A 72,089-nucleotide genomic window follows, 5' to 3' on the forward strand; every position below is an offset into this window, starting at 1 on the left:
TATATGAAAATGCAGCGATCCCCCTTTCTACGAACAAACCAACCAAATTGCAACATCTCAACAAATGCAGTTAGGCGACTAAAGATCAATAAACTCATGCAAATGAACATACAGCCAGAAACGTGGTGTGTGCAGATGCTTAACAGATATGCTTCGGAACTAGACCAGTTATTATGACTCAACTATTATCAAGGCAATCACATGATTATACAAAGAATAAAAATTCTAGGCACAAAGTGACATATAACACTACAAGAATTTTGGAGCTTATTACGGAATCATGCTTTTTATTCACTACAACAATGCTTATTTGACCGTGCAATGAGTGAGGTCCATAAAAGACTTATACAATGGCATCCATGTAACGAGCGTTAGGTTAGCGGATCCCAGACTCTAAAAGCCTTAGGTCACTAGGCACAAAGTCCCCTAAGAACTTAATAACTCGAATACCAAAGAGCCCACTCATGATCAATTATGCATAAACACCATAAAACTTTTTTCTTTTCTTCTTTTTTCTTTTCTTTTTTTTCTTTTTTTTTTAAATTTCTGAGCAAGTGCGTTTCGCTCCATCTTGCTCAACCCTAGACTACTCGCATAACATGCGAGCCGGCTACTAGCCATTTGACGCCTAGCCACAACTAGCAACAAATTCCATTTTTACTCCAATTTTTTTTCTTTTTCATGCCTTTATCACTAAGAACCTATTTTCGAATTCTAAGCATAATAAATAGATTAACCTTGAAAATAATCAAATCATAACAACAATCTAGCCCTTAAGCATTCTCTAAGACTTAGTGAAACTATAAGTGCTTCTAACATGCATATCAACCTACACGACTCAATATCACTTTAATGCTATCACTACACTCGTATCAATATCACAATTCAGTCGATAAATCATCGCAAAAGGGATCATGGCATATGCATGAGCTACATGACATGATAAATAAATAATAAAAAAAACAAAAAAAAACTATATGACACAAATTATGCAACTATATGAACTAAACTATCATGAATATGCAGCTATATGACACAGACAAAATATTCCTTAACTACCACCCCCAAACTTAAAATCTTCACTGTCCCCAGTGAAGGTAGTAGAAAGGAACACAGGGTATACCTACTCGGAGTCATCATCATCATCACCCTCAGTGGGTGGAGTATCAGGCGGCGGGTATGCAGAGTCCTCACCAAAAACTGGCCACTAGATATCAGCTCCAAGGCCCCGAAAAGCAGTCCCTAACGCAAGGGTGAGCTCCTGAGCAAACCTGCTCTGCGTCTCGTACATGGCATCCATCCGCCGTGAAAGCCTCCTATACTGGGTATCAGCCATCCCAGCACCCTCCTGAGCTCTCGAAGAACCAGCCTCATCACTCCTAGGCCTAGCCATAGTAGCACCTCGTGCTGGACGCCCTCCTGGAAGAAGATAACCCAGCCCATGCTCCTCGGGCTCACCACCGGTCCACTCCTGCATCCCATTCAGAGTCCCAGAATCAATCGGAGCGGCCGACAACTGCAACTGCTCATGAGCTGGCCAGTGCACTCCCACTGCCCGACAAAACTTCATAACCGTGGATGCATAAGGGATGTTCATATGCTTAGCTCCCCTCAAAAACTTCAGAATTCCTTGGTAGATAAACTCACCAAGGTCCACATAGTACTCCTCATTAAGAATTCCCCACAACAACTGTGCTCTCTCAACTGTGACCTTGTGTGCATGCAAAGAAGGCAAAATATTAGCACAAATAAATGCATTCCATGCACGGGCATACCTGTTCATAGCGATCGCCGGAAAGTGACGATACTCATTAGTGCCGGTCTTGAAGGTCCAAACTGTGCCCGGCCTACAGAGAGTAGCACAAATCAAATCCAAGTCAAAATCCTCAGCAGTCTTCTCATTCCAGTTCTCCTCCTCGGGCTTCCTCTCGCGCTGCCCAATCACACGGCGAATCGCCGCTGGGTGATAATCAACCGTCAGCCCTCGGACCACAGAAAACCCATTCTTCTCGGCCTTCACGTTCGCATAGAACTCGCGAACCACGCTCATCGGCACTGCTTCGGGCGACTCACAAAAAGCTATCCACCCCTTCTCTGCAATCATGGGTAGCAACTCACCATCCCTCCCCGATGGTAAAAACCCTCTCTCCTTCATAATCGGCTTCCCCAAAAGCCTAGTGTACTCCTCCTCCGCAGCTCTGTCATTCAACCGAGGCCTTGCAGCAGTACCCCTTGATGAATCAGCAGTAGGGACTGTGGTGCTGCTATCAATAGTTCGTGCTCTCTTGGGTGCCATTGAATCTTGAAGAAAAGTGTTAACAACTGAGTTTTTGTGTTTGGGAGAGAGTTTAAGTGTATAAAGTTTGTGGGAGATATGTAGGATAGGTGTATGTATATATAGGGTATGGATTAGGTTAAATTAGATTAGGAGTGCGGTTGAGGAATGAAATCATGGGGTATTAGGAAAAGAAGTCGTGGGTTTATGGGCTGTGTTTGGTTTTTTATTTTTTCTGATTTTTTTTTTTTGGTTTTTTTCTGAACTTAAAAAAAAATTCTGGCAGTTGACCCCTGAGCGGTCGCTCAGCAGAGCTGAGCGGTCGCTCAGCAGAGCTGAGCGGTCGCTCAGCAGAGCTGAGCGGGCGCTCAGGGGGTCACTGGAAAAAAAAATTCAGTCCCGTTTTTCTGATTTTTGTGTGTTTTTGGATAGGTTATTAACTTCTAAGGGTTCCCGTAACAACAAATCATGGGTTGCCTCCCACGCAGCGCTTCTTTTTCGTCATTAGCTTGACGTTGCGTACCTTTCTCAAGTAGTCAATAAAATGGCACTAACCACTTCTCGATTTGCCATATCCCCATAGTAGTGCTTCAAACGCTGACCATTAACCTTGAATGTTTGGTCCGGATCATTCTCAAAAATTTCCACCGCTCCATGTGGAAACACAGTTTTGACAATAAAAGGTCCAGACCACCTTGATTTCAACTTCCCAGGAAAAAGTCAGAGACGAGAGTTGAATAAGAGAACTTGTTGCCCCGGCACGAATAACTTAGGATGTAGCTTCCTATCGTGCCACCTCTTCACCTTTTCCTTGTACATTTTGTTATTCTCGTACGCTTGAAGTCGAAATTCATCAAGTTCATTAAGCTGAAGTATTCTTTTCTTACCAGCTGCATCTAAATCCAGGTTCAACTTTTTCAACGCCCAGTAAGCCTTATGCTCAAGCTCCGCAGGTAAATGACATCCCTTACCGTATACCAACTGAAACGGGGACATACCAAGTGGAGTTTTGTATGCTGTTCTGTAAGCCCAAATAGCTTCATCGAGCTTTAAGGACCAATCCTTCCTTGACGGACAAACAACCTTCTCTAGAATGCGCTTGATCTCTCTGTTAGACACTTCCGCTTGACCATTTGTTTGCGGATGATAGGCAGTAGCAACTCGATGATTCACATTATAACGCTGTATCATAGAAGTGAACTTACGGTTGCAGAAATGCGACCCTTCATCACTTATGATTACCCGAGGTGTTCCAAACCTTGTGAAAATCTGCTTATGAAGAAAATTCAGCACTGCCTTTGCATCATTTGTCGGTAGAGCTTTGACTTCTACCCATTTTGAGACATAATCGACTGCCGACAAGATGTACTGATTATTGCAGGACGAGACAAAAGGCCCCATGAAATCGATTCCCCAAACATCAAAGACCTCGACTTCAAGCATCACATTTAACGGCATCTCATCCTTTCTCGTCAAATTTCCCACTCTTTGGCAGCGATCACACCTTAAAACAAACTGATGAGCATCCTTAAACGAAGTAGGCCAGAAAAAACCTGCTTGCAGGATACGAGCTGTCGTCTTCTCACCACCATAGTGTCCACCATAAACTGTGGAGTGGTAGTCTCGTAATATCCCCTCCGTCTCACAGAACGGGATACATCTCCTGATGATCTGGTCAGCTCCCTGTCTAAACAAATATGGTTTATCCCACATATACCACTTCACCTCATGCAGAAACTTCTTCTTTTAAGCGGAGGTCAAATTAGGAGGCATTATATTGCTGACAAGATAGTTTACAATATCTGCAAACCATGGTTCTTCCTCCTGAACTGCGAACAAATGCTCATCCGGAAAAGATTTATTAATTAATGTCCTATCTTGTGAAGCAAACTCGGGATTCTCCAACCTAGAGAGATGGTCAGCTACTTGATTCTCAGTACCTTTTCGATCCTTGATCTCTAACTCAAATTCCTGAAGTAAGAGCACCCAACGAATGAGTCTCGGCTTCGAATCCTTCTTGGAAACCAAATAACGAATGGCCGCATGATCAGTGAATACTGTTACTTTAGTCCCAAGTAGATAAGATCGAAATTTCTCGAAACCAAAGACTATAGCCAAGAGCTCCTTCTCCGTAGTGGTGTAGTTCATTTGGGCCCCATTTAAGGTCTTACTCGCATAGTAGACCACATGAAAGAGATTATTCTTGCGCTGCCCCAGAACTGCACCTACCGCATAATCACTCGCATCACACATCATCTCAAACGGCTCTGTCCAATCTGGTGCTGTAATAACTGGTGCAGTGATCAAACTCTTCTTGAGAGTCTCGAATGCCGTCAAACATTCCTCATCAAATTTGAAAGGCACATCTTTCTCAAGCAAATTGCACAACGGCTTAGATATCTTCGAAAAGTCCTTGATGAATCACCGATAAAAACCCGCATGACCAAGAAAACTACGGATTCCTTTCACAGAAATAGGTGGTGGAAGATTTTCAATGACTCCCACCTTGGCCTTGTCCACCTCCAGACCTTTGCTAGAGACCTTATGCCCAAGAACAATGCCTTCACGCACCATGAAATGACATTTCTCCCAATTGAGCACCAAATTAGTTTCCACGCACCTTTTGAGTACGACACGAAGATTATTCAAACATTCATCATACGAATGTCCAAAGACGGAGAAGTCGTCCATGAACACCTCGACATTATTTCCTATCATGTCAGAGAATATATCCATCATACATCTCTGAAAAGTGGTCGGGGTGCCACATAACCCAAATGAAACTCTGTGAAAAGCAAACGTGCCAAATGGACGAGTGAAGGTAGTCTTTTTTGATCCTCTGGTGCAATACAAATCTGATTATACCCTGAATAGCCATCCAGAAGACAATAATACTCATGACCAGCCAACCTGTCAAGCATCTGATCAATGAATGGAACAGGGAAGTGATCCTTCCTCGTGGCTTTGTTCAACTTTTGATAATCCATGCATACTCTCCATCCTGTAACTGTTCGAGTAGGGATGAGCTCATTCTTCTCTTTTGCTACCACAGTGATACCTCCTTTCTTAGGTACACATTGTACGGGGCTCACCCAAGAACTGTCAGAAATAGGATAAATGATGCCTGCATCTAGCCATTTCAGAATTTCTTTCTTCACCACCTCCTTCATGATAGGATTAAGTATGCGCTGCTGTTCAACGGTCGGCTTACTACCTTCCTCTAGCAGAATTTTATGCATACAATATGAAGGGTTGATCCCCTTGATGTCTGCTATGGTCCATCCAATAGCCGATTTGAATTCTCTCAAAATCCTTAAGAGCTTGTTTTCCTCACTACCTGAAAGGTCAGATGCAATAATAACAGGTAAAGTAGATGCATCACCTAAAAAAGCATACCTCAAGTGTTCAGATAATGGCTTGAGCTCCAAGGTAGGTGCTTCCTCTATTGATGGTTTGAGCTTTCCTTCAGCATTCTTGAGGTCAGAAGTACCAAGAGATTCAAACGGCATGTCCAGCTTTCGCTTCCAGGGAGAAGCATTCAGATATTGTAATTGCTCATTGCCATCTTCATCATCACTGTCAAAATCCCCCACTAAGGCCTTTTCCAATGCATCAGACATTAGCATGCGATCGAGTTCCGAAGTAACCGCAGAATCAATCACATCCACTTTTAAGCACTCCTCATCTTCTGTAGGGAATTTCATTGCCTTGAATACGTTGAAGGTCACATCCTGATCTTGTACCCGCATAGTAAGTTCACCTTTCTGCACATCTATCAAGGCACGACCAGTAGCCAAGAAAGGTCTTCCCAAGATTATGGGAATCTTCTTATCTTCCTCAAAATCCAGAATAACAAAATCTGCAGGAAAGAAAAGCTTATCCACCTTGACTAGCACATCCTCCACTATGCCCCTTGGGTAAGTAATAGAACGATCAGCCAATTGTAGAGACATGTATGTGGGTTTTGGATCAGGCAAATCCAACTTTTAAAGATCGACAACGGTATCAGATTGATGCTTGCTCCCAAATCACAAAGGCACTTGTCAAAAGTCAACTTGCCAATGGTGCAAGGAATGGTGAAGCTACCTGGATCTTTCAGTTTTGGAGGTAACTTTTGCTGCAGAACAGCGTTGCATTCTTCCGTGAGAGCAACGGTCTCAAGGTCATCCAGTTTCACCTTCCTTGAAAGAATACTCTTCATAAACTTAGCATAACTAGGCATTTGCTCCAGCGCCTCAGCGAAAGGTATATTGACGTGAAGTTTCTTGAAAACCTCTAGAAACTTACCGAACTGTTTATCCAGCTTTTGTTGCTGCAATCTTTTAGGGAAAGATGGTGGAGGATATAGCTGTTTCTCCCCTGTATTACCCTCAGGTAGAGTGTGTTCAATAGTAGTCTTCCTTGGTTCCGCCGCTTTCTCCTTTTGCTTAGATTCTTCATCTCTAATTTCAGCTTTTCCTTCTTTTGCCTTTTCAGCATCAGCAACTTTCCCAGACCTTAAGGTAATAGCCTTAACTTGCTCTTTAGCTTCCTTCCTACCTGGTACTTCCGTATCACTGGGAAGTGTGCCAGGTTGACGATTGAGCACTGCATTGGCTATTTGACCGATTTGATTTTCCAAGGTCTTGATAGAAACCGCCTGACTCTTGCATAATAGCTTAAGTTCCTCAAAATCAGCACTAGTAGGTGCAGCTGCACTTCCCTGTTGAGGATATGATTGCCTTTGAGCATACTGCTGTGTTTGCTGGAATTCAAGTGGATTAAACTGTTTACTCACACCTTGCTGATATGGTGGCTGAATAGCATTCTGATTATTACCCCAGCTGAAATTTGGATGATTTCTGTTACTAGGATGATAAGTAGCTGGCACAGGCTGTTGTTATCACTGATAATTATTCACATACTGAACAGATTCATTGACAAGAGAACACTGATCTGTAGCATGAGAACCTGCACAAAGCTCACAAACCATAGCTATTTGATTAACTCCATATGTAGCCAGAGAATCAACCTTCATTGACAGCGCTTGAAGTTGCGCTACAATAGCGGTGGCTGCGTCGACTTCCAGAATACCTGCTACCTTTCCAGGCATCATCCTCTGAGTTGGGTTTTGATGCTCATTTCCAGTCATAGTCTCGATAAGATTATAAGCCTCAGTATAGCTTTTAGCCCATAAGGCGCCTCCAGCTGCTGCATCGAGCATGGGCCGAGATTGGGCCCCCAAACCATTGTAGAAACCAGTGATCACCATCCAATCGGGCATTCCATGATGTGGACACTTCCTCAACATTTCCTTGTAGCGTTCCCAAGCTTCGCACATAGATTCTGTAGGTTGCTGCGCAAACTGAGTAAGAGCACTCCTCATAGCAGCAGTCTTTGCCATCGGATAAAACTTCACCAGAAACTTTTGCGCAAGATCTTGCCAAGTAGTGATGGACCCAGCTGGTTCAGAATGTAACCAGTCCTTAGCTTTGTCCCTCAGTGAGAATGGGAAAAGCCTCAGCTTGATAGCCTCATCAGTCACGCCATTATACTTGAAAGTACTGCAGATCTCGACAAAATTCCTTATGTGCATGTTGGGGTCTTCAGTCGCAGGTTCTCCAAAAGAAACAGAATTCTGCACCATCTGAATAGTGCCCGGCTTGATTTCAAAGGTGTTAGCTTGAATAGCCGGATGAAGAATGCTTGACTGAATGTCATCAATTTTAGGCCGAGAAAAGTCCATAAGAGCTGGATCAGCCTGAACAATACGATCACCCATGTTTACTGGTTCTTTCTGCTCAGTTCCTGAATCTGAATCTTCAAAATCTATCTTCTCCAGAATATCAAGAACTTCGTCTGTCTCCTCAGCTGTATCTAAAGTCCTCTTGCGAGTACGAGAACGAGTTTGCATAAACGCTCGCTAAAGTACCTGAAACACAACCGAAAACAATAAGTAACAACTACGTCCTAATCACTGAGTCCTAATGACCAATGATGGTAAGTACATAAACTAAACAAATACGCCGAGTCCCCGGCAGCGGCGCCAAAAACTTGTTAGGGCGAAAACACGCGCTAATATTCACGCAAGTATACGCGTTCCCAAGTAATATAGAATACTTTCTAGTTCGTTCCCACAGAGACTCGGACTAATTATTGTTTAATTAAACTCGCGCACCAATGTATGATTACTTCTCAATGTTAAGACACTAACACTTACAATTGTTGACTAAATTTTAACTATAATTAACTACTTAATTAATCACTTAGTTAACACTTCAAATTAATAATATTAAAACACTCATGAGATCACAACTTCATTACTACTTCCTTTAATAGTTATTGTTATTACCTTTAGCATGTGACAGTGATGATATTAATCGAATAACACGAAACTGATAAAAGCCAACTTTCATTGTACTAATACCATTCTACCAAGCATCCACAATTAAGATAGAAGTTGAATAGGCATCAATTATGTTGAGTTCCTATATGTCTACAGAAATTGACAACACAACGATTTAAGCACAAGTTATTCCTTTTGATTACACAGGGCGAATAAAACTGTTAGAGTTACCCACTAATCATGCACACCGTATATGAACCTATGCTAGCATGGCAAGTTCTAAATCTCAAGATCCGCCGTCGCTTCACAAGAGATTAACACCCTATCTTATATGTTCGCGACGCACATAAGACAAATACGCACAACCAATACTATATATCATACAATCATCATACACTAAAGTATTAAACAATTAACTAAACAATTCCATAGTAAATCCATTGCAACCCCATGATCACGATTAGCCCATAATAGCACTTATCGCCGTCATGGGTTCATATGAAATCATGATAAAGAAATAAAAGAAAATAATAACTAAACTAATTATATTAAATCAGAGTACGTCACAAGAGTAATAGGTTCAAAGTAAGAACACTAGCATCCAACGCTACAACGAAACAAGAATCACAAGAAAATATATGCTTCCTCTTCGTTGATGTGTGCTAAAACGGTCTTTTTTCTTATCTCCTTTTCTCCTTGCTTAATACCACGATCCAACCTCTCGTGAAAACGTCTCCAAATCTACTTATATAATAGTCCCATAAAACTCAGATTACATAGAAGTTGGAAGCCAAACAGAAGTAGAAGTCTAAAACAATTTATTATTTTTCCCGACCCTGCGCGGCCGCTCAGCATAGCCGAGCGGGCGCTCAGCTTTCTGCGCGGCCACTCAGCATAGCTGAGCGGGCGCTCAGGACCCTACTGGAAAATTCCTGAGTTTGCTCCGTTTCTTCGCCGTAATCTGCCCCTTTCTTTCCTCTCGCAATGGTGAAAACATGCCAAGGCTTATTCTTAATGATTACTCTTCCAAAATGCAACTAATACCCTGAAATGCATAAACACTAGAAAAACGCATCAAATACACAAAATACTTGATTTTAAGGCACCAATTTAAGCCATTTTAATATATTCTAAGTGGTATAAAATGCCATTTATCAGGTTGACTATGGTACTGGTGAATCTACAGATTTCTTTGGAGATGATGGTGATGATAGTGAAGAGCTCATGGACATAGGGGAGAAGCAGGCACCAGCTCTAGATCTGGCCTGCCATCATGGGCATTCTCCAAGGACTGTGATATTCAACTCTTCAAAACAACTCTCATCCATCAAATTCAAGACACACGTAATGCTCTTCAAGCCACAATAAATTCTAGCACCAAGAAGCTCTTACAGGCACATCTCAATTCTTTACAATTGCATCAAATCCAAGGCTTTCAACACAATCAGGATGTCACTTCTATCAAGACTGAGATTGATCAAGTGAAGAAGGATATTTCTGAAAGATTGGATGCTAAACTTCCAGAAGCAACAATGCTTGATATTAAGAGACAGCTAAGGAAGAACTCTGATCTTACCACTAAAATGGATTCCTTGGATAAAAGGATGACTACTATGGAAGCTTCTCTAACAGTTATTCATCTACATCAAGCACATCAAACTCAACTGTTGTAAAAGCTGGTGGTTGCACAATCTTCTTCCTCTACTCTACTTGATGATAACAAAAAGGGGGAGAAATCATTATCTCAAGACAGTTAAGCAGAGCCAACTAGTGAGGGGGGACATGTGGTAAATGTACAAATCATCCAAGTAATTGTTCCAGAAATTACTCTGCCAAAGTCACCAGTATTGGACAACATTGATCTGATCCAAATAGCAGTTGTTAAGCTTGAGTCAAAGTTAATTTGCAAGATGCTTGATGTTGCAGCTGTGGAGAAGGAACTAGATGAGAAATAGAGAAAGATAGATGCAGAAATTCAACAGAAGTTTGGGCCAATTCAGAAACCAGACAAAATCTTCACTCATCACTCTCAAGTCAAGAATATTTCTGTGAATGAAATGAGTATGAATTATCTGGAAAAAGGCCAAACATCTTGCATCAAATCTTCAAAGGCAAATCTGATCATGAAGCCTAAAAGAAACTACTCAAAGTTTTCAGACAAAAATCCTATGGATATTGTGTATGAAACACCTAGGCCAGATGAGAAGAAGCTGTTGGCTAGGTCAATTGTATTTTTCAAAGATCCAGCTGATTCAACACTTAAAAGAAGAATTGCCAAGATTTACAGAAATGGTAAAGAAATCTGTGTGGTGGCTGGACACCCTCAGTTTGTAGAAGCTAAAAAGGAAGAGAAGGAAAGAATCAGTCAAGAAAAGAAGTAAGCTGCCTTAGATGCTAAGAAGCTCAAACAAAAGAAGGAGCAAGCTGCTATCTTTGCCAAACTTCAAGCTGTTAAGACTACAACTGAGATTTCTGCACAAACATCTGTGATTGCTGAACCTCAAGATCAGAAAATGCAACAGAAACCACAACAGAAAAGAAGATTCAGATACAAGCTCCACTCCAAAAGAAAATTGGACTTCAGTGATGAGGAAATGGAAGACTACATTCCCAAAAAGTCTACAACTTCAACTCAGATATCAAAACCCTCAATGGTATTTGAAAAATTCAAGGTGGTGGATCCAACAAGGAATATTCATGGTGAACCCATAATTCCAAAGGACGAGCCAGTAGACTGGGATAGTTTTCCAATTCCTGAACTAAACTTTCCAATCGTCAACAAGCTAAAGAAAAAAAAGACTAGAGAAATCAAGAAAGTGAAGCATGTGACTCTTAGATCTGAGACCCTAACCAAATCTCAACCCACAGTGTTAGGTCACACACACTGTAGAGGGGGTGAATACAGTGTATAGTACACTCAAATCGAACTTTAAGAACTTAAGTAACAGAAAACAAACTTTATTGAAACAATAAACTCTGTTACAGTATGGAACTGTTACCTCTCAGTGATGAACAAATATCACGAGAGCTGCTAGGGTTACAATGAATAATCTTCTCTAATAATGATAACACTTTTAGTGTAAACCCTATGTATGTGTTTATATACTACACAGTTACAAGATAATCGCTAATTGATATGGAATATAATTCTGCTTCCTAAAATATATCAATCAGATATCTTTTCTTCCAAGTATTCCATTCTTTATAGAATTCCCTCTTCATGCATATCTCTTCTTATGTTTATCTTGATCTTCTTTCCTTTAATCAGCTACTGTCCTTATCTGATTGTCCTTCAGCACTTAAGTTCTGATATTTATCTTCTGATGATTATCTCCTGATAACATAAGTACTGATATCCTTAAGTCCTGACTTCCAGTATAAGTACTGATCAACAGTTAAGTACTGATTTATCCTGTTCAAGTAAGATCTGAAAGCTAAACATAAAACATATTAGCCATGGCATTATCAAATATATCTAACAATCTCCCCCAACTTGTAAATTAACATAATATACAAGTTTAACAGATATTTGATGATGTCAAAAATATTAAGTACAAATGCATGAGAATTAGACTAGATATCTACAACTTATAGTCCTTAAAGCTTTTACCAATTTCAACTTCTGATAACAACTTCAGTCTGTATAAATATCAGAATTTAAGCAGTTGTAGATCTTCGACTTGGCTTCATCATTTTCTGATCTCCCTGATATCAGGAGTTGTTCTGAGATAGTTCTTCAACAAACATTTCTCAGCATATCTTAGTTCATCAATCATTCTCCTTTTGACATCTTTAAGCTCTGTGGTATCTTCACCAGTTTGAAAGATTGCAGCTCTGAGATCATTGATCTTTGCTTTTCTCAACTCCTGATCTAGTCTTATGACATAAGCTTTGTCAGACTCCAGATTGAATTCAAGTCCCTTAATACCAAGATATGTTCTGATCTGTGCAGTATTAGGCTTCATATCAATAATATCACCATTGTGATCTCTGTACTTTGGAACATATATGCTGTCAGACTTAACAGAATAAAGCCTTTTCTGTCTCTGAATCTGTTCTTTTAAGTAGTTTGCAGCAGTCTCTGTTATTTTGTCATCCACTTGAAGTAAGAAAAGTACATGCTCCAATTCTTCAAAATACTTCAATGGAATGGCATTTTGTCTTATATGATAAACCCTACCATCTGTCATGAAATACAACATGATGTATTCTTTCAAGTAGGTATGGTAAACCATCTGTACAGATTCCAGTTGATTCAATCTCTCAGGAGTTGCTCCAATACCTGGTTCACTCAAGGAAGTTGGATCATTGGTAGTGTTGTGTACTCTTCTTTCATCAGCACTTCCCAATCCAGTTTTATCTTTAGCTTCCTTTCCAGTAACTACTCTTGCTTCAAAACCACTTGCAGTAGTCTTCAAAGATTGAGTCTGTTTTGCTTTAGTGAATCCTGGTAGGAGTGTCTTTAATCTATTTTCTGATATCAAGTTAACTTGACATCTGTCAGAGGTTACTTGCTTCTTCTGAATATCAGAACTTACAATTTCTTGACTCTGAACAACTTGAGCCATGTCAGAGGTTGTTTTAAGAACTTTTCTTGAAGTCAGAGAAAGATCATCCTTTTCATCAGTAATTTCTTCTTCCTCAGGAGGTACATAAACCTTGATGGGTTCACCAACCTTTTCTTTACCCTTGGATCTTGGATCTATCTGTGGTTGTGATCTAGCCAATGTTGCTTCAGTATGTGTCCTTTCTTTGATCACAATGCCTTTGAGTTTTGGAAGTGAATTTTTACCAGAAGCTTCAGATTTAGATGTGACTTTCTCTGATTTAAGTCTAGCTTTTTCTTCCTTTAAACTTTCCAAGTCCATTCCTAGATTTTCTTGAAGAAATAACTGTCTTGACATTTCCTCATCAAGATCTAGAAGTTCATCAGAACTTATCCTTTTACCAGCAGCAGAACTTATTCTTTTCCCAGTATCAGAACTTGTCCTGTGACTAGCTTGTCTTGATGTAAACCTTCTACCTTGACTATGACCGCTACCCATTCCAGAGTATCCTCGATCATCATTTCCATCATCCTTTCCTTGCAGTGTCTTGTTAGTGTTGCATTTGGACTTAATTACCTTCTCCCCCTTTTTGGCATCAGCAGGTAGTAAAAGAGAGATAAGTAATTCCACTGAGGATTGGATTTCAGTAAGTTGCGATTGCTGAGAAGCTTGATTTGTCAGAATTTCATCAATCTGAGCTTGTTGTTTCTCTTGAGTTTTCTCAATATAAGCAATCCTGTCAATGGTAGGTTGAAAGAACTTTTTCTTATCAATTTTCCAAACTTGTTCTTGTTTGATAAAGTTCTCCTGAATCTTGTGTAGCTCTGCATGAGTAGTTGAATGAAGACCTTGTAGATGTTTAGTACTCAATGCAGTGACTCTAAGATGAGTTTTTAAATCATCAAAATTTAACATTTCATCAGCTTTAGTCAAGTGCTCAGCAAGATGTATTGTAGTTGGAACACATGAAACTGAGTTCCATTCCTTAGTCCACTCCTGACCTGCAGGAGTTTCACTCCAAGGTACTGGTGCATCCCCCGGTAACAAACTTCTTTACCAGTTCAGACTTAGGAAGAGTCTGTTGAGGAGTATGTCCGGAAGGACCTGCTTCATCAGCATCTACAGTTGGAGAAGCTTCACCAGTATCTCCAGCATTTGCAGCATCAGAACTTAAAGAATCAGTATCTTCTGATAAGACAACAGTGTGAGTAGCAATGGAGGCTTCAGCATCCTCTAATTGCTGATCTGATACTAAGTTCTGATCAACAGCCATATCCTGATGCTCACCTAAAGTCTGATCATCAGCATCTTGATGCAGAGAAGGTGTTGTTAATAACTCTGGAGTTTGAACAACATCAGTAACAGGTGTTGGGGAAGGATTATTTGCTGTTGGAGCTTCTAAGAGAAATACTTCAGACACAACCAAGTGTTGAACATCAATATCAACACTTGTGCCTGGATCAACAAGAGACACAGATGGTGAGTTAGCCTTGTCAGATACAGCTTCCTGAGATGGAGTTGATGGAGAAGAAGTGACTGGAGCAAATTCCTTGTCTTGTGAGATCAGAGATTCCTGATCCCCTTCCTTAGCTACTTCCTCTTCATCATCTGAAACTGGCCTTTGTGCCCTCTGTTTCTTGTACTTCCTTGTTGATTTGGATTCCTTGGGAGTTTCAGGAACTGTCATTCGTCTAAGCCTCTTGAGAAGCCTAGAACCCCCAATTTCAGAATCCTTCTGAGAAATCTCTTTCTCAGCTTCAGAAACAACAGGTTCTCTAGCAGGAACCGGTTCCTCAGAATCAGATTCATCGCTCAATGCAATCCTCCTTCTCTTTTGAGATGTTTGAGGAACATTCTTTGTCCTCGTTGGCTTGGAAGATGAAGATTTCACAGTAGGTGCTGAAGATGAAGGTCGAGCAGTCTGTGAAGTGGAGAGATAGGATTTGAGATATGTTCTGAGGGTAGGTTGAGTAGAATGAGAGGTAGGTACTGAGGTTGATGGATTTTGGGTGTTTGGAGTTGGTTGGACATCAGAGTAAACAGATCTATAAGTATCAGGATCAGCATTTACCAGGATCTGTTTTACAGACTTAGGAATCTGTAATGGTCTAATGTAAAATTCGTAATTTTATTTTTAATTTATTTATTAGAAATTAGATATTAATTTGTCTAGATAAATATTTTAAAATTAGAATATTCTGAAAACATTTTGTGCAAGGTAGTTGATTTGTGAAAAGATTTGTTATTTGTGGAAATAAGTGTAAGAATAATTTAGAAAATCGAAATTTTTTTAGTTTAGGTAATTGTGTGTATTAAATATTTTATTTATGGAATTTACTTGGAGAGGTTGTAAATCTTTAGGAGGAAATATTATTATTTCCTAGTTGAGATATAGGGTTTTGTATCGTTATAAATACACCATATTCGTATTCCTTGTTTTTATCATTAAAATTCGTAGGACTTTCTCAGCAAAAATCAGCTGTCTTGTAAAATTCGTAGAAAATTCATCGTAAGTCAGAATTCAGTGATTCTGGACTTTTCAGAAAGGTCTTTTCGTTATCTTCAGCTTTCGTGTTTCGTGTTTTTCAAGAAAATATCGTTTAGAGGGTCAAAAAGAGTAAATTCAGATCTGGTCAGGCTTTGAGGTAAGTACCTTTTGACTTACTTTTAAATTTCCGAAAAGATATTTCAGTTCTGTTTTTAATTTCATATAAGATATAAAAACTTTGATTTCGAAATTATAAGATATAAGTATTTGTGAATTTTAGAACCCAGTCTCTACGTTTTCGAACCGTTCGTAATTTACGCTATAGTTCCGGAACTAGCCTTAGATACCCTTAGTAGGCGCACAAGTGTGCAACTTTAGATACCTATTAAGGGCGCGTAATTATTGAACTTTAGATGCCGACCACTGGCAAAGTGTGGTATAAAGAATAAGAATAAGAATTAGATGCCGGCTACTGGCAAAGTGTGGCCGTAGATCAAGACTGTGGTATTTATAAGAATTATCGTTTCGTTCTGTTTTATTCTGCTCAGATCTGTTATAAAATCTGTACTGTTATAAATTCTGCTCTGTTCTGTTTTAAATTCTGAATTTTAAAATATAAAACTTTGGGTTGGATTTATTTTAGAAAATGTTTTACAAAATTATTATTGTTTTAAGAAAAATCGTTTTATCAAAACACCCATTGTTTTTCTGTTTAAAAGTTAGTCAATTTGTACTTGCTGAGCTGTGTAGCTCACCCCTTTTAACATTTCAGGTTCGGAATTTGGAGCATATTAAGATTAAGGAATGAGAACTATGTGGAGATCTGTGCTGCTTCGTTTGTGCTATTTGAATTAGAATAAAGATTTTGTTTTTAGAGAATAAATTTAATTATCTGTTAGACAATTATTATCGGATTTGTGGAGCTGCGTCTCTATTTTTATGATTTTGATTATTGAGTTTGACCGCTGCTTTGAATTTCGTGATCTATTAGAATTATCGAGTAATAATATATTTTATTTTTAGTTTTCGATTTAGAATTTAATAGTCCGGAAGTGCGGGTTGTTACAGTTGGTATCAGAGCAGGCTGTCCTTCGGAGTGTATTAGGTATGGGACTAGTACATTCCCTAGGATGCGATCCTTTAGACTATCGTATAGGTCTTAGAAAATTATTTTGGATTTAGGGCATTTATTTGTGTGATTATTTGATATGTTTGACTTTTGTGTTTTTTTTGATTATTGACTATAAGTTTAGAATTTGTTTTGTGTGTTCTAGTAAAGATGGATGGAGAAAATCAGAACAACAATGAAAATCAGGGCAATAATGATGAAGGAGGAAACGTCTTTGACCAGCTGGCTGAAACTCTAGCTGTACTTGTGAATCAGCAACCGAAGCCCAACATCGTCTCTCAATTCAAGCGTTTGAACCCGCCAACTTTTGATGGAGCTACAGACCCGGCTATCGTTGAGATGTGGATCCAAGAGATGGAAAAAGCTTTCGGACTTCTGGGGAGCAATGAGGAACAGAAGGTGACCTTAGCTGTGTACCAATTGCAAGGAAGCGCTTACGACTGGTGGCTTATGGAAAAGAGGAAGAATGAGACGACAAATCTTGAAGAAAATCATGAACCGTACACTTGGGCAAGGTTCAAGAAGGCTTTAGAGGACAAGTACTTTCCGAGAACAGTTCGTCTGCAGAAAGAGAGGGACTTCATTCGACTTCAACAAGGTGGAAGAACCGTCATTGAATACGAAGCAGAATTTGCAAAGCTTGCGAAGTACGCGTCGACCCTAGTAGCAGATGAGAGCAGTCGAGCACGAAGATTAGAGGAGGGACTTCGAAGTGACATCAGGAATTCAGTGGCGTCGTTTGAACTTCAGACGTACGAGGCTGTCCTCAACAAGGCGTTAGTGATCGAAAGGGGCTTGGCAGAATCTGAAAAGGCGTCTGGCAGTTGGAATAAGAGGCGGTTCACTCAAACTAGTGGGCAATCTTTTCAAGGGGGACCACTCAAGAAGCCACACGTGTACGATAACATCGGGGGTCAAGGTGATCGAGAGACGTGTACCAGGTGCGGCAAGAATCATCCGGACAAAGTCTGTCGTTGGAATACAGGTGCTTGTTTTCATTGCGGAGAAGTAGGACATAAGATTTCGAATTGTCCGCACAATCCGCCACCGCCACCAAGGAAGGAAGCAGATAACAAGATGGGCAAAGGACGTGTGTTTCAGCTGACAGGAAATGACAACTATCGCAATTAAGGTATGATTTCTTTTCTTTAGTGACTTATTTAATTTATTTATGTTATGTGAATTTGGGGACCAAATTCTTTTAAGGAGGGAAGAATGTAAAATTCGTAATTTTATTTTTAATTTATTTATTAGAAATTAGATATTAATTTGTCTAGATAAATATTTTAAAATTAGAATATTCTGAAAACATTTTGTGCAAGGTAGTTGATTTGTGAAAAGATTTGTTATTTGTGGAAATAAGTGTAAGAATAATTTAGAAAATCGAAATTTTTTTAGTTTAGGTAATTGTGTGTATTAAATATTTTATTTATGGAATTTACTTGGAGAGGTTGTAAATCTTTAGGAGGAAATATTATTATTTCCTAGTTAAGATATAGGGTTTTGTATCGTTATAAATACACCATATTCGTATTCCTTGTTTTTATCATTAAAATTCGTAGGACTTTCTCAGCAAAAATCAGCTGTCTTGTAAAATTCGTAGAAAATTCATCGTAAGTCAGAATTCAGTGATTCTGGACTTTTCAGAAAGGTCTTTTCGTTATCTTCAGCTTTCGTGTTTCGTGTTTTTCAAGAAAATATCGTTTAGAGGGTCAAAAAGAGTAAATTCAGATCTGGTCAGGCTTTGAGGTAAGTACCTTTTGACTTACTTTTAAATTTCCGAAAAGATATTTCAGTTCTGTTTTTAATTTCATATAAGATATAAAAACTTTGATTTCGAAATTATAAGATATAAGTATTTGTGAATTTTAGAACCCAGTCTCTACGTTTTCGAACCGTTCGTAATTTACGCTATAGTTCCGGAACTAGCCTTAGATACCCTTAGTAGGCGCACAAGTGTGCAACTTTAGATACCTATTAAGGGCGCGTAATTATTGAACTTTAGATGCCGACCACTGGCAAAGTGTGGTATAAAGAATAAGAATAAGAATTAGATGCCGGCTACTGGCAAAGTGTGGCCGTAGATCAAGACTGTGGTATTTATAAGAATTATCGTTTCGTTCTGTTTTATTCTGCTCAGATCTGTTATAAAATCTGTACTGTTATAAATTCTGCTCTGTTCTGTTTTAAATTCTGAATTTTAAAATATAAAACTTTGGGTTGGATTTATTTTAGAAAATGTTTTACAAAATTATTATTGTTTTAAGAAAAATCGTTTTATCAAAACACCCATTGTTTTTCTGTTTAAAAGTTAGTCAATTTGTACTTGCTGAGCTGTGTAGCTCACCCCTTTTAACATTTCAGGTTCGGAATTTGGAGCATATTAAGATTAAGGAATGAGAACTATGTGGAGATCTGTGCTGCTTCGTTTGTGCTATTTGAATTAGAATAAAGATTTTGTTTTTAGAGAATAAATTTAATTATCTGTTAGACAATTATTATCGGATTTGTGGAGCTGCGTCTCTATTTTTATGATTTTGATTATTGAGTTTGACCGCTGCTTTGAATTTCGTGATCTATTAGAATTATCGAGTAATAATATATTTTATTTTTAGTTTTCGATTTAGAATTTAATAGTCCGGAAGTGCGGGTTGTTACATCTAACCACTTTTTTCTTAGTATCAGCATTTACCAGGTCATTAAAGTATCATTTTGCAACCTTAAAAGGTGGGGTTTGAGTGCTGACTAAATGAGGTTCATCAGTACAATAAGTGTAAATAAGTTGACAGAATCTAGAAAATAAACAACATCTCGATCCTCTGTCATCCTATCCCCAATAAAACCAATTAAAGCAGTTGCAAAATCAAAATAAGTTTGATTGATAATTGCATACCCGATGTGCTGACTCATAATTGGAATAGCATCAAAATTCGAACATTTGTTCCCAAAAGTTTTGGTGATGCAATCAAAGAAGAAACTCCATTCTCTTCTGATATTAGCCCATTTCAACTGTCCAAGTTTCGTCAGACTCTTTTCATATCCCAATTCAGCCATTAACTCCCGAAGGGCTGAGTCCACTAGAATTGAGAAAGTACAATCTTCTGGAAGATGTAAAGCCCTGCGTACTGTACCAGGAGTGACTACAAAAGATGAATCACCCACTTGGAAGATAATACTGGGAGTTCCACGTTGACCACCATCATCAAAAAGTCCATTCCTCCAAAACCTCAGAACTTGTTGGATTGAAAAGAATTCAGGCTGTGTTAATTCATACCCAACCTCACTATGTGCAAGAAGATCTTGCACAAAGTGCAATTCAGATGGAGCTTCAGTGTGATCAAGAACTGCAGCATAGTTGTTGGGGACAAACTTAGCTCCATCAATGATTAAATCCTTAGGTGCCATGTGAAAAAAAAATGAGATTCAAGTATGCCTGTTAGGTGTTTGAGATAATGTCTGTATGAAAAACCAACGTGAGAAATAAAGAGAAAGAGAGTAAAAGTAAGGAGAGAGATAAAATATGAAGAAAATAAAAGATTAAAGAAATCTTCTCTCTATTGTACTTATACTCTGGACAAAAATGTTATCGTTGGACACCTGTCAGACATGCAGTAATAACGGACAGTTACTGGGCTCGAGAAAACAGGAATCATTACTTACCCATTTGCCTAGTTTCAAGGAAAAACCGTTCCATTTATCAATAGAAACAGTTTTAATTCAAAATTTAAACTGTTATCACTGATTGAAGTATTTTTCACTGCATCATTAATATTCTGAAAATAAATCACATGAAAATGACCAAGATAAATTAGATAAGTGCTGAAAACGAATCAGAACTTAATATAAAACAAAATTTATATGGTCATCAGAATATCAATCAGGATTTATCAACACAAGATAAAATAACTCAGAGACAAAATCTTGAAGTAAAAACAACTTTCATTAATATATCAAGACAATACATTTATGAAATGGAAATTACATCAATACTTATACAAGATTTTCCCTAAGCTTCTAAACCTAACATCAACAGCCTTAGTCCTAGCTAAGAAGCCTGACAAAGCTGATGATGAAGAAAAACAGGAAGAAGACGAGATTAAGTCATCTTCTTCTTCCTACTCTCGACAAACAGAATGGCGAGTTTGATGATTCACTCTTGCTGGCGGAGAGCTTCCAGCCTTTCCTCCTCCAGTCGCTCCAGATGGCGATGGTAGCCCATATAGAAGAACAGAAGGTGTGTCGGTACCTCCTGTGGGACAGAGTCCCAGATCTCCTCAGGAATGGCTGTGACATGCCATTCATGCTGCCACTCGGCACAGCTTAGCTCCATATTGAAGTTTTGGTAGTTCAAAAACATGTTGTATCTGACCATTGTGTTTTTGAAAGAAGAAGTATGAAGATAAGTGTGTGAGAAGAATTTGATGGAAAGACTGATGTGAAGTGGCTGCTTATATAGGCAAGAGAATGCCAGGAGACGCAAAGGAATTGAATGCTGACAGGTAGAATTAATTCTACCTCGTCTCCCTAGACTTTGAAAAAGAATAACATTCATTGGAAAGAGGAATCATGGTTTAAAACGCACAAGAAACAAGAAATAGTGGACTGTTCAAGTACGAATACCATTAATCCTAATCATAGTGACTATTAATCTTCCACTTCAACATATTCTAGTTCGAACTGAGACCGTTATCAAATTTTATTCACAGATAAGCCAAGTAAAGGATTAGACTGAGAAATCAGAACTTAGACCTATACCAGAACTTAACAGTCATCAGAACATAATTTCTTAACTCGAAAAAGGAATGCCCATCTTAGTAAATCCTCATACAAGTTCTGAGTTATAGACTTCAGAACTTAATCATCAGAACGTGTAACTAGAACTTGTCCTCAGAATTTGTGCAATAATGACACAATGACTGTTTATCTAAAATAACATAGACCACCACAGAAATTTTCATCATTCAGATGGAGTGATTAGTGTGTGCATTAAGCTAAATAACAGACAAAGAGTAAAGTCTGATTCACTTCAGTAAATCTTAGAAATAAGGCATAACTAAAATTTTGCTAAAGAGCTGTCATTGTCCTGAAACCTACTGATGAATGAGTTCATGCTTGAGTCCACCTCAACTGTTTTGTGCTAATTTTATGCATCTTTTGAAATTCTATTTTACAGTGGCTTCTCAGTGTAAGTGAGTCACGACTGTTTATCAGAATTTATGCTATTATCAGAGTATTTCTCCAGTAATCATAGAGTGTGAAAAGTCACCAAGAAAATATTTTGCTTTTCTAATGCATATCTACTTAATACTAGCAATGCACTTGGGTCGTCCCTTCCACATTTTTACTCTAGACCTCAAAGGAGTACCTGATTTTATTCTTTGATCTTTTTGCTTTTTCTTTTGATAAGTGAGGTTTATCAGCACTTAGTACATTCAGCAGTTTTACTAGTATCAGAACTTAACAGATGAGTAGCATTATTCTAATTTATGACTTAGTAATAAGATATAAAAAGTAAACTTAACTAAGCTCAATTATCAGAATTTGCTAGTGTCATAGGGTTTCCACTGAAATAATTACTTCTTACATGGAATCATTTGTTTATTGAAGACTACTAGGTCAGTATCTAGCACAGTTATCCTCATAGGATTGAATAGGTACTTGAACAGACATATCACTTATCAGAGTTTAGAAACATATATCAGACAACAGTCAGTACTGAAAGACATTTATCAATTAAGCACAGAATACACAATGAGATTAATTCTATAAATACTGAGCATAAAGTCTGATAACACAGAACAAGACTAAGCAGATTTAGAGAAAGAACCTGAAACCATTCCAAGTTCATTTACCAATCTTGTAAAAGTAGCTTCACACAGTGGTTTTGTGAAGATATCTGCTAGTTGTTGATCTGTGGGAACAAAATGCAATTCCACTGTACCTTCATCCACATGTTCCCTGATGAAGTGGTACCTGATGCTGATGTGCTTTGTCATAGAGTGTTGAACTGGATTACCTGTCATAGCAATAGCACTTTGATTATCACAGTAAATAGGGATTTTGAAATATGTTAACCCATAATCCAGTAACTGATTCTTCATCCAAAGAATCTGTGTACAACAGCTTCCTGCAGCAATATACTCTGCTTCTGCAGTTGATGTGGAAATTGACTTTTGTTTCTTGCTGTACCAAGAAACCAATCTGCCTCCAAGAAATTGGCAGCTTCCCCTTGTGCTTTTCCTGTCAATTTTGCAACCTGCAAAATCTGCATCTGAGTAACCTATTAGTTTGAAATCTGATTCTCTAGGATACCATAATCCCAGAGCAGCTGTTCCTTTAAGATACTTAAAGATTCTTTTTACAGCTGTTAAGTGAGGTTCTCTTGGATCTGCTTGAAATCTTGCACAAAGACAGGTAGCATACATGATATCAGGTCTACTAGCAGTTAGATAGAGTAGAGAGCCAATCATACCTCTGTAGTCAGTAATATCTACTGATTTACCGGTATCCTTATCCAGTTTTGTCGCAGTGGCCATTGGAGTGGATGCACTGGAACAATCTTGCATTTCAAATTTCTGCAGCAAGTTTCTGGTGTACTTGGTTTGACAAATAAAAGTGCCTTCCTCATTCTGCTTGACTTGAAGGCCCAGAAAATAGCTAAGTTCCCCCATCATACTCATCTGATATCTTGACTGCATTAGTTTGGCAAACTTTTTGCAAAGTTTGTCATTTGTAGATCCAAAAATGATATCATCAACATAAATCTGGACTAGAAGTAAGTCCTTTCCATGGTTGAGGTAGAACAGTGTTTTATCTATTGTCCCTCTGTTGAATCCACTTTCCAGAAGAAACTGAGCTAAAGTCTCATACCATGCTCTAGGAGCTTGCTTAAGTCTATAAAGTGCTTTATCAAGCCTGTAGACATAATCTGGATGTTTGGTATCTACAAAACCCGGAGGTTGTTCAACATATACCTCCTCCTCCAATTCTCCATTGAGAAAAGCACTTTTCACATCCATTTGAAAGACAGTAAACTTTTTGTGAGCAGCATAAGCCAAGAATATCCTTATGGCTTCTAACCTAGCAACTGGTGCAAATGTTTCATCATAATCAATTCCCTCCTGTTGAGAATATCCTTTTGCAACCAGCCTTGCCTTATTCCTTGTAATTATGCCATCACTGTCAGTTTTATTTCTGAATACCCACTTTGTACCAACAACAGATCTATTCTTTGGTCTTGGCACTAGGGTCCAGACTTTGTTTCTTTCAAATTCATTCAACTCTTCCTGCATTGCTTGCACCCAATCAGCATCTTGAAGAGCTTCTTCCACTTTCTTTGGCTCAGTCTGAGAGAGAAAAGAATTGTAAAGACATTCATTTGAAGTACCTATTCTAGTTCTGACACCTACATCAGGATTTCCAATTATCAAATCAGGTGTATGTGATTTTGTCCACTTCCTTGCAGATGGAAGGTTTTCTCTAGAACTGGATGCTCCCCCATGATCCATGCTATTTTCATTTTCATTTTCTGATGCTCCCCCTGAAACTATGCTCTCTGAGTTGGATTCTTCAGTATTTAGATTTTCAGCACTATCAGAACTTGGCTTATCAAAACTTGACGAATCAGAACTTGAAGAGCCAGATGCATGTTCTGATGTTTCTTGAGATGTGGTAGGATCTTGAGTATGCTCCCCCTGCATAGGTGCATCTTCCTTTGACGTAGTCTCCACAGTTTCAATAACATCAGAGTTTAATCCATCAGAGTTTACAGTATCAGGACTTAGACTCTCAGGATTTTCTGTATCAGAATTTGAGTCTTCATTTTCAAATCTCAGCTGATCATGGTCAATGAAATCTTCAAGACCAGTAATCTTTTTGTCATCAAAAGAGACATTGATAGATTCCATGACCACTTTTGTTCTCAAATTATAGACTTTGAAGGCTTTTATGGAAAGTGGATATCCAACAAAGGTTCCTTCATCAGCTTTTAGATCAAACTTTGATAGCTGTTCAGGATGAGTCTTGAGAACAAAACACTTGCATCCAAATACATGAAAATATTTCAGATTTGGCTTCTTTTTCTTCACCATCTCATATGGTGTTTTTCCATGCTTGTTAATGAGTGTTGCATTTTGAGTAAAACAAGCAGTCTGCACAGCTTCAGCCCAGAAATAGGTTGGAAGCTTTGCTTCTTCAAGCATTGTACGTGCAGCTTCAATGAGAGTTCTATTCTTCCTTTCAACAACTCCATTTTGCTGTGGAGTTCCAGGAGCAGAAAAGTCCTGCTTTATTCCATGGCTTTTGCAGAACTCTTCCATTATCAAATTCTTAAACTCAGTGCCATTATCACTCCTTAAAACTTTCACAGAATCTTTGACCATTTTATCCAGATGTTTGATATGATCAATCAAGGTTGATGCAGTTTCACTTTTTGTATGCAAGAAATACACCCATGTGTATCTGGTGAACTCATCCACTATGACCAACGCATACTTCTTCTTTGGAATGGACATGACATTTACTGTACCAAATAGATCAACATGTAGTAGATGATAAGGCTCAAGAATTGATGATTCAGTCTTGCTCTTGAATGAAGATTTTCTTTATTTGGCTTTCTGACATGAATCACAAAGACCATCAAGAGCAAATACTGTGTTTGGCAATCCTCTCACAAGATCTTTCTTGACCAGTTCATTTATATTGTTGAAATTTAAATGAGAGAGTTTCTTATGCCAATTCCAACTTTCTTCAATTGATGCTCTACTCATCAGATAGATTGCAGAACCATCAGTACTTGTTGAAAGCTTAGCTTCATAAATGTTACCACGCCTGTATCCTTTCAGAACAACTTTGCCTTTAGATTTACTCACAATTTCACAGTGTTCTTCAAAGAAATCAACATGATAACCTCTGTCACAGATTTGACTTATACTCAGTAGGTTGTGTTTAAGTCCTGAGACTAGAGCTACTTGTTTAATTATGACATTTCCAAGATTGATATTGCCATATCCCAATGTTTTTCCAATGTTGCCATCTCTATAAGAAACACTTGGGCCAGCTTTCTCCACAAAGTCTGATAGCAGGGCCTTATTTCCAGTCATATGTCCTGAACATCCACTGTCCAGAACTAGAATATTTTTCTTGTTGCCCTGCAATCACAAAGACCACTAATTATTAATTTTAAGGACCCAGACTTGCTTGGATCCTTTGGCCTTATTAAGTTTATTATCATTTGCAGCGGATTTAGCATCAGAGTTTATGTTAACAATTTTCTTATCAGAACTTACACTATCAGACTTTGAATCAGAATTTACACTAGAAGGAACAATGAAAACTTTCTTCAAATAAGGTTTTATTTGATAATAATCATAGTACAAGCTATGATATTCCTTACAAGTATAAATGGAATGCCATAAACTACCACAATGAAAACAAGGATTTTGTGGTTTGTATCTAACAGACTGACTCTTAACTCCTGACTTTGAAGGTAAGGAGTTAATATTCTTATTCTTCCTGCAAAAAGAAGCCAGATGGTTAGAACTTCCACAGTTATGACATGTTTTCCTAGAAGCATCAGGAACAGGTTTATAATTATTGCTTTTATTCACACCCTCCTTTCCATTCCTATTTTTCCTAGGTGATTTTACCTTGTTTGCATTCTTGACATCTTTCAGCTTATGCTTAAGCTGCTTCTTTGTCATTAAGCCTATGTTCACTTAAGCTGTCTTTTCCTGTTTTACTTTGTCAGAAGTTAATTTCTTTGTAACTTCTGATTTTTCATTTTCAGACTTTACAGTTACAAACTTAACAGGTTTTAACTTTGGCTTTTGCTTATCAACAGACTTAATTTCTTCAGTTCCTTTATCTTTCTTATCTTCTCCATAACCTAAGCCCTCTTTCCAGTTTCCACTACTTAGCAAATTTTGAGTTATTTTGCCAGAGTTAGTCCAAGTCTTGATAATCTCTCTTTCCTTTTCTAACTCAGTTTTTAGAGATTCATTTAATTTTAGCACTTCATTCCTAACATAAAAAAGCATCATCTCTATCCTTCTGAGTTTGATGGAACATGACTAACTCTTTTTCTAAGAAATCATTTCTTTTCTTAAATGCAAGATTTTCAGAAGTTAATCTTTCACATGTTAAAGTTTGATCTCTATAACTAACAAACATGGTTTTAAGATATCTTCTCAACTCATTAATATCATCAGTATGAAAAGCATAAGTAGTTTGAGGTACCTTTGTTTCAGCAGCTTCAGAACTGCTCTCAGCACCTTCTTTATCAGCATTTGCCATCAATGCATAGTTTTCCTCACTTTCAGAGTCTGAGGTGTCTGTCCAGCTTTTCTGCTTTGTGACAAGAGCCTTGCCTTTGTCACCCTTTACCTTCTTGCAGTCAGGAGATATGTGGTCTTTCTCACCACAGTTTTAGCATTTAACATTGGTGTAATCTCCTCTTTCAGACTTTCCTCCTCTGCCTTCAGATCTTCTGAAATTCTTCTTATCAGAACTTATGCCTTTCCTGGAAAACTTCTTTCCCTTCCTGAACTTCCTGTATGCAATCTTTGTGATTCCTTTCACCATAAGAGCACACAGCTTCATCATCTCCTCATCAGCATCAGTCTCAGGCAAGCTTTCAGAATCTGAGTCATCATCACTCTCAGAACTTGATGACTCAGTATCAGACTTTATGAAAAGAGCTTTACCCTTATCTTTCTTTGAGGAAGCTGCTTTGGGGAATTCTTCTTCAGCCTTAAGAGCAACTGTCCTTGACTTTTCTCCTTTCCTCTTGCTTCTTTGTTCCATCTCCAGCTCATGAGTCTTGAGCATTCCATAGATTTTGTCAAGAGTTGTTTCATCAAGATTGTAGTTGTCTCTTATTGTCGTTGCCTTCAAATCCCAGCATTCAGGAAGAGCTAACAGGAACTTAAGGTTTGAATCTTCAAGATAATACTCTTTATCAACCAATGACAAATCATTCAAAAGTTTGACAAATCTATCATATAAATCATTCAATGACTCATTAGTCTTTGAGTCAAAGTGTTCATACTCTTGAGTGAGTATTGTCTTCATGTTCTTCTTAATTGTGTCAGTTCCCTGACACCTTGTTTCCAGAGCATCCCATATTTCCTTAGCAGTCTTGCAGTTGATTACCCTGTTTGACATTACATTATCAATGGCACTATACAGTAAGTGTCGTACCTTAGCATCCTTAGCAATTAATGCTATGTCTTCAACAGTATAATCACTCTTCTCTTTTGGTACGGTCTTTGCTGCTTCACCTGCAACTGCAACAGCGAGCTTGGTTGGTTTGTGAGGGCCTTCCTTAATTCTATCAAGGTATTCTGGATCTGTTGCTTCCAGGAACATGGTCATCCTTACCTTCCATATGGGATATTCAGATGGTCTCAGTATGGGAACTCTGATGGTCTCATACCGACTCTGAATTTGTGTCTTTGGTGATTCCTCAGTTTTGGTAGGCTTAGTTGGAGTTTCTGTGTCCGACATGATTGTGTTTGGATCTTTAACTGTATGTATGTTAACAGATAGGCTCTGATACCAATTGTTAGGTCACACACACACTGTAGAGGGGGTGAATACAGTGTATAGTACACTCAAATCGAACTTTAAGAACTTAAGTAACAGAAAACAAACTTTATTGAAACAATAAACTCTGTTACAGTATGGAACTGTTACCTCTCAGTGATGAAAAAATATCACGAGAGCTGCTAGGGTTACAATGAATAATCTTCTCTAATAATGATAACACTTTTAGTGTAAACCCTATGTATGTGTTTATATACTACACAGTTACAAGATAATCGCTAATTGATATGGAATATAATTCTGCTTCCTAAAATATATCAATCAGATATCTTTTCTTTCAAGTATTCCATTCTTTACAGAATTCCTTCTTCATGCATATCTCTTCTTATGTTTATCTTGATCTTCTTTCCTTTAATCAGCTACTGTCCTTATCTGATTGTCCTTCAGCACTTAAGTTCTGATATTTATCTTCTGATGATTATCTCCTGATAACATAAGTACTGATATCCTTAATTCCTGACTTCCAGTATAAGTACTGATCAACAGTTAAGTACTGATTTATCATGTTCAAGTAAGATCTGAAAGCTAAACATAAAACATATTAGCCATGACATTATCAAATATATCTAACACACAGTCAATAAGAAGGATCTCTTATACATCTGTGACATCAAGGAGTTCTCTCAAATAAACCTCTACTTGGAAGAATTGGAAGAAGTAAGAGGGATTGATGCCTACAGACATCTTCCTGAAAGGCTAGTGTTCAAGTATAAGGGAGGGAAAAAGATCACATGGGCACTTCACAGGATTCTTCAAGAAAGCCAATCTGTACTGATAAAGGTCTATTCATCCTTCAAGAAGAACTTTGGATTTAATGTGACTGCAAGGAGAATAGTCCTAAAGAAAATAGAGGAGCTAAGGAGCAATAGAGCCAAAGATGCACTTCCAAAAACTCTGTCTATTCCCTTCACAGGAAAGAGAGTGCATTTGAGGCCTTATTGGCTGATGGAATTCATGGATGATAAGGGAGTTAGAAGATTCTTCAGACTGGATGACCAACTGAGTATCTCTAGCAATGAGACTCTTTTGGAAATGTAAGAAATATTGGATTTATCTGAAGCTGATGAACTTGAATTCCACAGACAACTCCAGAGTCAAATAGAGGAAAACAACAGAAGGCTTGGGAAGAAATCCTGACAATCAAGGAAATAGATTTATCTGCTCAGACTAGAGGAGCACCTTGAAAATTGATTGCTAGAATTCTTTGTATACTTTGCTTTGTTCAATTTTCAGTAAATATTGCAGCACATATCAGTTTTATCTACTACCTTTCAATATGTATCTTTAGGATGTTTTGTTATCATCAAGTTTCTCTTAATTTATGGCTACAATTCCAGTAGACATAAATTGGGGGAGATTATTAGGAATATGTTATGAACTTGATGAAAAATTAAACAAAACACCTTAAGTAGATTTAACTTAGTGAATTTTGTAGCACTCGATGGATAATCAAACATAGTCCCGACAGATGATTTAATATAGTCCCGACGGATGACAATTTGACATCCACCAAGTGAGTAGCTTATGTAACAAATAAGTATTGTAGCATATTTCTGCAAATAACTTTGTGTAGATTCTGTAGGAGTATATGGGTCATGTTGACTACTAGTGGATATGCAGAATAGGTTGATTAATTGTAAATATGAGATGTCTTGTAATTCTGTATAAGTGTAATGGAGTCAAGTGACAAATAGCTACCCGACGGATGATCAACAAAGCTACGCGACGGATGATCAACAAAGCTTCCCGACGGATGACAAACATGTATCCGACGGATGATCAAATTCAAATATTTGTTGACAGTGACAACACAGTCTCATGCGTTGGGTGTTTGCAAAAGGAACGAGGCAGCCTGTTAAGCAGGAATTTGAGAACAAAGAAGCATTACCATTTCCATGCAATTGTGAAGATATTCAAAGATGCTGGAATAGAGTAGTGAAGCAGCATGGAGTTAGACTAGATATATTTGTTTTATTATCTTGTCTTATTGTCATGTAAACTTGGTGATATATAAACCAAGTGTAGCTAGTAAAATATTTAACTAAGCAAACACATTTTAAAGAGAGATAGAAAAAGCTGTACTTATCAAGAATTTCTCTGTAATTTGTTTGTTCTACTTGTAAAGCAGCTGTGAGCCATTTTAAGCTACACAGAGTTCTCAAACTGATATATATATATATATATGGTGGATACATTTAAATCCACCAGAAAGTTTTAAAAGCTTGTGTTCTTATTACTTTGTATTTTTATTTATATAATTCTTTCATTTTGCACTCTGCAAATCAAACACTTATATATATTCAGTTAGAACAGTTTTTAAAATCTTGAAAAACTAGCCAAAATTACATTCAACCCCCCTTCTATAATTCTTGTTGTATTGTTAGGGAATAACAGTTATGTTTAGTATATTTAAGGAAATGCTTTATCCAGAGGAAGGATTGTTCCCTCCATTTCCGGAAAATGCCAAAAGAATACATGCAGCTACAAAAGAAGACGACCAAAATAGTATGGCAGGTTTGTTATGCAGCTGAAGAAATTGTTAGATAGGGGTACATGAGTCAATTCAATTTCATGAAATTGAATTGGAATCAGAAACTATTATATACATTGATTCAATATCTTGTATAAAGTAATAATTTTTGTAGAGTTTAATTCGTAAAATAATATATTTTGTATATTTTACTTGCATATTTAAATTTTCCAAAAAGAGTGGTCTCAATAGAATTTAACTACTATAAATATTATAACGGTGTATCCATGAACTCATGCAAAGTGTGGAATCTCATGAATTTAACTTATTTTAATGGAATTTTTGTATATATATGGCTCCACTATTATTAATAGATATGAACTAATAAAAATGAAGTAAAATTATGAGATTAATGTTGGAAAATTCGATATTATAAATATGAAGGGCGACTCGACTTGGAACGCAAACGGCCCTTTAAGAAAACAGACCCTTGATTAAGTGATGTGTCCAAACAAAGCCTTCTCATTGGTTAACACACGCCCCCTACTTGTAATATTTCTCATTCAAACTCTTGTTTGTTTCTTTTTCTCTTAAATCATTCGAACTCTTCGCTTCATCGCTCCCAAAGTTGTCGTGTCCTTTCTCATCTAGATCAGCTTATCTCGCAGGTACATGTCTCTCATTCCCATTTTAAGGTTTTTAATTTGCACCTCTGTACATACACACATATTTTAATATCACTGATTTTCTAATTATATACAAGGATTAGGATCTGAAATTACCTAGATCTGATGTTCCTACCTATGTGATTTTTATATTACGTCATGTTAGCTCTTGATTCTTGAGTTTTATATGTTTCTGGGCTTTGATTGTCTTGTATTGCTTGAATTTTGGAATGATAGTTTTACAATTATGTATGATTTTGGTGTATCTAGTTAGAGTGTATTAATAGGTGTGTATTGGGCGTACATTATTATCTATATCCGGGATCACTTTTGTGTATATTTGGTTTCAGAAATGCTAGGTTCCCCGAATTCCCCCCCCCCCCAAATACTGACGTGTCATACAATAAATAGCAACTTTCCTAAATATAATATAAGACCCCGCTTGCATTAATATGCCCCAACAAATTAAAACATGCCATGTTGTTTGCAACATAAAAAAAATTGCGAAATAATTTTGGGGAACCTAGCACTACTCATTTGGTTTTGCTAAATTACGTATCCCAAATATTGCTTATGCTTATACATCTGTTACCGGACAGTGGAAGCTGATTATTGTGTAATTTTTATATTTTGACCGACATGTTGATATTGTTTTTTCCTTACCAATCGAGTAGTCACTATAGTGATGAGTAATGGCGTGTCGTTAGTTTCTAGATACTAATGCCACAAAACATGAGAAATTATGAGAAATTTGATGTGGACATGCTAGATGTATTAAATTTGTTAAATTTGGCCAAATCAATATCTTCATTATTTTTCGGTGTAACTGGGACAGATTCACACGGAATTGCATGTTAAAATTTACGATATAGTACATTGTATATGTAATATATAATTTGCATACGTTGAAAAATATTTTTTGTTAATGTTTAAAAATAATGTACTCCCTCCGTCCCTTTGAGTTGTTAAATTTGAAATAAAGTGTTTGACACACATTTTAAGGCTCTTTATCTAGTATAGTTGTATAACTTATTTTCAATTTTTTTTTGAATAAAAGTTTAAACATTTAATATTTATTCAGAAGGATTTTTTTTAAATAATTTATATAAATAGCTAGATAGGAGCCTTAAAATGCGTGTCGAACACTTCATTTCAAATGTTAACAACTCAAAGGGACAGAGGGAGTATATGTTATTCATATTTAGAGATATTAATATTCAAAAATTATTAAACAAGAGTGTTATTTATGTTTGATGTAATATTTAAGTTACCGTTTTATAAGTAAATAACAAATATAAACTCTGAGAAGTACGTGTGAAATAAATATCAATATACTGAAATTTTATAAAGTTTTTTTACAAAATTAAAATAAATATCATATTGTTGCATCATTATGAATGAATAAAATAATGATTGACATGTTTGTGTTTATGGGAAGTTTAAAAAGCCTTTATGTACTTTGACATGAAGGTTTCCTAACATTAAGGAGTGTTCATCTTGGTGTTAATTGTATTATAAATCAGGTATAAAGAAAAAAGTAAGTTGTATTATTATTGCTTGTCAGTTCTGTAACTGAAATCCATGATGTTATGATGAGGGATGTGAATTACTTAGGAATTTGACGGAGGCTGTCACTGTGTATGTAACTTACCAGCTGCATTAACCAAAGTTTAGAATGTGCTGATAAAGAGTTTCTCAGGATAAGTAATGGAGTTGAACAGTCTTAACTCGAGAAGAACATAAGGAGAAATAGAGTACATGGATGAAGTTAAATCATTGTAAGCTATTTTGTATCTCGGATATATCACCGAAATCCATGATCTGATGTTAAGGAATCTAAATTACTTGGGAATTTTATACTCTGTCACTGTATTTGGAATTTATCAGCTGCATAAACAAAGTGTCTAATGTTTTGATTGAGAATTTCTCAGCATAATGGTGGAATTTGCTCCACAGTCTTAACTCTAGAATATGATAAGGAAAACAAGAGTACATGTAAGAATTTTAAAATAGAATTATGACATTTATTAAAATACTTAGGCACGTATACAAGGATATCTGTAGACTAATAGACTATTGCATGTGAAACTATGTATTAAATTAGCATTAATTGATGTTATTATAGTGCTGAACCTGATATGTAGAGTTGAAGTGAAGTGATGCCGTTGTTTTAGATGAGGGCTGTGGCTAGATGTGCTGTTTTAATGTGCAATTGGTACTATAATTCACATAATTTTTAAAGTGAATATGCCCAACATTTTAATTGTGAGTTCATAAATGACACTGTAGTAGTTTAGTTGTAGTTTCAATGAAGCATTAATTTATCACTTGCATGATTATTATTATTATGGACTGTTTGCTGAATAAAGTCATTTTTGCGTTATTGTCCGTGTGTAGCAATTTGGGTGATAAAGCTGCCAACCTCATATCTATATAAAGAATCATATATAATACACTGTGACACAGAATCAAGGAAATGCCTGCACAAAAGATTGAAACTGGCCACAACGACATCATCCATGATGTAGTTATGGATTACTATGGAAAGCGTGTGGCAACAGCTTCATCTGATAGCACCATCAAAATAACTGGTGTAAGTAACAGTGGTACTTCACAGCACCTTGCTACTTTGACTGGTCATCAAGGTCCAGTTTGGCAGGCTGCCTGGGCACATCCCAAGTTTGGCTCACTCCTGGCTTCTTGTTCATATGATGGTAAAGTTATAATTTGGAAAGAAGGTAACCCAAACGAGTGGGTGCAGGGGCATGTTTTCAGTGACCACAAATCATCCGTTAATTCTATTGCTTGGGCACCTCATGAACTCGGCCTTTGCCTGGCTTGTGGATCCTCTGATGGGAATATCTCTGTCTTCACTGGCAGACCTGATGGTAGTTGGGACACCACAAGAATTGATCAAGCACACCCTGTTGGAGTAACGTCAGTTTCATGGGCCCCTTCAATGGCTCCTGGCGCTCTGGTTGGATCAGGTGTGATCAATCCCGTTCAGAAGCTGGCGTCAGGTGGCTGTGACAATACCGTGAAGGTGTGGAAGCTGTCCAATGGGACTTGGAAGATGGACTGTTTCCCTGCGCTTCAGATGCACAATGATTGGGTGAGAGATGTTGCATGGGCTCCCAACTTGGGGCTTCCAAAGTCTACAATGGCAAGTGCATCTCAGGATGGTACAGTTGTCATTTGGACAGTGGCGAAGGAAGGTGATCAATGGGAAGGTAAAATATTGAATGACTTTAAGATGCCTGTTTGGAGGGTCTCGTGGTCTTTGACCGGAAACTTGTTGGCCGTGGCAGCCGGGGACAACAATGTCACTTTGTGGAAAGAAGCCGTTGATGGAGAGTGGCAACAGGTGACAACTGTGGATTGATTGATGTCATCTCTCTCTAATGAAGTTGCCAAAGCCTAGTTTGATCTTTAATACTAGTAGATCTTGTTTTGGATTTTAAAATATTCTAGTATGGTTTTATGTGATTATCCATTCGTCTTATATGGAATGTGATAAGTTAAATTTGAATACCTTAATAATCAAACCAATTATAGTTCAAGACAAAAAAAAACCAGTTATAGTTCCTGCTCCTGTGTCACATATTCGAAATTTTGAAATGTTGTGACTGTTTATTTTCTGGCTTACAACTAGAAACATGGTGCAGGGACATTTCTGTTGCAAACATCTGTCCTAGGTTTGCTCTTCTGTTCTATCTTTGAAATTACCTTGGGGATGTTTTTGTGAAGTAAGACTATAAAAAGCGGCTAGAAAATGTATTTTATGACTGCCCGCCTTTTACAATTCCAAAAGTATACTGTATTCTGTTCATCAAAATCTATGGATTAACGGCTTCTTCACCTTCTTTCCTAGCTATGTTTTCTCAAACCTTCAATTTCCTATTGCATTTGAAATGGACTGAACAATTTCAGAACAATTGACAGCTCTTAAACAAAGCATGAACTATTTTATGATTGCATTTTCATTACATTGATCCAGGATAGTTGTGAGTAGAATTTAAGAATCCCATTATTTGATTCACCAAGGGGACTAAATGTTGAGAAACTCACTAACAAGTATAGCAACATAGAAGCAAGTGTATAAAGAATTTAACAAGTTTAGGCCAAAATCACAGTTAACAAAACAAAACATGCAGGTAAACAAAATCAGTAACTGAAATAACGAAGAGAGAAAGAAAGATGTACCCGAAACCATAGCTTTCAACAGTGACTGAAATAAAGGTTTACAGATACAAAATGCCAAGAAAATAATCACAGCTGAGTCACCAGGCCTTGCTCGAAGTCCTGGCTGCTCTTGAAGAGATTATTGCCCCCTACCTGCTGCGTTTGGGATGTGCGCAATATCTCCACCAGGATAAAACAGCTCGGAGTTTATGTTAACAGCAGCAACAAAACCTCCACTTCGACCAGCACCTCAGTCGCCGGAAAATATCAGCACTTCAGGACTTATGGGAGAGAAATGCAGAGAGGTTGAAGAGAAGAGATGAGAATGTAGTGTGTTGTATTCATTCAGTTTAGCCTCTATTTATAGGAGAGGAAAAATGAAACTGTCCACACACTTAATGTCTGAATTAAACTGCTCCATTAATGAAAAAATCAAAACTGATCAGATTTTGAATTCATAAATAAAAAAAAATCAAAACTGAACAGCTTTTGAATTTAAATTATTTGTAACAGCTTTTCACATTAACACCCACATTATTATCAGAACTTAAGTTAAGTTCTGATTCGACTCATCAGTACTTAAGTTCTGATTCTGATATCAGAACTTGTTAAGTTCTGATTTTATTCATCAGTTCTTAAGTTCTGATTCTTATATCAGAACTTGTTACAGATCAGATTATTTGCAGGTTCAATATATTTAGACTACTTAGCCTATTTCAGAACCCAGCCCAATAATCCAATCACCGATAAATAAATTCGAATTAAAATAATTCTCAAATAAATAAAATCCTCGCCCAGGTCGCCTCGCGTACGCGAGACGCCGAGACATTCGCCCAAATCGCCCTTCGACCCGACCCGACCCGGTCCGGTCCGGTGCGGTGCGTGGCGGGGCGGGGCGTGTGTGTGTGTGTGTGCGCGCGCGTGAAGCACACAACAACACAATGGACCATCACACACCTTAGTAGTTGTATACTACTCATGTGGGTAATACCATATAAAGCACACAACCCCCTTTATTTATTTCAATGTGGGACAAACATTCTCAAATTTTTCAAGCTTTTCCAAGCTACTTTCATCTCTCATTTCATATGGATTTCATTAAGAAAATTCTTAAAACCATACATGAAAATTTAAGTTCAAATATCATTGAACAATTTCCAATCATTAGATTTTAGGATTAACATCAAGAACATAATTAAATTAAGCTCTAAAATCCTAATTTTCTAACAATCCCCCACAAATCCATACAGAAATGTGATCAATTTCCCATCATGACTTGTTTTTCAGAGTCGGTACCCTTCCGGGTTTGAACCCTCCTAATTCCTCTACTTCAATGGCTATCGGACTCAGATGGAATGTTTCACCTTGAATCTTAATCCGTTTAGTATAACCATATTCCATAGACGACGACAAGTCAAAGGTTATGGTGCCAATCTACGGCTTTGAGACATTAATGGTCATGTCTCGATCCTGTTCGTCGAATGCTTCAAGGATTAACCCTATCCTCTAATTGCGACCACACAATTACATTCGCTTAGCTGGGCATCTCCAGAGATATACTGCCTCTATCTCGTCAAATGACTTGATCCCATTCAGAGTTTTAACACTCTTGCTTTTCTGGCAGTGTCAGTACCTTCTAGGTTTACAGGGGATAGACTCAGATACTATAGTATCATCTATGTAGCAAAGGTACTACCAACTCATCCTTACAGCTTGTTATTACCCATTGAATACACTTCGAGGGATCTCCTCTCATGTGTATTGGGTTCCCACTGTTGATGAATTATGATGGGTTGACAATCCCATCCCCAACCTTGACTTAAGGACCACTGCAGGTTCCAGTCCTTTAGTAAGAGGATCAGCTATATTATTCTGAGTTCCTATGAACTCTATAGCTATGATCCTATCAGTCACTAAACCCCTTATAGACTTGAGTCTAACTTGGATGTGTCTCTTAGTTTTAGCATTATGCTTTTTACTGCTAATCTTGTCGATAGTTGTTCGACTATCACAGTGAATAGCAATAGCAGGGAGCGGTCTGCTTACTACAGGTATTGCAGACATAAGTCCGTGTAACCATTCAGCCTCCGTCCCTGTGGCATCAAGTGCACACAACTCAGCCTCAAAAGTAGACCGAGTAACAATAGTCTGTCTGCTTGACTTCCAGGATATTGCTCCACCAGCCAAGGTGAACACGTATCCAGTCACTCCATTGGAACCAGACTTCTTAGCTATCCAACTTGCATCACTGTACCCTTCAAGCACACCAGGAAATCTCCTGTAGTGTAAACTAAGGTACATTGTGCCTTTTAGATATCTAAGTACTCTATCAAGAGCATCCCAATGAGTTCTGTTTGGACAGCTTGTATATCTCGCCAATTTAGACACAGAATATGAAATATCTGGTCTAGTACAGTTAGCAAGATACTGCAAGCTCCCAATAATCTGAGAATACCTTAACTGAGACACAGGCACTCCTGAAGTATTCTTGACAAGGGCAACTTTCGAATCATAAGGTGTACTAGCGATTCTACACTGTGAATAACCATATTTCTCAAGTATAGATTTCTCTATATAATGAGATTGAGTCAAGGTTATTCCTTCAGTGGACTGAATCAATTTGATTCCAAGAATCACACTTGCCTCACCCATATCCTTCATTTCAAAATGCCTTTTCAAGAATTCTTTAGTCTCGTTAATAATCTCAATATTGGTTCCAAACAGTAAAATGTCATCCACATATAGGCACAAAATAACACACTCATTACCTTTAACTTTAGTGTAGACACACTTATCACTTTCATTAATCTTATAACTGAAAGGCAATATAGTTTCATCAAACTTTTTATGCCAATCTCTGGGAGCTTGTTTCAAGCCATAGATGGACTTGATCAACTTACATACTTTCCTTTCATTGCCTGATGCAGCAAATCCATCAGGCTGATCCATATAAATCTCTTCCTCAAGTTCACCATGAAGAAAAGCCGTCTTTACATCCATCTGATGGATGATAAGACCATGGACTGAAGCCAATGCTATAAGCATTCGGATTGTTACCATTCTTGCAACTGGAGAGTATGTATCAAAATAATCAATTCCTTCCTTTTGCTTAAAACCCTTAGCTACCAGTCTAGCTTTGTACTTATCTATTGAGCCGTCAGGGTTCAACTTCCTTTTAAAGACCCATTTGCACCCAATAGTAGAACACCCAGGAGGGAGATCAACCAACTCCCATGTTCCATTGGAAACAATAGAGTCAATTTCACTCTTGATAGCGCCCTTCCAGTGCCTTGACTCAGAAGAATCCATAGCTTGCCGGAAAGTTAAAGGTTCGTCCTCGATATTGTAAGTGATGAAATCACCTCCAAAATCCTTGACTATTTTTGCACGCTTACTTCTCCTTGGTTCCTCTAATTCCTTATGAATAGAGCTACTACTAGGTTCCGCCCCCACATTTGTCATCTTTTCCACATGATCAGGAATAGAACTTGATGTGTGAGTAGGATCTTCCTCAGAAGTCGTTTCAGGTATTCCAGTCTTCATAGGGTAGACATCCTCAAAGAATGTCGCATCTCGAAATTCAACTATCGTGTTTGCCACTATACCATCTATGTCAGATTTTAACACTAAAAATCTCATAGCTGTAGTGGTTTCAAGATAGCCCAGAAAGATACAGTCAACAGTCTTTGGACCTAGTTTCTTTCTCTTGTGTTCAGGAACAAGCACCTTAGCAAGGCACCCCCACACACGAAGATACTTAAGACTAGTCATCCTGCCTTTCCATAACTCCAAGGGTGTTTTATCCATGTGTTTCAGAGGGACTCTATTCAAAATATGGCAAGCCGTATTTAGAGCCTCTCCCCACATGTATTTAGGCAACCCAGAGTTAATAAGCATACTATTAATCATATCTTTAAATGTTCTGTTCTTTCGCTCAGCAACCCCATTAGACTCAGGTGTGTATGGTGGAGTAACTTCATGAACTATACCATTGTTTGCACAAAATTCATTAAAAGCATTACTCGTATACTCACCACCTCTATCAGATCTCAATCTTTTAAGTAACTTACTAGTTTGTTTTTCTACTTCAGTTTTTTATATATAATGAATTTACTAAGTGCTTCATCCTTATGTCTAAGTAAATAAACATAACAATATCTACTACTATCATCTATAAAAGTAATGAAGTATCTAAACTGGTCCTTGGTCAACACACCACCAAATTCACAAATATTAGTGTGTACTAAATCTAACAAGTCTGAATCCCTAACAACGTTATGAAAAGGTTTCCTTATCTGTTTAGCAGACACACATACTTGACATTTAGAATTCTTTTCTATGGTATATTTTGGAATCAACTCTAAGTTCATCATGTTCTTAAGAGCACCAAAGTTTAAATGACCTAGTCTAGCATGCCATATATTTGAGGATTCAATACAATTAACAGTAGGAATAACATTATTATTCAAACTTCCCAAAACGGGATCCGCATTAATAACAAATAAACCATTTGACAAGTAACCCTTGCCAAAGAATGTACCAGTGTGAATAAGAACTACTTTATTACACTTGAACGAAATTTCAAAACCACTAGAAACTAAACAGCTTCCACTTATTATATTTCTACGCATGTCGGGAACATGATGCACTCTCGTCAGAGATAGAATACGTCATGAAGGGAACTTCAGATCCACGTTTCCAACTCCATGTACTTGAGCAGCACTAGCATTCCCCATCTTCACAGTCAGGCTATGACTCTGTTGATAAGATACAAATAAACTAATATCAGCACAAATATGTACATTAGCTCCAGTATCTATCAACCATTCATTTGACAGATAGGTAGAAAATATCACAGGGTTGTAGGATACATACCGGTCAACGTTGGTTTCAGAAGCCGTAGCCTCACCAACAACCATGTTCACTACAGGCCCACTTGCGGTTCCAAGCACAACATTTGCTTGTGCTACCTCGGTTTTCTTCGCTTTCTTCGTAGGGCAGTCCTTACTCCAGTGCCCAACCTGCCCACAAGACCAGCATGGTTTGTTTGCCTTGGGTTTCTTGGCCTTGTCCTTGTCACTCTTAGGTTTATTACTATTAGCTTTCTTAGCAAAAGCCTTCCTCTTTTGTCCTACAGTTGCTATGTTTACCTTCGAGGTACTGTGTTCAGTTGGCATCACATGTCCCTGTTTGGACTTGTGTTGTTCTTGTACCGAGATGTCCAGCATAAGGTTGGTCCAGGTGATCTCTCCTTTCTGTCTTTTCAGGGAGAGAGAGAACTCTTCCCAAGACTTCGGGAGTTTTTCAATCACACTCATCACCTTGAACTTCTCCGGGAGATTCATTCCAGACTCCTTCAAAGCATGCACTATCATCTCGAACTCATGCACCTGCTCAGTCATGGACTTATTGTCCACCAGCTTGAACTCGAGGAACCTTGCCACAGAATACTTTTCTAGACCTTGTGAGTCAGTATTATGTGTCTGGTCCAGCTTCTCCCATAAGAGTTTTGCAGAGTAGGCATCAGAAGAATAGACATCAAACAAAGTGTTTGTTAGTGCCGCAAGAATGGCCGCCCTAGCCACTCCATCCTTCTCAGCCCACTTCGCAAAAGCCTTAACTGTGTCAGCCTTCTCTTGATCCACTACTGGTTTCTCATATTCCACAACCGGCCACAGACCCTTTATAGTCAACCACAACTTCATCCTTTTCTGCCAGCGAGAAAAGCCAATGCCACCGTTGAATTTCTCCGGTAAACCGGTTAGTTCAACAGCTTGTGGGAAACTATAGGTGGTCCAATCAATGGCCCCAGCAGTTACACCCGAACTGCTACCACCACCAACAATAACCTCACTTTCGTTAACCATTATGCTAAATTCTAAATAACTAATAATCTCTTCAAGAATGTTGAGAAACTCACTAACAAGTATAGCAACATAGAGGCAAGTGTATAAAGAATTTAACAAGTTTAGGCCAAGACCACAGTTAACAAAACAAAACATGCAGGTAAACAAAATCAGTAACTGAAATAACGAAGAGAGAAAGAAAGATGTACCCGAAACCATAGCTTTCAACAGTGACTGAAATAAAGGTTTACAGATACAAAATGCCAAGAAAATAATCACAGCTGAGTCACCAGGCCTTGCTCGAAGTCCTGGCTGCTCTTGAAGAGATTATTGCCCCCTACCTGCTGCGTTTGGGATGTGCGCAATATCTCCACCAGGATAAAACAGCTCGGAGTTTATGTTAACAGCAGCAACAAAACCTCCACTTCGACCAGCACCTCAGTCGCCGGAAAATATCAGCACTTCAGGACTTATGGGAGAGAAATGCAGAGAGGTTGAAGAGAAGAGATGAGAATGTAGTGTGTTGTATTCATTCAGTTTAGCCTCTATTTATAGGAGAGGAAAAATGAAACAGTCCACACACTTAATGTCTGAATTAAACTGCTCCATTAATGAAAAAATCAAAACTGATCAGATTTTGAATTCATAAATAAAAAAAAATCAAAACTGAACAGCTTTTGAATTTAAATTATTTGTAACAGCTTTTCACATTAACACCCACATTATTATCAGAACTTAAGTTAAGTTCTGATTCGACTCATCAGTACTTAAGTTCTGATTCGACTCATCAGTACTTAAGTTCTGATTCTGATATCAGAACTTGTTAAGTTCTGATTTTATTCATCAGTTCTTAAGTTCTGATTCTTGTATCAGAACTTGTTACAGATCAGATTATTTGCAGGTTCAATATATTTAGACTACTTAGCCTATTTCAGAACCCAGCCCAATAATCCAATCACCGATAAATAAATTCGAATTAAAATAATTCTCAAATAAATAAAATCCTCGCCCAGGTCGCCTCGCGTACGCGAGACGCCGAGACATTCGCCCAAATCGCCCTTCGACCCGACCCGGTCCGGTGCGGTGCGGTGCGTGTGTGTGTGCGCGCGCGTGAAGCACACAACAACACAATGGACCATCACACACCTTAGTAGTTGTATACTACTCATGTGGGTAATACCATATAAAGCACACAACCCCCTTTATTTATTTCAATGTGGGACAAACATTCTCAAATTTTTCAAGCTTTTCCAAGCTACTTTCATCTCTCATTTCATATGGATTTCATTAAAAAAATTCTTAAAACCATACATGAAAATTTAAGTTCAAATATCATTGAACAATTTCCAATCATTAGATTTTAGGATTAACATCAAGAACATAATTAAATTAAGTTCTAAAATCCTAATTTTCTAACACTAAATTGCTAACGTCTCTTAAATTTTGTGTCAGGTACGTCTCTCTTAATTTGAATTAGTAAAAATACAAAATTTCATTAAAAGCTGCAAACTATAAAAACTTGCAAGATTTTAATATACAAAATTCAAGATTTAAATATGTTTTGAGGAAACAAGAATAAATGAGCAGGGGTAGATTGGGCAGAGGGGAAAAAAGTGGTGTTAAATTTGAATTCCCGCGGGCCTTGCATTTTAATTTAAATTTATTGATGTGCAAAGCAACTCATACTTTTACACTACTTGTGCAGGCAGTAAGGGGCTATTGATATTCCCAATTAATCACATCATTATTCCCTTAATTAAAATCACATCTATTCTAACCCCATTATTTGAAATTCCACAGCCCGCCCAACTCATATACGAGTACTTGTATAAATCCTCCTCTCATTTCTTGCATCAATTTTATTCTCTCCAACCAAACAAACACAATGTCGTTGTCGTTGTCGTTGTCGTCATCGTATTCTGCTCTGTTTGGTTACGATACCTTAAACCCTACTTTGTCGAATTACAGCCGCAAAGATAAATCTCTCGCCCTCCTCTCCTCCAAGTACTCTCCCCCCTATACCTACATTTATAGCGTCTGTTATGTTGTTTTACATTGTCTTGTTGCTTTGATTTATTTGTTTGCTTATCGTTTATTGCTTTAAATTTTTTGATTTAGCTTTCTCAAGTTGTATAATCGGGACGATGTCGATTGCATTGGAGTCGATGCTGCTGCTGCTCAATTAGGTCCCTATTTTATACTATTTTGAATATGTAATTTAACATTTTTGCTTGTTTGTTGTTTTAATTTTGCGATTTAATTAACGCGCAGGAGTTGAGAGGCGGAGAATTTATGATGTCGTTAACATCATGGAGAGTATCGGGGTAATAAATTTAAGCATTCCTCGTTGTGCATTGTCTTTTAGGGTTTAAGTTTTAATTGTTTAAAGATGGTTATGCTTTGTTGTTGTTTGATTTCGGGGTTTTAGGTGTTGGTGAGAAAAGCGAAGAATCAGTATATTTGGAAAGGTTTTGCTGCGATTCCTCAGGCTCTACACGACCTCCAGGTTTTCATTTTTTTTAAAACAGTTTCTATCAACAATTTTATCACGAAACTTGAGAATAGCTATTGTGTTTCGTATATCTGCAAGTTGGGTCTAATCCATCTTTAGTTTCTCGTTGTTTTATTGTGTTTTTAATCGGTTTTGGATCTGTTGCTGTTTGTTGTGTTGTCTTTCAGCGTAATCTGTTGAAATTTATCTTGACCAATAGAAGTAGTATTCAGTTACTTGCAACTGTTGTCTATTTAACTTGTCATGTCTTGACAATTGAAAAAAAAGTTTACGCATACTATTTATTTTCCTAGACTTCAAATGACAAGGAAACTGAGCGGCCTCTTGGAGAGAGCAACCAGCAAGAGAAGTCTGTTTCATGTCCTAAAACTGGTAAAATTACTTTCATATTGTGAAATAAGTATGTTTATGATTGTGGGTTGGAATATGTTGATACCTGTTGCTCAAATACATCCCTTGTTTAAAGGAAATGGTATTGTCATGTTGATTAAGGGCTGCCCTTAAATGAGATTTATTCTAATTACATTAGCTTCTGGCATTTTTTCTAGAAAACCGTAAGGAAAAATCTCTGGCACTGCTTGCTCAGAATTTTGTCAAGCTTTTCCTTCGTTCTGGTGTAAGTGATGCTAATCTTTTACATGCCTTTTCCAAGGTCTAGTTGTTATTTCAATTATAAGCTTTAAACTTTCTTGTCCCTTTAGGCGGATATTATCTCCCTAGACAGCGCTGCAACAGCATTGCCCGGTGATGTGCATGATTCAACAGCTATGCGAAGTAAATGACCTTGTGACTGTTCATATAATCTAAATTGTAGATGATCTACTGTACAGTTATTTTACTCACATTCTTGATGTAATTAAATTCTACAGCTAAAGCGAGGCGGCTGTATGATATTGCCAATGTCTTTGCATCTATGAATCTTATTGAAAAGGTTAGGTATATTCAGGATTTACTGACGTGAGAAAAGGCCTAAGATATTTGCAACATGAATCTAATTTTTCCTAAATACGAATTTGTAGGTCCGTCATCCAGAAAGTGGGAAACCAGCATTTAGGTGGTTGGGGATGAAACAGGAATCTAATAATGCACATGAGAATGGTTCTGGTTCAAATGACACCAGGATGAGGGTGTTTGGAACTGAGATAGCAAATACTGCCTCAAAGAGATTCACAGATTCTATATCCAACTGCAGGTCTAGTGAGAAGGTACATGTGCCAATATATGCCAAGCAAATTAATGTGGAAACTGAAGATGATGAGAACTCATCAAAGCGGCACCAGGGAAATCTGCCTAAGGATCCAGAACGTGGGGAACCAGCATTAAGGCGGTTGGTGATAAAACAGAATTCCAGTATTGCACTTGAGATTGGTTCTGATTCAAATGACACCAGGAGGAGGGTGTTTGGAAGTGAAATTACGAATACTGCTTCAAAGAGGTTCAAGGAAAAATCTTTATCCAAGTGCAGGTCCAGTGAGAACGTAATTATGCCAACATATGCCGAGCAACATAATGTGAAAAAAGAAAATGATGAGAACTCAATGAAGCAGCAGCAGAGGCATCAGTCTAAGAGTTTCGTGTTTGGTCCTTTTACTCCTGCAAGTGTACGCAGCCTAGATGCTCCTGAAAACAAAAAGGTTAAGCGAGTTCAGGACTGGGAGCAACTGGCTTCAACTTATTTCCCTCGGTATCAAAACCAAGGTATTTTATGAAATCTTTTGGTGAGCATTGCCAACACAAAGTAAACAAGTGCAACTTTATTTGAAGTTCATGGAATTTATTAAGCCAATAGTTTCATATCAGCTCTTTATTAAAAGCTTTGGAAGAGTAGACTTTTTTGACTTGTAGTTCATCTACTTGGGGAAGAACCTGACATTTTGACTTAAGCTGTTGCTAGTCTAAAGCGGAACTACTATATATCAATGTTTCTATTCTGGAACGTTTACGAAGTTTGTTTCCTACTTTCACCTCCTATACTACTTGGTTATCTTAAACGAACTGTCTGGTCACCAATACTCATCAGTTTTTTTAGGATCTATAAATCGCATATTTTATCTCTTTTAACCTTTCTAAAAGCATACACAGCATATTATTATCTTAAGGTACCAGCATGAGTTCATCACTGTCATACTGTAATTGTTAAACGATCACCTGAATGTCGCAATTTTAACTGATGCACACTCAGTAGTCTATTGAACCTTATTGTCTAACAACTAAGTGAAAAAGAAGTGAATGTTGTTAATTATGTACAGCTGTAAGTGATCTTTTCACACATTATGCTGATGCTTGGAAGTCATGGCTTGTTGAAGTTGCTGAGAAGAAGCAAAAGCAGCCAGCATCTTGATGCAATTCCATTCCCATTAACTGTGAGCTCTTTCACAAATTCAAGAGGATGATCCCAACCTCTCGAATTGCGGCTGTTCATTACATGCGGATGCATTTTCTTAATACCACAACTTATATAGCAGAGTATGCATAGTTGCTTCCTCACTCTATTGACATCCTAGTAATTTTCCCTTGCCCGCTTCGTAGTTTTAGAGCTTTAGACATCGACTACATTGTTTTGTATCTTTTAGAGTTTTAGAATCCTACTATTTCTTCCTTTCTGATAGTACTAAAGTTATTTTTTCCTGCATAATCATAATTCTTTGCTTTTCAAAAATATACACACGTGTCTTAACGAAAGGTGCCAAATAGTTAAATAGAACTACAAAATTATTTCATTACATTCCAACATAATTATCTATTATCCAACCGTGGTTACTGTCTACCAGAAAATACAGTTCGAAATTAAAATATAAGGTGTAATTTACACAGAAGAAAATATCTGAAACTCTGAAAGTACCAGAACTAGAGATACACAGAAAATCTGGCCCCAAAAATCCGGTCCTGCCCAATCCGGTCAAAACCCAGTCAAGTCTGGCCGGTCAAAACTCGGCTCGGGCTAAGGACCTCGACGGGTTTTATATTTTTAGGCAAGGCCGGCCCGGCCCGACTAAAAGTCCGGGCTTCGGCTCGGCCCAATTAAAAATCCAGTCAAAATCTGATTATTCTAATTTATTTTTTTATATATTTATGAATTTACATTTACTATAAATTTATACTATATTATAATAGACGAAATATTAAAAATTTGGTAACCGGTGGGTCGGTACGTGCTAAAATTACTTAATTACCCTTAATTAATTATTCTGTATCTAATTGGTCAGTTAGTCGATCTATCAATTCCAATCTTTATTGATATTAAAATCAACTTCCTCTATCTATCCAACTCTATATTATTATTAATTGATATTAAAGTCAATTTCTTTTATCAATTTTTTATTCTAATTCATATTTAGTTCTATATTATTCTAATTTTTCGGACTAAAATAAATTTAAGCAAACTAAATATAATTGTTGAATTTAGTTGATATAATGTGCATCTGGTTAAAAAAATAATAAATACTATCGGTCTGTCTAAAAAATTATACTATATTGAACTAGGATAACGAAATAATATATATTAGTCATCCAAGATAATTAAAATATAATTCAACCATTAAAATAAAATCATATTTATTAATTATTCGGGCTAAAATAAAATTATCTTATTGATCAGGATATAAAAAATTAAAATTAAACTAAATTTAATTAGTTGAATTTAATTAATATCAGATTACGTATATTTCGTATCAAATTAATATGAACCAAAAATTAAATTTTAACTAAACATAATAATTATTATTTTTTAAAACACCCATAAAATGATCAATAAAACCATATCGTTCAATCAGTACTATTATTTTTTTTCAAATAGCACTCATAGTTTATCGATTAAGTAATAATCTCTCTAAAATAATATTTTTCTTAAAGTTCCAACATAATAGAAATATTGTATTTTTATTCTCAAAAAATTATAAAATCGCTATAATAATATTTTTAAAAATTATGAACATATACGTGTATTAATATAATTATCACGAAGTCTTATTATTTGAAAAGGTAGAACTAAAAAAAATAAAAAAAATTCAATTCAAAATATTTTTGTTTAAAAATTTATATAATATTTTAAAAAAATTTGGTACATCCGTGCATCGCACGGGTTTTAAGCTAGTATTAATAATACTTTAAACACATAATATTTACATATTCACGATTAATAATATTATTTATATATTTTATTGTTGAATTAAGGAAATAAGATATAGTAAGTACACTATATATATTTGGATAACATTGATAAAACATATTATTTTATAAACATGTTTATTTTTCGCCGAACTCAAATGTTTTCAATGAAATAATATTTTCATAAAATATTTCATATAAACTAATACATTTTTACGATGATCTAGTTGCTAATATATATAATTTTCAGAATCTCTAATAAAACTCGATCCGATTTAAATTAGAAAAAAGTTCGACCCGGCCCGAAAAAAAAGCCCGGTAAGACCGCCTCGAGGGTCCAAACGGACTCTGGTATTTTCAGAAAGCCTGTCCCGAAACGACCTGATCAAAATTAAAGTCAAAGTCTGAAAAACTCTGTTCGGTCAAAACTCAGACTTTTTAAAATCCTGTCAAAATCCGACCTATCTCTAACCAGAACTACCGCCTCTTCGCAGGTATCAAGCTTATCAACAGAATACGATATGAAATGCATATTACTATAATATAGAAAGAATACTAGCATCTCAACGAACTACACTACCAATAATGAAAGTAAAGCAAGCATCTCCCAGAAAGAGTAGTTTGAAGAAGTCTAGAAACACTGCATGTAATTTATTAAAGCTTCCATTACCACCCAATTATAATTTTGATATGGGTCACTCTTCCAAAATCACAATTAGTGGTGTTTTAGGCTTTTAGCCGTTAATGGACTATGACAACGATTCAAAACCCTAGTTATTATTAATGGTTGGGGTTTCTTAAAAAATATAATTTATAACTTGAAGTTGAAAAACGTTTTATAAATGTCATTTAGGTTTTTGGATAATTTACCTATAAATTAAGTATTTGGTAAATCATAACTTATAAGTTATAATTATTTAAATAAAATCAAAATTTTAATATAGCAATCGAATATATGAATAAAAAATTCACATAAATATTGAAATACAAATTACTAAAAATAGTATTTTATATGATAAGATATTATACAAAAATATTATAAAATTTATTATGATAATAGTTTGTATAATAGTATTTTGGGCTAGTTGAAATGTCGATAAGTATTTTGGGCCATATTTATTGATTAAAATAAATAAAAAATAGTATCTAAACATAACAATTTTAATACATTAATATAATAGGATAAAAATAAAATATATAATTAAATATGCATGTAGGTGGATTTGAAAAGAATGAAAAATAGTGAACCGGATGACAAATGAAGTCCCAAACAGTCAGCAAAGTACTGTAATAGAGCATTTATAGGGTTTTAGGTCGGAAGTAGTGGTGCCCAGACAGAAACTATATACTCCCTCCCTCCTTTTGATTTGTTATCAAAAGGATTGGACACGGAGATTAACAAATATGTATAAAGTACTCAAAAAGAGAAAGAAAAGTGGGTGAAGTGGTGAGACCCATTGATTTTAATGTATAAAAGGAAGATAGTGGAGTAAAAGTAGTGTGAAAAGGAAAAAAAAGTGAGAAAGTGGAGGGACCCATTGATTATTTTTGGTAAGTTTTGAAATGTAAAGAAATGAATGAGACATCCCAAAAAGGAAAGTGTAAAGAAATCAAAAAGACAGAGAGAGTATTTATCAAAAAAGCAAATTTTATCACATGTTGTCTCGTACGGTTTTGATTTTTGAGTCTAATGTTGTGGAAAAATACATGTCACAAGTTTCGGCGGGAGTAATTTTATATTTTTGGCTTTATATGGATGGTATACTATTGACTTTGTAATGATACGTGCTTATTGCACAAAGTCAATAAATTTTTCAGAAATCATTTTGAGATAAGGATGTTGATAGCTGTTATTTCCTAACAATACAACAAGAATTACAGAAAGGGGTTGAATATAATTCTGGAATCTTTTTGAGATTTTTAAAACTGTTCTAACTTAATAACATATAAGTATTTGATTTGCAGAGTGCGGAATGAAAGAATTATATAAATCAAAACACAAGTAATAAAAACACGAGTCTTTAAAACTTTATGGTGGATTTGAATGTATCCACCATATATATATATATATATATATATATATATATATATATATATATATATATATATATATATATATATATATATCGAGAGAACCCTGTGAAACTTGAATAACTCACAGCTGCTTTTACAAGTGAACAAACAAACTACAGAGAAATTCTTAACAGTTACAGCTTTTTATATTTCTCTTCTAAAATGTGTTTGCTTAGTTGTTTGTTCTATTAGCTACACTTGGTTTATATATCACCAAGTTTACATGGTAATAAGACAGGATAATAAAACAAAACCTATCAAGTCTAACTCCATGCTGCTTCACTACTCTATTCCAGCATCTTTGAATATCTTCATAATATCATGGAAATGGTAATGCTTCTTTGTTCTCATTTTCCTGCTAAACAGGCTGCCACATTCCTTTTGCAAACACCCAACGCATGTGACTGTGTTGTCACTGTCAACAAATATTTGAATTGTTCATCCGTCGGGTACTTTCTTGACATCCGTCGGGTAGCTTTGTTGCTCATCCGTCGGGTTGCTTTGTTGATCATCCGTCAGGTAGCTATTTGACACATGACTCCATTTCATTTATGCAGAATTACAAGACATCTTATATTTACAATTAATCAAGCTATTCTGCATATCTACTAGCAGTCAACATGAGTCATATGCTACTATAGAATCTACACAAAGTTGTTTGCAGAAATGTGCTACATTACTTATTGTTACATAAGCTACTCACCCGGTGGATATCAATTAGTCATCCGTCGGGACTATATTGGTTCATCCGTCGGGACTATAACTGATCATCCATCGGGTGCTACAAAATTCACTAAGTTAAATCTACTAATGTGTTTTGTATGAATTTATCATCAAGTTCACAACATGCTCCTAACAATCTCGCCCAATTTATGTCTACTGAAATTGTAGCCATAAATTAAGAGAAACTTGATGATAACAAAATATCCTAAAAATACAGATTGAAAAATAGTAGATAAAACTGATAAGTGCTACAATTTACTGAAAATTGAACAATGCAAATTACACAAAGAAATTGCTTACAATAACTATCAAGGTGCTCCTCTACTATGAGTAGATAGATCTATTTCCTTGATTGTCTGGATTTCTTTCCAAGCCTTCTGTTGTTTTCTTCAAATTGATTCTGGAGTTGTCTGTGAAATTCAAGTTCATCAGCTTCTGAGAGATTTAGCATTTCCAAAAGAGTCTCATTGCTAAAGATACTCAATTAGTCCTCCAATCTGAAAAATCTTCTAACTCCTTTTTCATTCCTGAATTCCATCATCCAATAGGGCCTCAGATGCACTCTCTTTCTTGTAAAGGGAATACATAGAGTTTTTGGAAGTGCATCTTTGGGTCTAGTACTCCTCATCTCCTCAATCTTCTTTAGAACTAGTCTTCTTGCAGTCACATTGTAACCAAAATTCTTTTTGAATGAAGAGTAGACCTTTATTAGCATAGATTGGCTTTCTAGAAGAATCATGTGAAGTGGCCATATGATCTCTCTTCCTCCCTTGTATTTGAACACCAGCCTTTCAGGAAGATGTCTGTGAGCATGAATTCCTCTAACTTCATCTAATTCATCTAAGTAAAGGTTTATGTCAGAAAACTCCTTGATGTCACAGATGTACAACATATCTCCCTGGTTGATAGGTCCCAATGTATTTGTAGAAGGGGGGTTGAATACAAACTATACCGTATAATCGAATTTAGTGCGGAATAAAAAATTGAAACAAAATTCAAGTTAAATAAAAATATTATTAAACTTGAAAGGTGTTACAACAACGGTATCAATTACAAGGAATTAATCTCAAATTAATTATCACAAATCTAGAATAAATTCGACATGAACTTTTTCTATTTTTGCAATAAAAATAATCAAATGCTAAACGCAATTTGAGATTAAGTTCTAGGGATTTTGATCCGCTAGATAGTTACACAAGAATAAGAGAATGATTTTTAGTTGTTTGGATTTAACTTTAAAACTAGAAATTTATGATCTTGAATTCAGCAGTGAGAGATGTAATATTTGTGTGGCTGCTTTTCTTTCCGTGTTCTTGGTTGGTTGAAGATGATTAGATTACTTCTGCTGCTTATTTCTTTTAAATAAACCAATCAACAGAATCCACTTGAACTAGCAAGACAATCGACATGACAATCTGTTGTACTAGCATGACAATCGGTATGACTATCTGTTGTACTAGCATGACAATCTGATTGAACTAGCAAGACAATCCTCCTTCCAGCAAAACTTTCGGTGAGACAATTGAAAAAGGCCTGGCATGACAATCGGTATGACAATCCAGATTGTCATGCCAGTTCAATTTCAATTGTCTTGCTGAATTAAAACTGATTTTAATTCAATTATAATTCTGAAAATTCTTAATATTAATTCAGAATTAATTAATCAATTAATTCAATTAATCAATAAATTAATCTTTGCAGATTTAATTTATTTTCTTAATTAAATTATATGACTTAATTAATTAATAGAGAATTAATACTACACTTGAACAACAACCATTCTTCTGAAAATCATTGTCAATTATGAATCAATTCCACCACTTCAATGTTGACACTCGATGTACTGTCTGGTTCATGAGTGACTAACTTTCGTGACGTTTCTTCATGTCTTGACTTTGATAACTTGATTTACTTCAGATTAAATCCCTGTAATTATTTGATAAAAGATCTCTGTCACTTGATTAAATCCACAATCTTGATTTATATCACTGAGGCTTGATCAATTTCTTGAACTTCTTCTAGTAAAGTAATTCCTCAAGTCTGTAGATGAACCTTGTTTCTGAATCCTTTGATAGATATTACTTTGTGAGATCTCTTTGACGGTAGATCCACTATTTACTTGTTACATTCTTATTTGAGTTGAGTTAAATCCTCAAATAAACAAATAGGCTATGACATATGCCTTTCAATCTCCCCCTATTTGTTTGTTAGACAATAACAACAAATACCTAGAGGATAACTTAACTAACAAATAAGAAAAAGATGTAATCAAAAATGCAAAGTAAATAACAGAAAAGTTCTGGATTATATTTAACATTTTTCAGATTCCAAATAGATGTTCCTCTAGACTGAACATATCTTCAAGTAGTTTCATCTTCTTTTGTACAACCACATTTCCTGTTGAGAAGCGCATATCTCTCTTGCTTTTCCCCCTATGAGAATCAACTGCTTAAAGAAGATCACCTTTGTTTACCACATCTCCCGTATAATAGGATCCGCAGATAAAAAACCAATGGTACTCCCCTTTTGGAAAATAGCTTCTTCCCTTACTAGGAAATCACCTTGTGTTTACTACCTCTCCCGTACAATAGGATCCGTAATTACAAACAACAATGGTGTAGTGTAGTGTACATATGTAGGATCTTTTTCTTCCTCCCTGCTATTTCTCCCCCTTAGTTGAGGAATCCTCCAAACTATTACTTAAGCTTTTATCTCCCCCTTTGAGAAGGAATGTAAGCCGTTGTCAGAAGGAGTTCTCATATATCACTTGGTTGGAAAAGAAATAACAAGTAGTTTCATCTTTCTTCCTCACTGTGAGTGTGTGATTCTGTTTAGTGTACCTCACATGTGTTTCACTCTTCTCTCCACTCGTATTTACACTCATTCTCACAAGTGTATCACTCCTCTCATAGCTCCAACATTCAGCTGTACCTGCAAGGAAAATCACCTTAGCCATCCTTAAGGAGGTCACAGGTGGTGCAATGGGAGTTCGCAAATCCCCATCCTTGTTAAACTCGTCAGATGAATCTGAGTCATAATCTACAAGGTTCTAGTTTCCCTTTTAGGGTTCCAGATTTGAATTCTGGGAAGGTAAACAATGATCCAACGAATTTAGCATAAAGATCAAAGTTCCCTTCTAACGTCTGTGAAGACATTTCCTTGTGACTCATCAGGTAATATCTGAATCATTGTCAACAAGTTGCCGATCTGCGCCTATGTCAGATCCACTATCCGCAGATGCATCCAGGGGATTTAAGCCTGGGGAGGTAGACACTGACCACTGACATATGGCTTTTGGATCAGTATCCTCTCCTAACACCTGTAAAGGCAATTGGTCCATTAAAGAACCTTGAACAATCGAATCTGACCTTAAAATGGTCGAAACTCTTGTTTCCGTCAACTCATCCTTTCTGTGTGTAACCTTTCCTTGTGCATCAAGAATTGTTTATGTTTGAAGTGGTAACACTACATCGGATGCCTTGGCCGACAGGCAAATTTCAACAGATGCACCCTATTGAGAGGATGAATCTAGTAACTGTTTTTGTGCCTTTTCAGTCATTACATCTTTTTGAGAAGATGTATGGGGGCTAGCAGTTGTCTCGGTTTAAATACTACTCATCTATGTAGGAGACAGAGCTGCTGGGTTGACTTCAGAACCTTCCTTATGTGGTGCACTAAGGCACTATCTCCCTCACACTCACTCATACTTCATTTTAGTGGTAAGAAAGTGTTGGTTGGTTCTGTTTCTGTGTTTGTCTTTACAGTCTGGGATAGAAGTTGTGGGTTTTCAACCTCATGACTGTCAAAGAAAGAAAGCCATTGGAGACTGAACCTGTATCACAGAACATATGGAAATAGAGATAAAATGTACTTAAGATCTTTAAGGAATGAAAATTATACATTTAATCTTTTGAGAGAAATGATGTACACTAGTGATTTCAAAAGATTTTAATAAAATAAGAAATCACTAATGTAGAAAGAAGTTTGATTTTCTCCTAAAACTCACTGTACATATAAAAAAATATGTTTGTGCCTAGTAATAAGAGAGTTATTAATATGACGACTCTACTAGTTCATATTAAACTGTAACTTCAGTTAGAGTGCCATACCATGTTCTTGACGATTGCTTAAGTAGTACACTAGTTCATACCAACTTGAAGTGAGATTGTGAAGAAGAGATTGCATAGTCCAACAGATCTGCAACTGTAAAGTCCATGAATTGTGGTGCATTGACTTCCTCTTTTGACTCACCAACCAGGAGTACACTTGTACACATCTTACTAGAGTCCAATTCCAAGTGTAATGTGCATCATGTGCCTGATATGTCGTAATATCCTCAAGACTCGTCACTGGTGCTATATGATAGATACCGCTTCCTGATAATAACCTAGCACAATATACACATTTACAATGATAACAATTCCAGCTTGCAAACAGCCCTATCCCTCAGTTAAACCTTTGCTGTTATCTTCAAAGGTAACCAGTGGGCCATCTTTCTCAACCACATTTGATAGCAGGGCTCTATCTCCGGTCATATGTCTTGACGATCCACCGTCAAGAATCCACACTACCGGTTCCACCTGTTTACTGCCCTGTACTTCAAATGGATTAGACCTTCTTCGGAACCCAAGCTTGGTTGGGTCCGACATACTTGTAGAATTGGCCTTTGTCAGGCAAAACAACATTCTTAATTTTTGTGTTCTCAAGTTTCTCAATGACTGGACATTTGACCTTGTAAACAGCCTTAACAAATTTCTGTTTAGGCTTATGCACAAATGTCTCCTTTCTAGCCTTAGAAAGACTAGTAGTCTTAGACCTATCATGCTTCCTATTATTCACATGCTGACGAGGAGTAGTCTTATCACTAGAAACATGCTTACCATTAAAATAAGCATACATCAAATTAAAAGTACAAGACATACAATTAGCAACACCACATTCTTTATGAGAGGGATTAACAGCAGTCAATTTATGCATGGTAGACATGGCATTTTTGTTATCCAACTCATGTGTGTCTGAGTTAGTCTCAGTTGCTTTCACAACTTTGACTGGAACTTTCGACACACTTGACTTGGAAACAACCTTCTCATTAGCATGATCTTCAGCACGTATTTCTTCTTGAATAATAGAGGAGGTCGCATCAAATGGTTCAACAATTGATGCTTTATAGAGGGGTTTATCAACACCCTTAAGAACATGTGGTACTTCCCTACCTTTAGCACAAACATGAGGAGGGGAGTTTATGCCTAATTCTCCAATAGCAGCATTGTAATCATAACCTATTCCGGATATCTGATTAACAGCTTGCTTACTGTAGAACTCTTTAGCCTTCGAACAAGAATTAAAGTAGGGTTTAACCTTAGTCTCAAGACCGGTGATCTTGTCTTTGAGAATAGTTTCGAGTTGTCTATAACAGTTAACTCTATTCTCTAGAAAAGATACTTGCTCTATTAATTTGTCTTGATTAATGTGCACAAGTCTTAATTCATTGACCTCTTTCTCAAGGTCTTTGATCTGCTGACTTAACAGTTCATTATCACGACGAGCACAATCTAAGGAACCTCCTAGATGATAAACTAATTCAGCATCTCTAAATTTTACCTCTTTTCTTGACGATGAAGTATTTCCATCAATATCCATAAGAGCAAGATTCCCTTCTTCTTCATCTTCACCATCAGTGTCATCCCAGCTTCTTCCTTTTGCCAGATAAGCCCTTTCAGAGTTACTCTTCTGATTTGAATCATATGAGTTCTTCCTTACTTGCTCTGGCTTCCTACATTCTGTGGCAAAGTGTCCCAACTCATTGCAGTTGTAGCATCTAATGGTGCTCCGATCAACCATCCATGTTTTGTATCCACCACTACTGGTGTTAGAGGATGAAGATCCACCTGTCTGGAATCTGTTGTAGTTGGACTTGTATTTGAACTTGGGATTTCTCTTGAATCTGACATTGGAGAATCTCTTTACAATTTGGGCCATTGACTCATCTTCCAATTGCTCCAGCTCTTCCAAGGAGTAAAAATGATCATTGGATTGATTTGTAGTAGGAGGATCATATTCTGCTACTAGTACATTTTCCTCAGCCTTGGAATACTGTACCATTCTCTCTGACTGTTGAGATTGTTATTGTTGTTGTTGACCTTCAGCTACTAGAGCAGTAGATGTGCTGACCACTTATCTTTCCCGTAGACTTCCTTCTGCTGAATCTGCTCCAACTCATAGGTTTTTAACACACCATAGAGTCTATCCAAAGAAATCTCACTCAGATCTCTAGCTTCTCTTATGGCAGTGATTCTATGTTCAAGATGAGTTGGTAGTGTTAAAAGGAACTTTTTGTTGACCTCCCTGATTGAATAATATATTCCATTTATGTTCAGGTTGTTGATCAATGCATTGTACCTCTCAAACACTTCAGTAATTCCTTCTCCTGGATTGGATTTAAAATGTTCATACTCAGAGGTTAGGATCTCTAACTTGTTCTCTTTAACTTCTTCTGTACCTTCATTAATCACCTCAATAGTTTCCCAGATGTGTGTGGAATTTTTACAATTCATCAGATGTCTGTTCATCAAGGAATCAAGGGAATCAACTAAAATTAACTGAAGGCTGGCATCCAAGGAGGCTTCTTCTTTTTCAGCAGGAGTAAATCCTCAGGCTCTTTTACATAGGTTCTAGCCTTGGTAATTACAACATCATCTTCTATCACCTCTGGTTCAATAACCATCGGAATTTTTGAACCCTTCTTTAACAAGTTTAGATATTTGGGATTTGCAACTTGTAAAAACAAAAGCATCTTCTTCTTCCACATAATATAATTTTCTTTATCAAATAGTGGAATTTTAACAGTTCCAACTTTTTGTGAAGTCATTATGAATTTTTGAATAAATAAAAATTCAAGGAGCGGAAGAATCACAAAAGTCTAAGATCTTGATTTGTTCGTTAATCAGAAGGCTCTGATACCAATTGTTAGGTCCCAATGTGTTTATAGAAGGGGGGTTGAATACAAACTATACCGTATAATCGAATTTAATGCGGAATAAAAAATTGAAACAAAATTTAAGTTAAATAAAAATATTATTAAACTTGAAAGGTGTTACAACAACGGTATCGATTACAAGAGATTAATCTCAAATTAATTATCACAAATCTAGAATAAATTCGACATGAACTTTTTCTATTTTTGCAATAAAAAGAATCAAATGCTAAACGCAATTTGAGATTAAGTTCTAGGGATTTTGATCCGCTAGATAGTTACACAAGAATAAAAGAATGATTTCTAGTTGTTTGGATTTAACTTTAAAACTAGAAATTTATGATCTTGAATTCAGCAGTGAGAGATGTAATATTTGTGCGGCTGCTTTTCTTTCTGTGTTCTTGGTTGGTTGAAGATGATTAGATTACTTCTGCTGCTTCTTTCTTTTAAATAAATCAATCAACAGAATCCACTTGAACTAGTAAGACAATCGACATGACAATCTGTTGTACTAGCATGACAATCGGTATGACTATCTGTTGTACTAGCATGACAATCTGATTGAACTAGCAAGACAATCCTCCTTCCAGTAGAACTTTCGGTGAGACAATTGAAAAAGGCCTGGCATGACAAATGGTATGACAATCCAGATTGTCATGCCAGTTCAATTTCAATTGTCTTGCTAAATTAAAACTGATTTTAATTCAATTATAATTCTGAAAATTCTTAATATTAATTCAGAATTAATTAATCAATTAATTCAATTAATCAATAAATTAATCTTTGCAGATATAATTTATTTTTTTAATTAAATTATATGACTTAATTAATTAATAGAGAATTAATACCACACTTGAACAACAACCATTCTTCTGAAAATCTTCTGTAAATCACTGTCAATTATGAATCAATTCCACCACTTCAATGTTGACACTCGATGTACTGCCTGGTTCATGAGTGACTAACTTTCGTGACGTTTCTTCATGTCTTGACTTTGATAACTTGATTTACTTCAAATTAAATCCCTGTAATTATTTGATACCCTGACAAGATCTCCGTCACTTGATTAAATCCACAATCTTGATTTATATCACTGAGGCTTGATCAATTTCTTGAACTTCTTCCAGTAAAGTAATTCCTCAAGTCTGTGGATGAACCTTGTTTCTGAATCCTTTGACAGATGTTACTTTGTGAGACCTCTTTGACGGTAGATCCACTATTTACTTGTTACATTCTTATTTGAGTTGAGTTAAATCCTCGAATAAACAAATAGGCTATGACATATGCCTTTCACTGGTTGACTGTAGATTTAGCTTTGATTGGGGTCTTGGATTTGAGAATCGCAGACTTCACTTTCTTGCTTTCTTTTGTCTTTGTCTTCTTTAGCTTTGTGAAGATAGAAAAATTTAGCTTAGGAATTGGTAAACTATCCCAGTCTACTGGCTCATCCTTAGGAATTATGGGCTCATCATGAATGTTCCTTGTTGGATTCACCACTTTGAATTCTTCAAATACCACTGAGGGTTTTGATGTCTGAGTTGTAGTTGTAGGCTTTTTGGGAATTTGGTCTTCCTTTTCCTCATCATTAAAGTCCAATTTTCTCTTGGAATGGAGCTTGTATCTGAATTTTCTTTTCTGTTATGGTTCTTGTTGCATTTTCTGATCTTGAGGTTCAGCAATCACAGATGGTTGTGCAGAGATCTCAGTTGAAGTCTTCACAGCCTGAAATTTGGCTAAGATAGCATCTTGCTCCTTCTTTTGTTTGAGCTTCTTAGCATCTAATGCAGCTTGCTTCTTTTCTTGCCTTATTCTCTCTTTCTCTTTCTTTTTGGCTTCTACAAACTGAGGGTGTCCAGCCACCACACATATCTCTTTACCATTTCTGTAGATCTTTGCAATTTTCTTTTTAAATGCTGAATCTGCTGGATCCTTGTAAAATATAATTGACCTAGCGAACAACTTCTTCTCATCTGGCCTAGGTGTCTCATACACAGTATCCATAGGATTTTTGTCTGAAAACTTTGGATAGTTTCTTTTAGGCTTCATGATGAAATTTGTTATTAGATATATTTGTGATGTCATGTCTAATAATGATTTGTGTTTATTTTTTTCAGATCTTAACTAACAGGACAAATCAGGACTTAACTGAAAATCAGTACTTATACCGAAGTCAGAACTTAAGATATCAGAAGATATTCATCAGAAGATAATTTCAGGACTTAAGAAGACTTTCAGATAAGGAAGACGGCTGATTGAAGGAAAGAAGATCAAGACTAAAACAAGAAGAGATATGCATGGAGAAGAATTCTATAAAGAATAGAAGACTTGGAGGAAAAGATAACTAATTGATATATTTTAGGATACAGAATTATATTCGATATCAATTAGAGATTATCTTGTAAATGTGTGGTATATAAACACAGATATAGGGTTTACACTATATGTGTTATCATTATCGAGAATATTATTCATTGTAACCCTAGCAGCTCTTGTGATATTTGTTCATCACTGAGAGAGAACGGTTTCATTGTAATACTGTATTATTAATTAGATTATTCTTTGTTACATACTTGTGTTCTTAATTCGATTTGATTGTATTATACACTGTATTCAACCCCCTTCTACAGTATGTGTGACCTAACATTTGCTTTTGGAGATTTGATGCATGAAGTTTGACCCTTTTCCAGATAGTTCATACTTATGTCATTCACAGAGATTTTCATGACTTGAGAGTGATGACTGAAGACTTTATCTGGTTTCTGAATTGGCCCAAACTTTTATTGTACATTTGCATCTATCTTCCTCCATTTTTCTTCTAGTTCCTTCTCTATAGCTGTAACATCAAACATCTTAGGATTTGACTTTGACTCAAGCTTTTCAGTTGCTATTTGGATTAGATCAATTCTATCCAACACTGGTGGCTTTATGAAAACAATTGTTGGCACAATCACTTTTCTGACTTGTAATTTTAGCTGTAGCTCCCCCTCACTTGAGCCTTTCTCCCCTTCCCCCTTACTTGAGCTTTTCTCCCCCTTTTTGTTATCATCAAGTAGAGTGGAGGATGAAGATTGTGCAGCCACTAGTTGTTATAGCAGTTGAGTTTGCTGAGCTTGATGTAGATGTATAGCTGTTAAAGAAGCTTCCATTGCAGTCATTCTGGTATCCAAGGAATCTATCTTTGTGAAAAGATCAGAATTCTTCCTGAGTTGTCTCTTAATATCAAGCATTGTAGCTTCTAGAAGTTTATAATCCAACCTTTCATAAATGTCCTTTTTTATTTGATCAATTTCACCTTTGATAGAAGTGACATCTTGAGTGTGTTAAAAAACCTTGGATTTGTTGTAATTGAAGAGAAGCAAGGTGTGCTTGTAGGAGATTCTTGGTGCTGGCATTTGTTGTGGATTGAAGAGCAGAGTGTGTCTGACTTATAAGTTAAATGAGGGTGGTCTTGAAATAGTGTTCATCACATTGCTTTGAAAATGCCCAAGATGGCATACCAGATCTGGAACTAGGGCCTACTTCTCCCCCTATGTCCAGTGACCCCTCTTCACTTGCATCACCAAAGAAATCAGCAGATTCCCCAGTCCCATAGTCAACATCATCATCAGCTCTAGGTGGCATAGCTGTGATGGCATCCTTATGCATTGACTGGGTGATGTGCACCAAGTTCAGTATTCTTTCTGCATGTTCATTGCCCTGTCCAGCCAAAATTTGATATGCTGGAGCAGGATGAGTAAATGCCTCAGCATCCAAAGAGATAGAATTTATAACAGCTTGATTATGATGAGATAGTCTCTCAATGTCTGCATCATTGACATTCATTGACTCACTAGCAATGATATCCACCCTTATTCCTCCTGTACCTGCATTTCTCTCAATTTTTCTCTCTTTTTGCATTAAGGGCTCCCATTGGCTCCCCACCCTCACACCCTCACCTTCACCATCTAAGGTGGGACTTCTCTCACTCATTTTTTCTAATCCTGAAGAAATGGAATGCATTTGTTCACTCTTTTTCTCTCCTTTTTCCTGGGAGCAACCCAGACTCTCACTCAAATCACTCCCTTCCCTCAGTCCAAAAAGTGATTGCACTACTACTAAGTCTTCTGCACTTGTAAGAATTGAAGAAATTTGAAGTTGTGCAGAGACACCCGACGGATGATGAATATCCATTGGGTTAGTAGTATGGCTATCCAACGGATGACTGCTGTTAGGCTTATCCGTCGGGATACAATCACTACTCGACGGATGATGAATATCCATCGGGATAGTAGAAATGAAAGAGTTTGGAGTGGAGACTATTGTAGAATTTGTGCAGATTGATGAAAATTTTGGCACAGATGTCTCAACAATCTCAGAAAGGAATGGTAAATGAGCCAACAAATCATCTAAGAGATGATGCACACTTACTTTATTTATTTGGCTTCTCCAAGAGAGTTAAAGATGGAGTATTTGGAAGTGATGTATTGATCATGTCAATATCTAGTGAGTGTGTGGGAGAATTTGGTATATCAGGTGCTTCAATTATGAGAGATTTTGGCTGTGACTCCACATTTATTGGAGCCACATCAACCTGACTTTGAGAAGGTGTAGTGACTGAGTCTTTAGCACCAGTTTGCACTAAGTGTGTGCCCTGTGCATCCCCAAGGGTTTTTGGTTTCTTCTTTCTGATATAGGTTTGGGGTGAGCTTGTGTCCCTTACCCTCTTGGCCTGTGCTCTTGGCTGAGAGCTTTGTTCAATAGTCACATCCTTTTGGGAGGTTGCAACTAGTAATGAGCTTAAATACTTTTTAAGCACTGTATTTTGTTGAGAAACTGTAGTGTGGCTAGGCTGGGAAACACTCACCTCTCCAACCTTATTCTTAGGGCTTCTTTTATTTTCACCCTGTCCCTCACCTTTCTTACCCTCTTTCACACTCCCCTCTTTAGGTTTAGTAGATTTTACAACTGATTTCTTTTGAAAGAAATCATAGGGGGTTTTCTTAGTTTTGGATTTTAGAATTTTTATTTTGGCAGCTTGGGTAGGTATCTGTTTGGTCATTGGCACAGATGCCATAGCTACACTAGAAGGTAAAGAAATGTGTGAGTTTGGAAGAGTAGAGACAATAGAAATTACCTCACTTACCCGAGGTCCCTCCATTACTGGAAAATAGTATAAGGGTACCTCCTTGTGATGATTTGCTCTATTAAGATCTGTAATTATTCATCTTTCTTGAACCCAACAATTCAGCTTGTTGGTTGGGTTCTCAATCACAATATTCTCAATAAGATGGTTAGCAAGCATCATAAAGAATCTAGCATAATAGACACTTTACCTCTCTTATTAAGTTCTCCTAACTTAAAGCCTAACTCAAACAAAATCAAGTCACTAAAATTAAAGTACTTATCATTAACTAGCATGTAAAGCATGTTGAGCATAGATATATTTATGGAATCAAAGTTACTAACTTTACCAGAAAACACCTTAGTTACTACGTCACACAAATAACTCCATTCTTTCCTAAGACCCAACCTTCTAATTTCACTTAACTTAGAGGTAGTGAGTGCATAGCCCATAGAGTTAAGCATGTTAACAATGTCAGTGTCTGTGTGTGAAGCAGTTACAGTATTATCAGGGATCCTAAAGCATGCTTTGACAATATCACTATTCATGCAAAACTACTTACCTTTTAGAGTGAAAGTGATGGTCTTGTCTGTTGAGTTGTACACTGCAGTTGTCCACATCTCCTCTACAACCTCACAGTAAATGGTGGGTGATTCCAGCATGGCATAGTTGAGTTTACAGTTCTTCACAAAATCCATCATTTTGTGATAGTCACCAGACTGTTGAATCTCCTTATTTACTAAAGCTGAGAAGTTGTTTTTCTCATAGATGTAACCGGTTTGAGACATGATTTTCACTACAGGTGCCATTGCTAAAGATTTGAAAGTTTGCAGAGAGAGAGTTTGCTTTTAAGAAGAAAGAAATTAGAGCAATTGAATCTTGAGAATGATAAAAGAAAAGAATGAAAAAGAATTTAGCTTTTATACTATCTTAGAGATAAACTGACAAAAATGATAAAGTGAAATAAAATGACCAATAAAAATTGCCCAAAATAGCCATTTTAAAAATAAGTAAACTGTAAAAATTCTGTCACGTATCCGTCGTGTCATGCTTACAAGCTTTAAGTATACCCGATGGATAATGTTTAGAGTTTTAACGGCTAAGATTGAGATAATTCGATAGATGAGGATAAATCAGTTATCCGTCGAGTTATAAAATATTCCAGAAAAATAATTAATTTTTATTGACAAATTGTATTCCGACGGATGATCAAACTCGATGGATAATGGTGATCCGTGTGGATGTAAATTTTGACTTAGCCAAAATTTCATCCAAAACAGAAAAATCAATTAAATTTCTGGCTACATTGTAACTTACAAAAATATCTGAAATGATTCAAAAAAAATTAAGCATACCTCACTCACTTACCAACCTTGAAAATGTGGATTCATCAAGTGGCTTGGTAAATATATCTACAAGCTGCTTTTCACTTGGAACAAAATGCAGTTCCACAGTACCATTCATCACATGTTCCCTTATGCAGTGGTACTTGATGTCTATGTGCTTTGTTCTTGAATGTTGTACTGGATTTTCAGTGATGGCAATTGCACTTGTGTTATCACAAAAAATAGGAATCCTACCCTCTTGTAGACCATAGTCCAACAATTGGTTTTTCATCCACAAAATCTGTGCACAGCAACTACCAGCAATAATATATCTAGCTTCAGCTGTAGAAGTAGAAACTGAATTTTGCTTTTTACTGAACCAGGACACAAGCTTGTTCCCTAGAAATTGACAGGTTCATGTTGTACTTTTTCTGTCTATTTTACAACCTGTATATTTTGCATCTGAATAACCAGTTAGATCAAAACCAGAATCTCTAGGGTACCAAATGCCAAGTTTTGGTGTTCCCTTGAGATATCTGAAAATTCTCTTAATAGTTACTAAATGAGATTCTCTAGGATCAGCCTGAAATCTAGCACAAAGACAAGTAGCAAAAATTATATCTGGCCTACAAGCTGTTAAGTACAGAAGTGAGCCAACCATGCCCCTATAGCTTGAAATATCCACAGACTTTTCAGTAGTGTTTAATTCAAGCTTAATTGCAGTGGCCATGGGAGTTTTTGCAGATGTGCAATCCATTAGTTCAAACTTCTTTAAAAGATCATAAATGTATTTAGTTTGACTAATGAATAATCCATCACTAACTTGGTTAACTTGCAAACCAAGAAAGTAAGTTAGTTCTCCCATCATGCTCATTTTATACTTACTTTGCCTCAGTTTGGCAAACTTTTTGCAAAGTTTTTCATCTGTAGAGCCAAATATAATATCATCTACATAAATTTGAAAAAGTATACTAGAGCCATTAACATTTCTAAAGAATAAAGTTTTATCAACAGTACCTCTTATGAAGTGATTTTCCAAAAGAAACTTTGATAAAGTGTCATATCAGGCTCTAGGTGCTTGCTTCAGTCCATAAAGTGCTTTCAAAAGGTAGTAAACATGATTTGGGAGGTTTGGATCTTCAAAACCAGGAGGCTGACTAACATAGACTTTCTCCTCCAAATCTCCATTCAGAAATGCACTTTTGACATCCATTTGATAGACCTTGAAATTGGCATGAGCTGCATAGGCTAAGAAAATTCTAATGGCTTCAAGTTTTGCAACAGGAGCAAAAGTTTTATCAAAATCTATTCCTTCTTGTTGACAATAGCCCTTAGCAACCAATCTAGCTTTGTTCCTTACTACTATGCCATTTTCATCCATCTTGTTTCTGAATACCCATTTGGTGTCAATTGGATTCTTTCCTTTAGGCTGGGTACCAGCTTCCATACTTTATTCTTTTCAAATTGGTTTAGCTCCTCCTGCATAGCTAAAATCTAATCAGGATCCAACAAAGCTTCTTCTACCTTCTTTGGTTCTTCCTTCGATGGAAAGCTGCTATATAGACATTCTTCTTGAGTTGCTCTCTTTGTTTGTACTCTAGAAGACACATCATCAATGATGAGATCAAAGGGGTGACCTTTTGTCCATTTTCTTTGTTGAGGTAGATTAGCTCTAGATGAAGAGGCCTCATTGTTGTCTTAATGTGTGACTGAGTTTTGATTATTAGAAACTCCCCCTGAGTTTTTGAATCTTTGACTTGAGAAGGGGATTTTCTGTTAGTGATCTATTCTGACATTCAGCTTCTCTTAATGACCCGACGGATGGTGCATTTTGTGTCCCGACGGATGAAGCTGGTTGTCTCTCGACGGATGAAGCATTTTGCAACTCGACAGATGTTGAATTTTATGCTTCATTAGTAGTAGATTTTTCTGCAATATCCTTAGTCATTGTTTCCTGATCACTTTCATCATCACTATCATCACTAACCATCTCCACATTATCAAATTTGAGGCTCTCATGGTAATCTCCATCTTGCAGTCCTTCAATCTTCTTATCATCAAACACAACATGTATTGATTCCATAACAATGTTGGTTCTTAGATTGTAGACTCTATATATTTTACCAACAGCATATCCAACAAAAATCCCTTCATCTGCTTTAGCATCAAACTTTCCATTTTGATCAGTTTGATTTCTCAAGATATAACATTCGCAGTCAAATACATGAAGAAAATTTAGGGTTGGCTTCTTGTTCTTGAACAATTGGTAGGGTGTCATACACTTTGCTTGATTAACCAAAGAAATATTCTGAGTGTAGCATGCAGTATTTACAGCTTCAGCCCAAAAGTATGTTGGTAATTTTGATTCTTCAAGCATTGTCCTTGCAGCTTCAATAAGTGATCTGTTCTTTCTTTCCACTACTCCATTTTTTGTCGTGGAGTTCTTGCTGATGAGAACTCATGCATAATCCCATTCTCTTCATAAAATACTCTCATAACAGAATTCTTGAACTCAGTTCCATTGTCACTCCTGATTCTTCTAACTTTGAAATCAGGATGATTTTTGACCCGCCTTATGTGATTGATGATGATTTCACTAGCCTCATCTTTAGACTTTAGGAAATATGTCCAAGAGAACTTTGAGAAATCATCTACAATTACTAGGAAAAATCTTTTCCTTGAGATGGACAACACATTGACTGGTCCAAATAAATCCATGTGTAGCAATTGCAGAGGTTCTTCAATTATTGAATCAAGCTTCTTTCTGAATGATGCTTTAATCTGCTTTCCCTTTTGGCAGGCATCACACAGTCCATTCTTAGAAAACTCCACTTGAGGAATACCTCTAACCAGTTCTTTCTTGACAAGCTCATTCATGGTCTTGAAGTTTAGATGAGACAACTTATTGTGCCATAGCCAACTTTCATCTTTACTTGCTTTACTGAGAATACAAGTAACAGATTCTGCATTTGATGAGTTGAAGTCAGCTAGATACACATTTCCTCTTCTCACACCAGTGAGAATCACTTTGTTGCTCCTTTTGTTTTTCACAACACAGGCTTCTGAGTTGAAGGTCACTGAATTGCCCTTATCACAAAGCTGGCTGATACTTAACAAATTATGCTTGAGACCATCCACTAGGGTGACCTCCTCAATGATGACATTGTCTTTTGAAATCAAGCCATATCCCACTGTATAACCCTTGTTGTGATCTCCAAAGGTAATACTTGATCCAGCTCTCTCCTTAAACTCTGTGAGCAGGGTAGAATCTCCAGTCATGTGCCTTGAACAGCCACTATCCAGGTACCAAAGATTTTTTATATTTCCCTCTGCACATCAAAATTAAATCAAGTTGATTTTGGTACCCAAGTTTCCTTGGGTCCTGCCTTGTTAGCTTTCTTCTTTGGTTTCTTAGGTTTGACTTCATTTGACTTGGGAATTTCTGATTCATCCTTAGTCATTTGAGTTGGACCTTTGAAACCAATCATTAAAACAGAATTATTATGCACATTTTAATTAACATTAAAAGGCATGTTGTTTGCAAACATGTTATTCCATTAAGACATGCTAAATGGCATTTGTGGCATATTAAATGCAGCATAATAAGGATTAGGTGCAAATGGCATATTAGCAAATTGTGCATTTATATTCTGAGCATATATAGCATTCACAGGCATAGAAGTCATGTCATTCATGGTGGGAAAAGGAGAGGGTACAAATATAGGAGTAGGCATGGCAAGTTTGCAGTTAACGGACAAATAATTAACACTACCACACTCAACACAGATTTTTCTTGGAGCATACTTGTCAGGTGTGTAGTTGTCATGTTTGTTAATCCCTACTTTCCCATTTCTATTGTTTTTCTTTTTAATTTCTATTTTAACCTCTATCTTTTCTAATCTGTCATTCAATTGATTGATGGACAGATGACCAACATTCATTTTCTTCTTCTTCTTCACTTGACTTGATTCTCCTGAAATAAAGTTTTTGGAAACTGATCCATATTTCTCATTCAGCTTGGCTAGCTTGGATTTGCTCACAGGTTTGCTTACAACCGATGGATGAGGATTTGTGTCACTCGACGGATAATCCTTTTGATTATCCGACAGATGACTCTCATCATCCGTCGAGTCCACATCTGTTAGCAATCCTTCAACCAAATTAGATTCCAGTTTCTCCTTACTCTTTTTCCAAGCTGCATCACAAAAGGACTCAATACCTTGAACTTCTCCTTACTCTTTTTCCAGGCTGCATCACAAAAGGACTCAATACCTTGAACTTTAGTGATTTGAGTATGAACATCTCTGGATGATTTCCATGCCTTAATCACCTCTTGTTCTCGTTCAAGTTGCTTCTTCAAAATCTCTTCTTTCTTCAAGGACTTAGTTAATTCATCCTTAGCAATCTTACACTCAATTCTCAATTTTTCGAATTCAATAAACTGAGATTCTAGTACATTATTCCTCTCACTTAAAAACAAATTATTTTCTTTAAGTTTAGCATTTTCTTTAGTGAGTGACTTAAGTGTAACACGCAAGTGATATAATTCTGTAGACATGTGATTAATTGCATCATTACACTCAGCTTCAGATAAATATGCTAGGTTAGTGGTGATTACCTGATTACTTGAAGAACTAGTTTCTATTTCATCAGACTTGGCCATTAGGGCTAGATTGACATAGCTGACATCCTCATCTTCATCCAAACCATCAGCCGGTCAGTCATTTTCCTGTGTAATGAAAGCCCTTTTCTTTTTCTTGAGCAACTCAAAATACTTTTATTTATAATCAACAGGCTCAAACTTCTTTTTGCTGGAATCTGACTTTCTACACTCACTAGCAAAATGGCCTGCCAAGCCACATTTGAAACATTTGAATTTAGATTTATCCACCATGTTTCTATTTGGCTTGGCTGCTCCAAAGTTCTTTTTGAACTTGAGCTTGGAAAATCTTCTAGAAAGGAATGCTAAATGCTCATTAATATCATCCATGTCATCTTGGCTCAAAAGATCTTTATTTTCAGCTACCAGCCCTTTTCCCTTGTTCTCACAGGCCTTTGAAGTAGACTCAACAGCTTCTACCTTCATCTCTTTCTCTTTCTCTAACTCAGCAACAAGTGCTATGGACCCTCCTTTCTTCCTTCCTTAATCCATCTTCTCATCTTGCTCTATTTCAAGCTCATATATTTTCAGGATGCCATACAGTCTCTCCAAGGTAAACTCCTTGTAGTCTTGAGAATTTCTCAATGAGACTGTCATTGGTTTCCATTCCTTTGGAAGAGATCTAAGGAACTTGAGATTGGAGTCTTTTGTCTGATAAACTCTTCCATGCAACTTCAGAGCATTTAGTAGTTTTTAAAATCTACTAAAAATGTCAGTGAGAGACTCACTATCTTCACAATAAAAATGCTCATTTTGCTGAATTAGCAGCTGCATCTTATTCTCCCTTACCATCACAGATAATCTGAATTGTGTCCCAAACCTCCTTGGCTGTTTTGCAGTTGATGATGTTATCAAACATATCACCATCAACTCCATTGAACAATATATTCATGGCCTTCTTGTCTTTCCTGACTTGCTCAATATCAGGATCTGACCATTCATGCCTAGGCTTGGGAACAGATGGTTCATTGCCTGTTGCAGCTCTCATTGGTACATAAGGACCTCTCTCTATGCAATCCACATAGGCCTCATCTTGAGAAAGGAGATGTAGGTGCATCTTCACTTCCAGTGGTGATAATTGTCTTTGTCCAGAAATGGGATCTTAACTCCAATATCCTTCTAGTTCATCTTGTTGTCTGTTGTGAACTTTAAACTTTTTGTACTTCAAGAGCTTGCTCTGATACCAATTGTTATTCCCTAACAATACAATAAGAATTACAGAAGGGGGGTTCAATGTAATTCTGGCTTCTTTTTGAGATTTTTAAAACTGTTCTAACTCAATAATATATAAGTGTTTGATTTGCAGAGTGCGGAATGAAAGAATTATATAAATTAAAACACAAGTAAAAAAACACGAGTCTTTAAAACTTTCTGGTGGATTTGAATGTATCCACCACAGATATATATATATATCGAGAGAACCATGTGAAGCTTGAATAACTCACAGCTGCTTTTACAAGTGAACAAACAAACTACAGAGAAATTCTTAACAATTACAGCTTTTTCTATTTCTCTTCTAAATGTGTTTGCTTAGTTGTTTGTTCTACTAGCTACACTTGGTTTATATATCACCAAGTTTACATGATAATAAGACAGGATAATAAAACAAAACGTATCAAGTCTAACTCCATGCTGCTTCACTACTCTATTCCAGCATCTTTGAATATCTTCATAATAGCATAGAAATGGTAATGCTTCTTTGTTCTCATTTTCATGCTAAATAGGATGCCACATTCCTTTTTCAAACAGCCAACGCATGTGACTGTGTTGTCACTGTCAACAGATATTTGAATTGATCATCCGTCGGGTACTTTCTTGACATCTGTCAGGTAGCTTTGTTGCTCATCCGTCAGGTTGCTTTGTTGATCATTCGTCGGGTAGCTATTTGACACTTGACTCCATTTCATGTATGCAGAATTACAAGACATCTTATATTTATAATTAATCAACCTATTCTGCATATCTACTAGCAGTCAATATGAGTAATATGCTACTACAGAATCTACACAAAGTTATTTGCAGAAATGTGATACATTACTTATTGTTACATAAGCTACTCACCCGGTGGATATCAATTAGTCATCCGTCGGGACTATATTGGTTCATCCGTCGGGACTATAATTGATCATCCATCGGGTGCTACAAAATTCACTAAGTTAAATCTACTAATGTGTTTTGTATAAATTATCATGAAGTTCACAACATATTCCTAACAATATCTTCATTTTTTGTATTAGGAAATAAGAAATACCAAAATTGTTCTCGGAATGTACTTGAATTATTATAAAAGAGCTAAATCAAGAAGATGTTTGCTAAATTACGCATGAAAAACTGTGAACAAAAAATTCCTACTATTATTAAAGAAGAAAAGTTTAATGTAAATTAATGCAGAATGATTTTAAAGATGTAGAACATTTCCTATGCTTCAATTATCGGGAGTCTTATATATGCTCAGATTTGTACTTTATCGGATCTGACATTCATTGCGGGTATATTAAAAGATATTCGAGTAAGCTCGTAAGGAATTATTGGACTGCAATTAAACGGGTTATGATGTACTCGTAGAGAACACAAGATTAGATGCTCTTTAGATAATCCGGGACATACTTTAGACTTTAGAGGGGTATGTTGTGTTGTGTTCCTTTCACCAAAGTTGTCCAGCACTAGTGCACCATGTTTTCCTTATTCACGCTTGCTTTACCAACAAAAAAAACCCAAGAAGTGTATCATCAGTAGTTGCATATCTAAATAATAGCACTTTCACGTTCTAACTTGCAATTTGAGAATGTAAGCTTTCGGCTTAAACGGCAAAAGCTATGCCAAAACTAATTTCCCTTAGCCATCAAACTTTTGATTGTAGTAATAGCTACTTATGTACATCAGCAGTAGAGTAGTGTAGCACATTGTGTCAAGCATTTCTAGTTAAACTGTAGTGTGCTTAGGAAAGTGGGAAACCAACGTTTACGTTTATGTGGTTGAGTATGATACAAACATCCAATAATGTGCCTGAAATTGGTTCTAGTTCAAATGACACCTAAGAAGAGTGTGTTTGAAGCTGAGATTACAATTTAAGATATTGTGTCA

General features: G+C 36.6%; 3 protein-coding genes and 1 non-coding gene across 5 annotated transcripts; all 4 read left to right on the plus strand.

Moving 5' to 3' along the window:
* Positions 1–7,536: 7,536 nt before the first annotated feature.
* Positions 7,537–7,643, plus strand: LOC141722475 (small nucleolar RNA R71). The gene has a single exon (XR_012575495.1). It is a non-coding gene; the product is annotated as a small nucleolar RNA R71 (small nucleolar RNA).
* A 9,271-nt stretch (positions 7,644–16,914) lies between these two features.
* On the plus strand, positions 16,915–17,895 carry LOC141718662 (uncharacterized). The gene has a single exon (XM_074521041.1). The coding sequence runs from the start codon at positions 16,915–16,917 to the stop codon at positions 17,893–17,895; it is 981 nt and encodes a 326-aa protein (XP_074377142.1).
* Positions 17,896–31,326: 13,431 nt separating this feature from the next.
* On the plus strand, positions 31,327–35,089 carry LOC141718095 (protein transport protein SEC13 homolog B-like). 2 transcript variants are annotated; one of them, XM_074520460.1, is made up of 3 exons: positions 31,327–31,506; positions 33,203–33,281; positions 33,901–35,089. In XM_074520460.1, exon 3 carries the CDS (start codon positions 33,980–33,982, stop codon positions 34,883–34,885), a length of 906 nt encoding a protein of 301 aa, XP_074376561.1. In that variant the 5' UTR covers positions 31,327–31,506; positions 33,203–33,281; positions 33,901–33,979; the 3' UTR covers positions 34,886–35,089. The 2 variants fall into 2 exon arrangements, with proteins under 2 accessions (XP_074376561.1, XP_074376560.1); XM_074520459.1 differs by lacking the exon at positions 33,203–33,281 and having other exon boundaries at positions 31,328–31,506.
* Positions 35,090–43,141: 8,052 nt separating this feature from the next.
* LOC141718096 (E2F transcription factor-like E2FF) lies at positions 43,142–46,689 on the plus strand. The gene is made up of 10 exons (XM_074520461.1): positions 43,142–43,535; positions 43,650–43,717; positions 43,803–43,855; positions 43,960–44,037; positions 44,337–44,415; positions 44,592–44,659; positions 44,745–44,817; positions 44,913–44,974; positions 45,063–45,741; positions 46,293–46,689. Exons 1-10 carry the CDS (start codon positions 43,417–43,419, stop codon positions 46,382–46,384), a joined length of 1,371 nt encoding a protein of 456 aa, XP_074376562.1. The 5' UTR covers positions 43,142–43,416; the 3' UTR covers positions 46,385–46,689.
* Positions 46,690–72,089: the final 25,400 nt, after the last annotated feature.

This window comes from Apium graveolens, chromosome 4 (assembly GCF_009905375.1).
Source record: "Apium graveolens cultivar Ventura chromosome 4, ASM990537v1, whole genome shotgun sequence".
NCBI classification, from domain to species: Eukaryota; Viridiplantae; Streptophyta; class Magnoliopsida; order Apiales; family Apiaceae; genus Apium; species Apium graveolens.

What these genes read in the sequence shown, in the direction of transcription:
- LOC141718095 (XM_074520460.1), top strand. Translation starts at nt 33,980, where the DNA reads ATGCCTGCACAAAAGATTGAAACTGGCCACAACGACATCATCCATGAT.
- LOC141718662 (XM_074521041.1), top strand. Translation starts at nt 16,915, where the DNA reads ATGGATGGAGAAAATCAGAACAACAATGAAAATCAGGGCAATAATGAT.
- LOC141718096 (XM_074520461.1), top strand. Translation starts at nt 43,417, where the DNA reads ATGTCGTTGTCGTTGTCGTTGTCGTCATCGTATTCTGCTCTGTTTGGT. An exon ending in AGGCTCTACACGACCTCCAG is followed by an intron (nt 44,038 to 44,336) that starts GTTTTCATTTTT and finishes TTATTTTCCTAG; the next exon opens with ACTTCAAATGACAAGGAAAC. An exon ending in AGCTTTTCCTTCGTTCTGGT is followed by an intron (nt 44,660 to 44,744) that starts GTAAGTGATGCT and finishes TTGTCCCTTTAG; the next exon opens with GCGGATATTATCTCCCTAGA.